Source organism: Lathyrus oleraceus, chromosome 5 (genome assembly GCF_024323335.1).
Source record: "Lathyrus oleraceus cultivar Zhongwan6 chromosome 5, CAAS_Psat_ZW6_1.0, whole genome shotgun sequence".
In the NCBI taxonomy this organism is placed as follows: domain Eukaryota; kingdom Viridiplantae; phylum Streptophyta; class Magnoliopsida; order Fabales; family Fabaceae; genus Lathyrus; species Lathyrus oleraceus.
Window position 1 is genome coordinate 404,434,597 of NC_066583.1, and position 72,089 is coordinate 404,506,685.

The window sequence follows — 72,089 nt, forward strand, 5'->3', positions numbered from 1 at the left end:
TGATATTCTCTTTAGTGTCTGTCTTTGTGCCAGATTCCAATCAGATCCTAGAGAATCTCATTTAACAGCAGTTAAAAGAATTCTTAAGTATCTGAAAGGAACTCCTAACCTGGGCCTGATGTATGAGAAAACATCAGAGTATAGACTCTCGGGTTATTGTGATGCAGATTATGCAGGAGATAGAATAGAACGAAAAAGCACATCTGGGAATTGCCAGCTTCCGGGAAATAATCTAATCTCCTGGGCTAGCAAAAGACAGTCAACTATTGCTCTATCAACTGCAGAAGCAGAATACATCTCAGCATCACTGTGCACAACTCAGATGCTCTGGATGAAGCATCAGCTAGAAGATCTACAAATCTTTGAGAGTAACATTCCTATCTTTTGTGATAATACTGCTGCTATTTGTTTAAGTAAGAATCCCATTCTACATTCCAGAGCCAAACACATAGAAATAAAACATCATTTTATCAGAGACTATGTTCAGAAAGGGATAGTAACATTGAAGTTCATTGATACAGAACATCAATGGGCAGATATCTTTACTAAGCCTCTAGCTGAAGATAGATTTCTTTTTATCTTAGAACATCTGAACATTAAAAATTGCCCTGAGTGAAATATGGCTCTGAAAATGTAAAATGTGACTCTGATGTAAACAAATGTACTTCTGCCTCTGACTCTGATACTTCTACCAAGTTAAGAAGATATCTGAGTTAGAAATCTTCAGAAACCAATCCTTTGGTATTCCTGAAGATCAGATACATCAACACGTGGAGCACTAAACGTCTAACCCTAGAACTTCTAGACAGCTGTCAAAAGAAATCAAAGGTCAGAACGTTTGAAATCTCCTAGAGCAGTGTGCATACTGTTGGGATTAGACATTCATTTATTAGCTGTAATCATTTTTCCCCCCAAACGTGCTATTTTGATTTTTGTGCTAACGCTGGAATGTGTGTCGTTTTGCATGTTTTACTTAGAGTATATAAACATTTTTCTCACATTTCACACACTTATCACTCTCACTCACTCAAAAACCCTAAACCCTTCTCTCAAGCATTCTCTGCAAGTTCTTCATCTTCATCTTCTTCTTCACCATGGACGCTCAACAACAGCAAGTCTTTAACTTCTCTCAAGAAACGGAATCAACTTCTACTGCTCAAACCTCAAACACTCAAACTCCAACGGTTACAAGCGTCACCGTCACTCCTGTTTACAAAGAACCCCACGTTCTTGATCGTGAACGCCATATCAACCTTTCAACTCCTTTTGAAGGTTTGGATGTGTTGTGCGAATCGCTTGTTGATTTCGATAACTTGAAGAGGAATGGCGTTGATCTAACTGGAGAACTTCGTCAACAAGGGTGGGAAAACTATTTCCAAAGACTTTATGGTCCTATTTACCCACTTCTTGTCAAGGAGTTCTGGAGACATGCTGATGCAGATGACAACTTCATCGTCTCATATGTTCTGGGGGTGAAGATTGTTATTACTGAAGGATCTATTGCCTCCTTGTTGAACATGGAGCGAAGTGGAGGAAAAAGGATTTACAACATCCCTCCTAGGTCAAAGCGCATTACAGATGTGATAAACCCAACAATCTTCAAACCCAACGTTGAAGGAAACCGCTCTAAGAACAAGGAGCTGCACCAGAACCTCAGAGTGTGGCTGAAGATTATTCTGGGAACAATTCACCATCGTCCAGCCTCTAACTCTTCTGATTACATCAATGCAGACCAGAAATGCATTTTGTACTGTATTCAAAAGGGTGTGAAGATCTGCCTCCCTGCTCTCCTCTTCAGATATCTGAGAGATTCGGTCAGAGAAACCAGAAACAATATGAAGCCCAGATCCTACATTCCTCTGGGAAGATTGCTATCTGACGTCTTCATTGAGCATGGACTGGTAGACGAGCTGGAAAAGACCAAGCTGATGGATGATCTGGCAATAGATGTGGGGAAGCCTCTGAATGCCAGAAACCTCAAGAGTATGGGGATTATCAAGAAAATTCAAGTCAGGCCAACTCTGGATACATCTTGGGATAGTTTGAAAGATCAGAGGAAGATGCCTCATGGCCTTGCCAGATTCTTCAAGAATGAACCCAGAGACGCTATAGCTATCTATCTTCATCGTCTGCTGGAAGAAGGTGTTGACGTCTCTGATTTCAGCCTCGATGACTGTCTGGACTCTGAAGAAGACTTCGTCAGATACAAGAGAGGTCTTTCTGAAAAGAAGGTAGCATCTCAGGCAAAGAAGGCCAGACTCGGAGAAACTTCTGGAAGCAAATCTTCAGCGCCTCTGAATATCTCTACTGGTAAGTCTGTTCCTCCTGTTACCTCTAATCCTCTGATGACTTCTTCTAACCCTCTCTCTTCACAACCTATTTATACCACCTCTGATATTTCACCCTCAATCACCAGAACCTCCCAACCTACACCAGTTCTAAATATAGCCCGTACATTCATACCTCCCTCTGAACCTAAACAAACCCACCAAAGCACTTCATCTTCATCATCCTCAGCACCAGAATCACCCCCATATGTTTCCCTCTCATCTGACCCAGAATTTTCTGACCCTGATTCCCCAACCATAGCCACAATTTATGCTCATAGACTTGCTTCACAACAAACACAACCACAATCTGAAGCAACTTCACCTCCACCACAACAAACAACCACCATACCTTCTGAAAACCAACCCTCTGACCTTCCCACTTCTGATATCAACCCACCAAACATCTCCGCTGAACCAGAACCAGAATCTGAACCTTTAGATTTAAACCCTCTTTATGCTTCACCCCAAACATCTGAACCTTCACCAGAAGCAGAATCTGAACCCCAACCTGAGTCAGAATCTGAACCTCAAACCTTAAATCTCAGCCCTCCACCTCATACCTCTGAACCAGAACCTGAACCTGAACTTTCTACACCTACCCTAAAGGAAGCCATCTTGATGATTGCAGAGGCTTCGGTTCAAAAGGTCGATTCTCTGGTCACTAACTCTGAAATCAGTGATGATCCTAAATCTGTAAGGACACACTGGAACAGAGTCATTGGCTGGATGACATCTGAGGCCTTTAGACTGAAGGGCATCTCTGAACAAGTCAGAAATGGCTACATCAGAGATGCTGAGGCAAGACTCCAGGAGAGACTTGCTAGAGAGGCTGAAGCCAGAAGGCTGGAGGAAGAGAGATTGGCCAAGGAAGCTGAAGAAGAAGCAAGAAGGCTAGAAGAAGAAAGACTTGCTAAGGAAGCTGAAATCCTAAGGGAAAAGGAAGCTGAAGCAAAGGCTCTGGCGGATGCAGAAGCTCAAGCTGCTGCTGAAGCTGAAGCTCAGCAAGCTCTGACTCTGGGGGAGTCATCTTCTGTGATTCCTACGGTTCTTCAGACTCTGAAAGAACTCAAGCAAGATCAGAATGAACTCCGGGCCAGAATGGACAAGCAAGATACTGTCAACGACAACATCCAGAATATGCTTGCAATGTTGCTTCAGAGAATGCCTCCGCCTCCGAACCCTTAGGCACTTAGGATTTTTATTTATTTTGCTTGCCTGTTGTTTCTTTTTCTTTGCCTTCTCTGGATCTAATGTTTTCTTATTGCTTGTTGCCTTTGTGCTTCTATCTATGAATTCAAGTTTTTCTCTTTATTTTTTTTTTCTGTGTCTTTTTGATTCTGACAAAAAGGGGGAGAAGTAATTATTAGCTCTGATGAAAACATTGTCTAATACCTTAAGCATTCTGCAACATATTTTTTTTTTTAAAAATAAAATTTATCTAACCTGGACTTAAGAAATTGCAGAAAGTTTCAGAAACCTCTGTACTTAAGAAACTCTGGTAAGAACTTCTGAACTCCCTAGCATTATCTCAGGGGGAGCTTCTGTCTATCTGATCTAATATTATTCATGTTTCATCTGCTAATTAAGGTTGTTTTGTCATCATCAAAAAGGGGGAGATTGTAAGAACAAAAATTGTTCTACAACAGATTCCTTGATTTTGATGATAACAAAGGATGAAACCAAAAATGGCACCCTAACGAAAAGTTTCTAAGTGTGCAGGATTCTAAAGAAAGAAGGAAGAAATCTGATGATGTCATCAGATACAAAACAAGATCAGATACAAAATATCAAATGATCAGAAGCATCTGAAGTGGAAACAATGTCAAGAAGTCCTAACTCTGAGCAAAACATCAAAGTATCAGAAGCATCTGGACAAGTAGTAAGCTCTAGAAGTTTTGACTTTGAACAAAGGTTTGTCTAACTTCAGAAGCTCTTGGCACTATCTGAAGAATCCATCAGAACTCACAAGAGATTAAACATCAGAAGCAAGATTCCAAGATTCTCCAGAAACACAAATACTCTGAGCATGGAATTGCTAATCATGAAAGAGTAACGTTTAAGTCAAGAAAAGATTTGCAAATGGATTTCCTAATTGAGAAAGAGACGTTAATCTCCAATCTCAATAAAGAAAATACTACTTGTGGTAAGTAGTCATTTCAAGAAGAAAAAGTCATCCTGCATTAGCTAATTATGTGATGGCGTAACTTCATCTCAATATCCACCAGTTTCAACTACTACTTCAACGAGTATATAAATAGGCTGCAATCAACCTTGAAGAAACTAAGAAATCAGTAAGCCAACAAGCCAAAAATATACTGAAACACCAAGTCAAGAAAAAACACTCTTTCTCTCTAAGATCTTCACGAAGCTTTTGCTTATAATGTGAAAAACTCTTGTTCTTAATACTGTAATATTTGCTTTCTTAGAAGCACTCTAGATTACATAAATCTTTCATTTATTGTTTGTTGATTTCCTCAAGTGACTTAGTGTAGTCTGTAAACTTGAGAGGACTAAGAGATTTTTCTCTTAGGCGTTGTTTGTAATCTTTCAAGATTAGTGGATTAAGTCCTTGTTGAAGGCGAAATCACCTTGGCAGGGTGGACTGGAGTAGCTTTGTGTTATAAGCGAACCAGTATAAAATCCTTGTGTGATTTTCTTTTTGAAAAGCGCTTATTTTTCAAAACAATTCAAACCCCCCTTTCTTGTTTTTCTCACCTTCAGAGTTGAGCCTAATTGAGGAAAAGAGGCTGGCAACCATTTGTCATGGGCAGTTGTACCAGCAGCGGATGAAGCGTGCTTTTGACCAAAAGGTGCGACCTCGTGTGTATCATGTGGGAGATCTGGTGCTGAAAAAGATCCTTCCTCCTCAAAACGATCGTAGGGGCAAGTGGACACCCAATTATGAAGGTCCATTCGTGGTCAAGAAGGTTTTCTCTGGCGGAGCCTTGTTGTTGACGACCATGGATGGCGAGGATTTTCCATCCCCTGTGAATGCGGACGCAGTTAAAAAATACTTCGTAAAAGAGACCCGCTGGACGAAAAGAATAAAATAGTCCAGGCAAAAATGGGCATCCCAGCGAATCAGAAAAAAATGAAAAAGGTTCGGGCAAAAATTAGGGATAAAAGAAAAAACTGTACACCCGGCAAGTCGAAAACCTGAAAAGGCGACTTGGGCAAAAAAGGGTATCCCGGTGGACTGAAAACCCGAAAGGGCGGTCCAGGCAAAAGAGGGAATGAAACGAACAAATGCGTCTAGCATGATCGTTTGTGCTTTGGTTAAGACACATGGATAATCCCCGGCAGAGATCAGTCGGAAGCGTCTTGTTCAGAAGGCAGAAAGTGCGGAGAGTCTTGAGGACATATGAGGTGTAACCGAGTTGAAACTCGATGAGATCACGGGTTCACATTGCCATTAGGATAGATTTTCCTTTTATGCGCAATTACCTCTTTTCAGGAATTGCTTCCTGTGTATTGCTCATTTACGAGCCACCTTTTTCAATCAATAAAATGCATATTCAGTCAAATAATTTTGTTTTTGTTTTCATTACCGCTTTGATTGCAAAAACATCAGTTTATTTTGATAAAGAATCTTTGCATTTTGAGACATACAGGTCCCTTCCAATGCATGTTTATAAGATTGAAAACGTGAAATCTTATTCGAAAGGTGGAGTGACCCAAGTGTTGAAATTTCGGCACGCCTGGGGCACGTTTTATCTAACGATCTCTTTTGCCGGTGCTGTTAGATATTTTCACTCACTTGCAGGTTGTGATGTGAAGCCTTTTTGACAAAGGATCCCCGTAGAGTCCAATCAGGGACAAGGGATTGAAGAATGGTGAAAAGACGGCGAGAAACGTGCGACGATCCTGGAAGATTAATCAAGAAGACTCTTCAAAGTCTGAAGAATTGGAAAGTTGATACCAATCTGAGGGGTTCGATCTCCGTAGAGTATGGAGAGGTCAAGAATACAAGATGATGAATCAGAAAAGTCCAGACGAGTCTGGGAGTTCTCAAAAGTGGAAAGTTGACACTGGATTTAGATGGAGAATACCAGGGTTCGACGAGTCGACGGGTGCTCCGTGCTAGATTTTCCTTATTTCTCCTAGCAGGGTCGGGATTGTTATCTCCCCAGCGGGTTCAAGATCGGTGTTTCCACGGCAGCCAGGAATGGAGGTGGCAGTTCCCCAAGCAGTGTTGGGATTGTTGCATCCCCAACAAGTCGAAGATTGTTGTTTTCCCCGCAGAGTGAGTTGGTGGTTTCTTCCCCAGCGAAGTCCCCAAGCGGATCAGGTTCAGTGGAGGTCATCCCTGGTAAGGGTGGTCCTTCCCCCCAGCAGCAGTGCTATTCCCCAGCAAGGTGGAGATCGGAGCGTTAGCGAGTTCCTCAGCAGAGTGCCTCGAGCTCCCAAGAAGAGTCCCTTGAGGGGGATACTTTTTATGCATTCATCATTTAGAGAAGCATAACATATTGCATAATAAATGGCGTAGCATTTCCATGGTTATGGAGCATTACGTTGAAAAAAAAATTATGCATCATCATTGCAAGCATAAGCTAGTCTCAAGCCGTGGTTACCGTTTGAGATTCGGGCTCGCCGGTTGGTAAAGATGCTACTCAAGCCATGGTTACCGTTTGAGAAGTGGTTTCGCTGGTTGGAGGATCAGCATCAGCATTGCAAGCATCAGTTACTCGAGCCGTGGTTACCGCTTGAGAATTGGTTTCGCCGGATGGTGAAGATGTTACTCTGAGGAGTTTAGCATCATGACGTTGGGTCAACGGTATTCCCCAGTAGTGCGATACTGGAGGAGATTTTTGTCGTGCGAGATGGAAGTTGGAAGATGTTACTATGAGGAGTTCGGCATCGTGACGTTGGAGCAATAATGTTCCCCAGTAGTGCGATATTGGAGGAAAATTTTCCGTTGGGCGGAGATGGAAATGAAGATCAGAGAACGTTACACGATTAGAGCGAAAATACATTTCAAATGGAGAAAGGGAAGTGTTGCGGCATTTTCTGGAGAACGGGGTTCAAATGGAGATTGGAGTCGAAGATTGTATCCGGGATGAGGTCCTTAGGATTGTCTGCTGATCTTGTGTCACCTTAGACTTTGGCTGAGGTCAACAGAGGTCGTTATGGGTGTCTTCTGGGGAAGAAATGCACATGTTACCTTCCTGTTGTGAAGGTGTACCCTCTGATATGTCGCCATCAGAGTGGTGTTTGGTGTTATTTCCGACATTGCCAATGGAATTATCACAAGAAAATGGAGAACGAGCTTCAAATGGAGAGAAGGAAATGTTGAGCATTTTCTGGAGATAGGGTTCAAATGGAGAAAGGAAGACACAGGGTGTTTTCTGGAGAGCGGGGTTCACAACGGCAATCGCGAGTTACCGTTAGGCGACTGGGGTTCAAATGGAGAATGGGGTTCATTATTTGGCAAACAAGAATACTATGAAGTTGTCGGGGTTCAAATGCGGTGATCCGGGATCATCCGCGCGAAAGAAAATATTTGTTCGGGGTTCAAGAAAAGCAAAAAGTATAATAATAATCCCCAACGAAGCGCAAATTGTTCGTCTGTTCTTGGTATTCAATCACTCTTCACCCTGATCATCTGAAAGCCGAGGCTGTTCATATCGACAGGTTCACAGTGGATTGAATAGGGGCAGCTGTAACACCTCAAAATTTGCCCTTCTCTTCTTGGGACTAGTTTAACATATTGCATTTCATGTTTTAGGACATTAGACATTTGCATTTTTTGCATATCATGTGGACATAAGAAATCATCCTCTAAGGTCTTGTCAGAGATGGAGAAGTTGTATGGTTCAAGCCTGAGGGTCTTATTGAATTGATCACCAACCATCTGAGGGTTTGTGCTTCAATTAGGGTTTTCTTGGTTATTCAAGGAGGTTGAGCATTATCTTGATTGCAAGGGTACATCACAATCATCATGGTTCTATCATCACCAAAGGCTTCATGATTCATAACCAGTTTCCTTTAGAGTAGGGTTTTGACCTCTAGTCAACCCTAATCAGTGACTTTTATTCCAACCAGGGATTCTCAAGGAGATGAGGTATTCTATTGAGATGGAGATCACATGGTTATGTGGAGAGCTTATTGGAGCTAGGGGTTCATTTCTGAGCCATTTCCTCAGGTGGTAGAGGTTCAAAGTCCACAGTGCATGTTCAAGTTATCTAGGGCCCATAAAAGTCAACTAAAAGTCAACTGGGGGCTAGGAGGGGGAGAAATGGTTTGAGACACTTCATTCATGTCCCAAAGAGGTTTATTCATCATGTCAAACACATACCTGGAAGATTTTGAAGTCAGATCAAGAGTTTCCCAAAATGGAAAGTGACCTGTAATTGAAAGTTTCCAAAAATAGTAAGTTTTAGACCATCTTCAAGTTAACTTTCCAACATCAAAGAAGCTTCAAATGAAATTTTGTCCAACATGAAAGTTGAATATCTTTCTCTCCCATTTCCAAAAAGTCCAAGATCATGAGCATTTGATGAATGGTTGAGGAGATATGGTCAAATCATTGCCAAGTGTGCATGGAACTTCAACAAGCCATAACTTTTGAACCAAAACTCCAAATTGAGTGCCTCTTTTTGCATATTGCTCCTCATGACCTATAATTTACAAATTATTCATCACATTACATGGAATTTCATCATATGATCATTTGTTCTTTCATTCCCATTTTGGAGGGAAATTTGCAAATTCAAAATTGGTGCATTACATGAGTCAAATACCATTGGCATTGTGCTTATGAGATGATTTTAAGTGAAATTGATCATGCATGTGGTACTATTCACGTCCAATTCTTCATGCACCTCCCATTTTCCAAATTTTGTCATACACCTTATTTTGCTTAATTACAATTAACCAATGCCAAATTTGATTAGCAAGGTGATTAGGACAGAGTATATAAACCAAAGCATAACAGAATTCTGGGGTTTTTTGCTCATTCTAGATCCAAATTTCTCTTCCCTCCAAAATTTTCTTCAAATCCAAATTCGAATTTTATTCACATAAGCTAGTGATTTTCTTGCATATTCTTGTTCTCTGATCCTCATTTAGTGCAGATCAAGGTGTGGATCGAAGGTTTTGGTGAAGAATCAAGCATATGAAGCTCAAGAACATGGAAATGGAAACTGACTTTTGAGCTAGATCCAAGCCTCTCCAAGCTTCAATTCATTCACAAAGCTTTATAACATCATCTCAGGACTGGATTTATACACTTGCCAAGCCTTGAATCACCAGATTTCAGTGACTTCTCTTCAAGAGGTACGAATTTCGATCCTCTTAATTGCTGATTTTATGTGCATAATGTTGTAGAGCTTTGATTGCTGAGCATTCTGATCTAAATTTCGTGGAATTTGGTTGAGAATTGGCTGTGTTATGATGATTTGAAGTTTTGAATGCCAAACTGTTTTGCTTTGATTTACATGATCCATGATGATTTAGACTTAAGTAATGATCGATCTGTAATGTACATGTTGAGAGCTTTCTTTAGATATAACTTTTGCTTAAATCTGGAAAAAATTTGGCCGTGAGTTACTGTAGCTCCGCCGTCTTCGCGAAGAAGACGGTGGAAACCGCCCTATGCGCCGCCGTCTGCAACTATTGTGAGCTGGCTAGGGTTTTGATAGCGTGTGCATACACGCAAGCGCTTGTTGGCCATTCTATTGGCTATCGTTCTTTTGACTTCGCTCGCGTGGCTTTTGACCGGTTGACTAGGCGCCAACGCATTAATGATACGCCACCGTTTTGAAACGCACTCGCTTCGATTCCCAGCTCCATCATTTTGGAATTTATTTTACTTAGCGCTTCATTTTTTGCCCTACATGGTTCGATTCTGGCCGGTTCCACTTTTTTCAAATTAATTCACATTTCTTCTTTCCCTCCAATTAACATGTACATGTTTCACTTTTATTTCAAATATTTTCATCACTTTCATAAAAATCATTAAAAATAGAATATGCATCCAATTAATTCCCAATTTTTTTCTATGTTTTCATATGTTTGTCTATTATTTTGTGGTGTTGATTTTTGGATTTTACCATTTTTGGATTTTGAATTGTGGACTGTTGATTGAACATGTATGCAAATGTACCATGTTTCATTCATTCTATTGTGAAATGCTCAATAATGATCCAATTGCCATGAAATTTTATATGCTGGTTCCCAACATGTTGCTTGATTTTTGAGGCTTAGTTTGGTATTTTTCTCATTTTTCATCTCTGTTTTATACACATGATTGTATGGTGTGACAATGTGTGTCACATAATTTGATGTCCTACTTGTGCATTTTCATTTCTAGGTCAAATGAGCTCTTCTGATTATAACTTTTGTCCTAATGATTGGGTTAGACATGTTTATGTCACATAAAAATTTCCATGATTGTTTGATTCATTTCTGTTTTAATATGGAATTTTCATTCTTGATGACCAATTGTATGCTTTGAAATTGCCTTTGCCATATCTTGCTCCTTAGATGACTTTGCTTAATGCTTTTGATTTGGTCCTTTTTAGGACATGTTCTCACTTGTTTAAATGAGCTTTATGTTGAATATTGGTTTCTGTTTTGATTTTTTGCTTCACTTTTGACCCTAGGCTTTGCCCTAGGGGTTTGTACTCACAATTTGAGCTTTGCCTTTCAGGTTCAAGCAATAAGTTCTAATGGATGATGTGATCTCCTTGCTTGAGATACAATTTGCTTTGTTTAACTAATGTTGATTGTGTTGTAGGTCTTTTGGTGGTGGATTCACTTGAATGAGTGCCTTTTCTGACTTGCATGTTGTGTATATTGGAAACCACTGTTGTTGATTGTTTGGTTGTCTGAATGTGAATATTGACTTGTTTGATTTTCTTACAGGTACTTTAGCCGCTTTAACTCATTATTTGAGTTGCTTTGCTTTGCTTGTGGTTGACATACCACTTAGGTAATCTCTTGAACTCCATGTAGTCTGGAAGACCTGCTATCTTTGGCAGGCACCTGTCTGAAGCCCTCCTTAAGAGGCAATGTTTGTGATTGTTTATATTTGTGCCATGTACTTCAAAGACCTCCTAAGTGAAGAGGCATTGGGAGATAGAAGGGATGTGCAATCCATCCCATGCTATTCAGTTGAGTCTTTCATCTTGCTCGCACTACGTGCTGAGGCATTTTGAATAAACACCCAAAATCTTGTATATAGAGTCAGTCATTGTGGAATAGAGTTCCTCATTCTGGACTCCCACACCTTCTTTGATTCAAGCTCACCCAGGCCCGGGTTAAGAGCTGTGAGGTCTAACCCTCATCTCCCATTTCATCTGCTCAGCCTGACGGTCAATGTCAGTGGTTAAGAGCCTCAGACACCTTTCCAGTTGGCTTGTTTGTCGAGGTTGATATGACCCCTTGACTAAAGCCTAGCCTTGTATGAGCCACTTAATTGCATATAGCGTGTGATACCTGTTCACCTATGCTTGTTTATATGCTTTTGCTTCTCATCTACTTTCTGTAAGAGTCGTATGGTCAACTTTCGAGGAAGTTGAACGTACGTAGAGATAGACTTGAGTTGACTCACTGCCTGTGTGAGTCAAACTCTTGTTAGAGACTTCAATATAGGGATCGTTTGCATGACAACTTCTAGGCTCGAGTCGTAGTCTCCCTTTTAGATGTTATCTCCCTAGTCTCTGGTTAGGATAAAAGTTTCTCCCATGTTAAGGGGGAACTACGTCGCCCTGATCCTCATATCAGATGAGGTACGTAGGCAGGAGATCGTGCGAGATCTCTCCGGGCGCCCTTTTTTCTTTTTGTGTGTGTGTTTGGAGTCTGATGTAAGCCCAACGATTGGCATTCGGTTTCCCGTCTGTTGTTGTTTGTTTGCGGAGTCTGATGTAAGCCCAACGATTGACATTCAGATTCCTGTTGGTGTTTCTTTTGCTTGGAGTTGGATGTAAGACCAGCGATTGGCATTCCGTTTCCAGTTGTGTGTTCGCTCTGACGTCTCAGCGTCTTTGTGTTGTGTTTTGTTTCGGCGTGCGTTAGCCGAACTACGGTAGCTCTGATTCTCATTTCAGATGAGATACGTAGGCATAGGATACGATATCCTAGCGAGCCCGTTCCCCTCTTCTTCCATCTGTGTTTTATTCCGGTGTGTATGCATTCTTTTCGAGCAGTTATTCAACAACCTTATTATTTTCTTCTGAGCATGGATCCCGTCGAGTACGACAGACGTGAGGGGGTGCTAATACCTTCCCCTTGCGTAACCGACTCCCGTACCTTGCATCTCCGGTCGTAAGACCATTTCCTTTCCAGGTTTACTTCGAGCGTTTCCTTTCCCTCCTTTGGGATAAATAACGCACGGTGGCGGCTCTGTTTGTTTTGTCTTTTCCCGCCGGTTGTTTTTCGCGTATGTGACAAACGCCTTCAAAGCTAGAGTACAATAGTTGATTGATCAGAAGTACTAAACTCTGCCAAAACAAAGGATCCAAGTGCAGAATCAGAATTGACATCCAAATCGGTGGCGAGGTTCCTTTGACTCCCAAGGCCAGAAAAGATCAAAGAGGCCAGAAAAACATTTTTACCTAGTTCCTATATCATACGGTCGACTTATCCCTCCTTTTCTCAATAGTTCGCAGGTGCAGCTAAAAGAGCTAGGACCTCTACCAACACATCTTCCTTCAGACTACAATATGAATGCTAGGTGTGAGTTCCACTCTGGAGCACCCGGGCACTCGATCGAGAATTATAAGAGTTTTAAATACAAAGTTTAGGGCCTGATTGATTAGAAGGTTATCAGTTGATACGAAACGGACAGGATATACTGAACAACCCCATGAAGGCACTCCTACAATGCCATACCCAGTGCAAGGGGATAAATCTAAAAAGTTTATTTTCATTGGAAGAATCTGAATAGAAATCTTTCTTGAGGACTGTTATAGCAAATTCTACAAGCATGATAACTCCAGTTTGTGGAAAGGTAAGAAGGCTAGTCACGCCAGCAATCATGTTGTCATTCAATAATTTTCATGCGTAATTTTCTTATTTGTCATTGTAATTTTACTTGTGAAACTGTTTTGTTTTCAATTGATAGAAACAATGAAATGAATATGCATGTTTTAAGTCAATCCAGTTGTATTCACTCTTATTTTATTCATCAATATCAAACTTTTGTTAAAAACGAAACGTAATGGAAGAATGATGAAAATAAGGTACACTAGCTCACTACATGTATGCTTTTGAATAAAACCTTGTTGATGATGTATGGCATTGCTTCAAATCCCCAAACACTGGAGGAATAAGGAAGATGATCCCTAACAAACCCCTTTGAGCCTAGAAGTAGGAGTTTTCTTCTATATAGAAAGACCCCCACATCTTGAACCCAGGGAAAGGTAGCCTTCAGGTAATTTGACCACGCGTTCAAAAGATAAAATAAGGATTATCTTGTCTAAGGATCATCCGCATCCTATGGAATGTCTTGTTTAAAGGTCAACCGTATCTTTTCCCTCACGAGAGGTCAAAATCACAAACCCAATGGTTGTCCCTCACCAACAAAACAAGTGAGACAATCTCAACCCTTTCTAACCAGATGAGAAAATGTCACATAATTTGTTCCACCAAAAACTTAAAAAAAACCCTCTAAGTCAAAACTTGAAAACAAGTGGCTTAGGCAAAAATTTGGGCATCCCGGTGAACTATAAACTAAAAAAAAAAAAACAGTCAGGGAAAAAATTAGGGAAGTTAAAATTGGAAAAAATCAAGAGATGAATCAAAAAACAAAAATCCTCAGCAAGAACAAGGTTGTGTGATTGCAAACAAAAAAATAGGAAGGCAAGTGACTGCCACTCCTGAAAACTCGTGGGTTCCTTTAGTGTCACTCTCATCATTCTAAATCCTGTTAAAAAGATGAACGTCTATGTCAAACTAGTTGGACGTAGGACTGGAGAATATCAAGGAGAATGGGCGGGTTAAATAAATTTTTGAGCCATAAATCCTTTGTTCCTCAAATAGTGAACCACGCCACATTGTAATCCTTAAAATACCTAATTGAAACAAGGTCTATTATGAAAGTATATTGCATTAGAATTTGTGTTGAAATTGACTCCTATTTATTTTGCTAGCATAAGTATGACATTTGTAACCAGTGATCCATTCACTATATGTCATCTTTTTAGTGAACAAACTTGGATTTTAAAACTGGCATAAACATAACGTTAGTATCATCATCTTCAAAATAAATAGTTTTACTTATGAATGAGCATTAACATCAAAAGTGTCTTCATAATGAACATGACCTGAGAAGTTTTGGTCACTCGAAAGGGAAATTTTCCTGAGGACTCCGATGAGCGAAGGCCATCCTTTCAGATTAATCTCACTATAAGGGTAAGACATCTGAGAACTCTGGTTAGCAGTCCACTTCAAGATCCATTCAGTTTGGGAAAATCATGTCAAGATTGGAAAATCTTTCCAAAGAGAAGTTAGCCATGGGCATTCCCCTAAAGATCAACCAGTCAGGGGGAAAATCCCTTCAAGGCTCGTACTAAGGCAAATCACCTCAAAAGCACAAGAAAGCCAAAGCTCTCCAAGAGATGGTTAATTAGGAGGCATACATACCCAAGAAACTGGGGCAGACAAGATCGAGATCACTCTATCACAAGGCTTGCTTCATAGTTTGTAACTAGGACAATCCATGCAAATACCTAACAGACTAAGGCAAGGTAGGCCATGGAAAGAAGGCTTTTATCCGTACCTTCTAGTTTCCTGCTCAAACCAAGCTTGGGGCACCAGAAGATCCAGAACAGACTCTCTATTTCCACCAAGTACAAATTGAATGTCGAGAAGTCATGTTAAGAACCTCATCCCATAACCTTTCAACAATAAGTCTTGTAGCCAAGAAAAATATCCCCCAGTTTCAACCATACTTAACCAACCTTGGGGGTATTTGTTGAACTATCCAAATCCACTAGATCAATAATTATGCACCAACCATGTCTCTTAGCTCATACATATCATGCATCATGCATAACAGTAAGCCTTTCCCAAACAAGATAATAAATCCCAACCATACTTGCCACAATCCATAAACCACACATTTTCATATCCCTAGCAGTCTGAGCATACCTCAACCTTTGAAAACATTATCATTACATGACATTGCATCATTAAAGCATTTAGCATAACCTTTGAAATGGAGAAAATATGCTTAGTATAAGCTAGATTCAAGCTTTTCTCGAAAGCACACGGTTCCTCGTGAACACCCCCAACATGATTCCCTCAGATTACTTCTTCCTACCTCCCGATAGTTTATCTTGTCTTTTACAAGTTTCCCCCGCCTTTTACATACAAAGTTCCCCATTGCCTTTCGCCGTGGGAAGTTCCTAATTCATTTTACATAGGAAGTGACTATATTCGCTTACCTTTTGTAAGTCTCCATTGCCGTTTACAAGTCTCCTCGATGCCTTTTGCATAAGAGAGGTTATCTTTGTCAAAACTTTGCATTTTGAACACAAAATGAGAGATTGGACAAATGACGTATTTCTCTTATCGTTTGTTTTGAATCACCTGACATAGGTTTGGCGAATCCTTAGTGGTATCCATATTTCGAAAACTCTATCCATGTCGTTGTGCCTGAGGGATATAATAAGGTTTTCGTACCTATTGTGAAGTTCCCTTTGCCTTTGGTATGAGGATCATCAGCTCTCTTTGCACTTGCTTTTTGCAAGTTTCCCCTTTACTTTTGTCAAGGAAGTCCCTTTTACCTTTCTCATGAGAACTCTTATTTGCACTTGCTTTTTGCAAGTTTCCCCTTGCCTTTTGTCAAGGAATTTCCTTCTGCCATTCGCATGGGAAGTCTAATTTGCACTTTCCTTTTGCAAGTTCCCTTTGACTTTTACCAAGGAAGTTCCCTCAACCATCCTTGGCACAATCCATAGACCATGCATTTTCATATCCCCAGCAGTCTGAGCATACCTCGACCTTTGAAAACATTGTCATTACATGACATTGCATCATTAAAGCGTTTAGCATACCCTTTGAAATGGAGAAAATATGCTTAGTATAATCTAGATTCAAGCTTTTCTTGAAAGCACGAGGTTCCTCGTGAACACCCCCAACATGATTCGCTCAGAGTACTTCTTCCTACCTCCCGGTAGTTTATCTTGTCTTTTGCAAGTTTCCCTCGCCTTTTAAAGTTCCCCATTTCCTTTTGCTGTGGGAAGTTCCCACTTCCTTTTACATAGGAACTGACTGTATTCGCTTACCTTTTGTAAGCCCCCATTGCCGTTTGCAAGTATCCTCACTTCCTTTTGCACGAGAGAGGTTACCTTTGTCAAAATTTACTTTTGAGCACAAAATGAGAGATTGGACAAATGATGTATTTCCCTTATCGTTTGTTTTGAATCACCTGACGTAGGTTTTGGGAGTCCGGAGTAGTATCCATATTTTGAAAACTTCATCCCTATCATTGTGCATGAGGGATATAATGAGGTTTTCGTACCTACTGTGAAATTTCTTTTGCCTTTGGTATGAGGATCAACAACTCTCTTTGAAATTGCTTTTTACAAGTCTCCCCTTTACTTTTGTCAAAGAAGTCCCCTCTACCTTTCTCATGAGAAGTCTTATTTCACTTTCTTTTTGCAAGTTTCCCCTTGCCTTTTGTCAAGGAATTTCCTTCTGCCATTCGCATGGGAAGTCTTATTTGCACTTGCCTTTTGCAAGTTCCCTTTGACTTTTACCAAGGAAGTTCCCTCAACCGTCCTTGGCACAATCCATAGACAATGCATTTTCATATCCCCAGCAGTCTGAGCATACCTCGACCTTTGAAAACATTGTCATTACATGACATTACATCATTAAAGCGTTTAGTATACCCTTTGAAATAGAGAAAATATGCTTAGTATAAGTTGGATTCGAGCTTTTCTCGAAAGCACATTGTTCCTCATGAACACCCTCAACAAGATTCCCTTTGAGTACTTCTTCCTACCTCCCGGTAGTTTATCTTGTGTTTTGAAAGTTTCCCCCGCCTTTTGCATACAAAGTTCCCCATTGCCTTTCGCCGTGGGAAGTTCCAAATTCCTTTTACATGGGAAGTGACTATATCCACTTACCTTTTGTAAGTCCCCATTGCCGTTTGCAAGTATCCTTGCTACCTTTCTCAAAACTTCGCATTTTGAGCATAAAATGTGAGATTTGACAAATGACATATTTCTCTTATCGTTTGTTTTGAATCACCTAACATAGGTTTGGCGAGTCCTGAGTGGTATCCAAATTTCGAAAACTTCATCACTTTCGTTGTGCATGAGGGATATAATGAGGTTTTTGTACCTACTGTGAAGTTCCCTTTGCCTTTGGTATGAGGATCATCAGCTCTCTTCGCACTTGCTTTTTTCCAAGTTTCCCCTTTGCTTTTGTCAAGGAAGTCCCATATGCCTCTCTCATGGGAAGTCTTATTTGCACTTGCTTTTTGCAAGTTTCCCCTTGCCTTTTGTCAAGGAAGTCCCTTATTCCTTTCGCAGGGAATCCTTATTTGTAATTGCCTTTTACAAGTTCCCTTTTACTTTTACCGAGGAAGTTCCCTCAACCATACTTGCCACAATCCATAGACAATGCATTTTCATATTCCCAGCAGTCTGAGCATACCTCGACCTTTGAAAACATTGTCATTACATGACATTGTATCATTAAAGCATTTAGCATACCCTTTGAAATGGAGAAAATGTGCTTAATATAAGCTAGATTCAAGCTTTTCTCGAAAGCACGAGGTTCCTCGTGAACACCTCTAACATGATTCCCTCAGAGTACTTCTTCCTACCTCCCGATAGTTTATCTTGTCTTTTGCAAGTTTCCCCCGTCTTTTGCATACAAAGTTACCCATTTCCTTTCGCCATGGGAAGTTCCCACTTCCTTTTACATAGGAAGTGACTATATTCGCTTACCTTTTGTAAGTCTTCATTTCCGTTTGCAAGTCTCCTCACTTCCTTTTGCACAAGAGAGGTCACATTTGTCAAAACTTTGCATTTTTACCACAAAATGAGAGATTGGAGAAATGATGTATTTCTCTTATCGTTTGTTTTGAATCACCTGACGTAGTTTTGGCGAGTCCTGAGTGGTATCCATATTTCTAAAACTTCATTCCTGACATTGTTCCCGAGGGATATTATAAGGTTTTCGTACCTACAATGAAGTTCCCTTTGCCTTTGGTATGAGGATCATCAGCTCTCTTTGCACTTGCTTTTTACAAGTTTCCCCTTTACTTTTGTTAAAGAAGTCCCCTCTACCTTTCTCATGAGAAGTCTTATTTGCACTTGCTATTTGCAAGTTTCCTATTGCCTTTTGTCAAGAAATTCCCTTCTGCCATTCGCATGGGAAGTCTAATTTGCACTTGCCTTTTGCAAGTTCCCTTTGACTTTTACCAAGGAAGTTCCCTTAACCATACTTGGCACAATCCATAGACCATGCATTTTCATATCCCAAGTAATCTGAGCATACCTCGACCTTTGAAAACATTGTCATTACATGACATTGCATAATTAAAGCGTTTAGCATGCCCTTTGAAATGGAGAAAATATGCTTAGTATAAGCTGGATTCAAGCTTTTCTAGAAAGCATATGGTTACTCGTGAACACCCCTAACACGATTCCCTTCGAGTACTTCTTCTTACCTCACGGTAGTTTATCTTGTCTCTTGCAAGTTTCCCCCGCCTTTTGCATACAAAGTTCCCCATTGCCTTTCTCTGTGGGAAGTTCCCACTTCCTTTTACATAGGAAATGACTATATCCGCTTACCTTTTGTAAGTCCACATTGCCGTTTGCAAGTCTCCTCGCTGCCTTTTGCATGAGAGAGGTTACCTTTGTCAAAACTTTGCATTTTGAACACAAAATAGGAGATTGGAAAAATGACATATTTCTCTTATCGTTTGTTTTGAATCACCTAACATAGGTTTGGCGAGTCCTGAGTGGTATCCATATTTTGAAAACTTCATCACTGTCATTGTGGCTGAGGGATAAAATAAGTTTTTCGTACTTACTGTGAAGTTCCCTTTGCCTTTGGTATGAGGATCATCAGCTCTCTTTGCACTTTCTTTTTTGTAAGTTTTCCCTTTACTTTTGTCAAGGAATTCCCCTCTGCCTTTCTCAAGGGAAGTCTTATTTGCACTTGCTATTTGCAAGTTTCCCCTTGCCTTTTGTCAAGGAAGTCCCTTCTGCCTTTCGCATGGGAAGCTTTATTTGTAATTTCCTTTTGCAAGTTCCCTTTGACTTTTACCAAGGAAGTTCCCTCAACCATAATTGGAACAATCCATAGACCATGCATTTTCATATCCCCGGCAGTCTGAGCATACCTCGACCTTTGAAAACATTGTCATTACATGACATTGTATCTTTAAAGCATTTATCATACCCTTTGAAATGGAGAAAATATGCTTAGTATAAGCTAGATTCAAGCTTTTCTTGAAAGCACGAGGTTACTCGTGAACACTCCCAACATGATTCCCTTAGAGTACTTCTTCCTACCTCCCGATAGTTTATCTTGTCTTTTGCAAGTTTCCCCCACCTTTTGCATACAAAGTTCCCCATTACCTTTCTCCATGGGAAGTTCCCACTTCCTTTTACATAGGGAGTGACTATATCCGCTTACCTTTTGTAAGTCCTCATTGCCGTTTGCAAGTCTCGTTACCGCCTTTTGCACGCGAGAGGTCACCTTTTTCAAAACTTTGCATTTTGAGCATAAAATGAGAGATTGAACAAATGATGTATTTCTCTTATCGTTTGTTTTGAATCATCTGACATAGGTTTTGGCGAGTCCTTAGTGGTATCCATATTTCTAAAACTTTTGTAAGTCCCCATTGCTGTTTGCAAGTCTCGTTACCGCCTTTTGCACGAGAGAGGTCACCTTTGTCAAAACTTTGCATTTTGAGCATAAAATGAGAGATTGGATAAATGATGTATTTCTCTTATCGTTTGTTTTGAATCACCTGACATAGGTTTGGCGAGTCCTTAGGTGTATCCATATTTCTAAAACTTCATCATTGTCGTTGTGCCCGAGGGATATAGTGAGGTTTTCGTACCTACTGTGAAGTTCCCTTTGCCTTGGGTATGAGGACCTTCAACTCTCTTTACACTTGCTTTTTACAAGTTTCCCCTTTACTTTTGTCAAAGAAGTCCCATCTGCCTTTCTCATGAGAAGTCTTATTTGCACTTACTTTTTGCAAGTTTCCCCTTGCCTTTTGTCAAGGAATTCCCTTATGCCATTCGCATGAGAAGTCTAATTTGCACTTGCCTTTTGCAAGTTCCCTTTGACTTTTACCCAGGAAGTTCCCTCAACCATACTTGACACAATCCATAGACCATGCATTTTCATATCCCCAGCAGTCTGAGCATACCTCGACCTTTGAAAACATTGTCATTACATGACATTGCATCATTAAAGCGTTTAGCATACCCTTTAAAATGGAGAAAACATGCTTAGTATAAGCTGTATTCAAGCTTTTCTTGAAGGCATGAGGTTCCTCGTGAACACCCCTAACATGATTCTCTCAGAGTACTTCTTCCTACCTCCCGATAGTTTATCTTATCTTTTGTAAGTTTCCCCCGCCTTTTGCATACAAAGTTCCCCATTGCCTTTCGCCGTGGGAAGTTCCCAGTTCTTTTTACATAGGAAGTGACTATATTCGCTTACCTTTTGTAAGTCCACATTGCCATCTTCAAGTCTCCTCGCTGCCTTTTGCATGAGAGAGGTTACCTTTGTCAAAACTTTGCATTTGATCACAAAATGAGAGATTGGACAAATGACATATTTCTCTTATCGTTTATTTTGAATCACCTGACATAGGTTTGATGAGTCCTGAGTGGTATCTATATTTCAAAAACTTCATCCCTGTCGTTGTGCCTGAGGGATATAATGAGGTTTTCGTACCTACTGTGAAGTTCCCTTTGCCTTTGGTATGAGGATCATGAGCTCTCTTTGCACTCGCTTTTTGCAAGTTTCCCCTTTACTTTTGTCAAGGATGTCCCCTCTGCCTTTCTCATAGGAAGTCTTATTTGCAATTGCTTTTTGCAAGTTTCCCCTTGCCTTTTGTCAAGGAAGTCCGTTGTGCCTTTCTCATGGGAAGTGTTATTTGCACTTGCCTTTTGAAAGTTCCCTTTGACTTTTACCAAGGAAGTTCCATCTGCCTTTTACACGAGGATTATCATCTCCCTTCCTTTTACCTTTTGTAAGCATCCTCTCCGCTTTTTGCATGAGGAAGGTTTTTATTGCCTTTTGTGTAAAGGATTATCACATTATTCACACCAAACTTCAAATCTTCCCAGCCGTTGCTAGGGGTTTTCATCATCTATTGAATGAAAAATTAAATTTTAAACCTTCCCAACCGTTGCTAGGGATTGTCACCACAAAATTTCAAACCTTCCCAATCGTTTTTAGGAATTGTCATCGCGAATTTCAAACCTTCCCAACCGTTACTAGGGATTGTCATTAAATTTCAAACCTTCCTAGCCATTACTAGGGATTGTCATTAAACTTCAAACCTTCCTAGCTGTTGCTAGGGATTGTCATCAAATTTCAAACCTTCCTAGTTGTTGCTAGGGATTATCATCAAATTTTAAACCTTCCCAGTCATTGCTAGGGATTGACATTAAAATTCAAACCTTTCTAGTCATTACTAGTGATTGTCATTAATTTTCAAACCTTCCCAGCCGTTGCTAGGGATTGTCATCATGAATTTCAAACCTTCTCAGCCGTTGCTAGGGATTGTCATCACAAATTTCAAACCTTCCCAGTTGTTGCTAGGGATCGTCATTAAATTTAAAACCTTCCCATTTGTTGCTAGGGATTGTCATTAAAATTCAAACCTTCCCAGCCAATTCTAGGGATTGCCATTAAAATTAAAACCTTTCCAGTCGTTGTTAGGGATCGTCATCACAAATTTCAAACCTTCCCAATTGTTGCTAGGGTTTGTCATCGCAAATTTCAAATCTCCCCAGTTGTTGTTAGGGATTTTCATTGTCTTTTTCATGAGATATTAAATTTCGAGTCTTCCCAACCATTGTTAGGGATTGTCATTGCCTTTTTTTATTGAGAAAACATTTATCTAACCCTATTTTCCTTTCCTAACTTTTTGTTAAGATGTTGTTAATCGACTTTTCTTTAAGAAAGTTCTCATTACCTCTTGTATGAGAAACTTATCCTCGATGAAGTCGTTATTCCCCCTCACCTTTCTCCTTGACCCTTTTGTTATTAAGTTTTCTCGTTGCATTTTGCACAAGAAAAGGTTATATCTTCCTTTCAATCACCTTGATTCCCAACTAAGTCATCTTTTCCTTTTGCAAGATGTCTCTTTGCCTTTTGCAGAAGAATCCAAGTTACAACCATACCCTTATGGTTTGCCTTTGCAAATGCATAAATCTTCGGGATCCCACGGGAATGTATCAAGGACCAAGGATGGAAAAGCTCTTTGAAACATAACATGCATTGCATATCATACACATCATGACATAACCATATTACAGTTAACCCATATTCCCCCACAGAATACCATATATAATCCCCAGCATATGACTTCATAACAAAACCCATTTGCCATACAATAAACAACTCCTCCCAAATACCCATCACTTCAAATCACATTCATTCATTCCCAGTATGGCAAATTATTGGATGTTTTTGTATTTAATCCTCTCCTACCATGAACGTGTGAAAGTCGTTGCTATCCATATATTCATGTCCGAGAAGATTAAATAGGGGCAATTGTCATACCCCAAAACTTATCCTACTATATATGAATACATTCATCATTTCATCAACATAAGCATTAACATTCCAATCACTCAAAATAAAAAACATAGCATAGCAAAATATAAATTTGGGTTCTGTGTAACTGGTTACCCAAATTGTGGTAACCGGTTACACCCTCTCTTAAACAAGTGTCTGTGGGTATTTTTTACATTGGTAACCTGTTACCCAAATTGTGGTAACTGGTTACACATGTGCTACACAGACTTCTAAGGCCATTTTCAGTATGTGTAAACGGTTACCTAAATCCTGGTAACCGGTTACACATGTACGAACAATAATAGTAACTTTGTTTTTTTTACACAAAATGAATCCCATTTTACACCCTTCAACACATATATTTCCCCTATAAATATAACACCATTCCCCCTCATTTAAACAAGCTTATAACCCCTAAAAATTCTGCCAAAATCACACTCAAGCACTCTCTTTTAACCCTAACCCAAACTCACACAATTCCCCCTTTTCAAACAATCACCCACAACTTTCTTCCCATTTCATTTTCTCCTAATCCTTCCATTCTCTATACTCACAACTTAGCCCATTCCATCAAGTTTCAACCATAGCCACCCTCATCCAAACCCTTTGCTTCATTTTCAAACTCAACACCACAAGAACCTAGTTTTGACACCACAAATTTGGTATTGGTTGCAACTCAAACTCATTGACATTTTAGTTACGTTTTGTGTTTGAAAATGGGGGTTTATTCATTGGTTGTTTTTTAGAGTGTTTTGAATCAAGTTTGAGACAAGTGGATTTGTTTGGTTTGCACATTTTTTTGGGATTTTTGTTCTTATTATTTTCCATTTATCATTTCTAATCACACTTTTTTATTTTATTTTTACACCTTAACTAAATTTTATTTGGTGTACTTGCTTTATTATTATTATTATTATTATTATTATTATTATTATTATTATCATTATTATTATTTCTTGTTTATTTATTATTAGTCACCCTTTGTCATGATCATTTGGTTGATGAGATCTTTAATATCATTGATTAATGATCTCAAGGTTGATTGAACCTTCAACACTTCAAACATGTTGATAAATGATAAATGGATAGGTTGCCCATTGATTGATCATATTGTTAAATCTATTGATGATAAATGAGACCTTTTGTTGTTTGAGCTTGCCTTTCCTTTTTTATTGTGTTGCATTGTTTCAAGAGGATGACTTTGTGTTAGACCTCTAACTTGCTTAACAAATACATTGTTATTGACCGACCTCAGATAGGTATAACTTCTACATAAGTCCACTTATGATTGCTTAACATATCACTAAAATGTTTCGCTCGATTAAATATTTCCTTTGATTATTAACCACTAACATTTGGAATTTGATGTTTAACTTTTATCTTCTTTTATTTTAATTTGTGATTTATTGGGTGATGAAATTTTCCACACTTAAAATCATTGATAGATGGACCTTTCGGTCGATTCAATCTTTTTTTATTCAAACATGTTGATAAATGGCCAAGAGATTTATCCTAGGTCAAACAAAAGTTAAAGGACCCTAGATGAAAAATTTCATAATTTTTGAAAAGTCAGAAGTATTTTTAAACAATTAAAAATATACACAAAATTAATTAATTCCTGAAAAATATCAAAATTAATCCAAAAAATAATTTTAGTTCAGAAAATGAAAAGAGGAAAATATTTAAAGAGTTTTGGTGAAAGTCCCATATTTTTTGGATTAAAAATGAAATTAATAAGAATTAATCAAAATAACACAATTAAATGAAAAATCAGAAAATACAAAAAAACAAGGGCCATCAGATCTCCCTCATTAATTGAGGTGACTGATCTGATGGTCGAAACGCGTGCTCCATCATGTTCCACAGCTAATGCGTGTACATGCATGGTAATCAGAAGTGAAGGTCAAGATTAGAAGCTGGGGAGAAGATCTGATGGATAGGAGCATGCCACCACACCACCGGAGCTAGGGCTCTGGTTGTCTTCTCCGGTGGACCTTACCGAACTGGTCCACCATCAACTAACACCAAAATGTAAAACAAAGACATGGATTTAAAGAAAAAATACCCAGGAGCTCGAATCTGACCTCAATTTTCTCCAATTCCAAGTATATAAAAAGATACAAGGATTTGAATTTTGAGGATCATGAACTGCGTTGCTTCGATTTGACCTCAAAGCAACTTAACCTTCTTACCTACATTGGTAGGAATTCATCCAACCAAAAATCACAAAGAATAGTGAAGAATTGAGAGAGAATCGAAGAGATGAAGTTTCTAAAAAATCACCTTCGAGTTGATTCAAATTCACTTGATCTTGATCTTGATCTGGATTTGCTTGCTTTCTCTTCCTCTTGCTTGCAGAAACCAAATGAGATGAAAAGGGAAGTGACTTTCTGGAGTTTGAACTTCCAAACAAAAGGTGAAGTTCAAGCTCGATTTCAAGAGAAATCTTCAGAAATTCTATGGAAATGAGGGTTTGGATTGGTCTAGCAAAGCTTGGGCAAGGTGTTGATGAAGTTCTAATCACAATGCAGTTCTATTTATAGGCTTGGCAATCGATTTCCACACACTTTCTTTCAAATGTTCAAAAATAGCAAGTTCCTTCATGAGCTTGCATGGGCGTGTATAAAGCCCAAAGAATGATTGGAAAAGGTCCAAAAGTCTGCACATGTCATGCTGAAGGTGTTGCATTAAGCCATGCATTATTGAATTGAATTGGATCATGACATTCTTCCAAATGGTACCTCACATTGCACCCATGCGCAAGTCCTTCAATTTTAATCCAAATGAGATGATATTAAACTTTTTAGAAAGGTGAGATCAAGGGGAACAACTTTCTTGTTGAACACTTTTCAATTTGAAGCTTGTATCGTGACTAATTTTGAGATGGAAGTTTAAGAAATCAAACATATTTGAAAATTTTCTAAGTCCCAAGTCAAATGTTCACTTCTTCCACCTTGAATAACATTTTCTATGGACTTCAAATGAAAAAAGTTCCTTCATCAAAGTTGTATCTCTTTCAAACCTCTTAAATTTGGTCACAAATTTGACCTCATTTAGATTTGGAATGAAGGATTTATGCATTTTAGAAGTTGAAGAAAATGACTTGTTCAATGGTAATGACCCAAAATGACCTATAATGTTTCCTCTTGGGACATGCATTTTAAAGTTTAATTTGAAATTAATAAAAACATCAAAGTTGAATTGGACATCTTTAATTTGACCATGGAATTTAAATGGATTTTATATCATAAAAATTGAGCAAGTTATGGTCTTGAGAAGTTGACCTCGAAACTAGGGTTCAGACAAAATGACCTATAATCTTTCATCATAAAAAATAAATTTCCAAGCAAAACTAGCCCTTGACTTCAACATGAAAGTTTTTTGGAATGTAATTATAAGTAAATTTTCGCTTGGAATCATTTTCATATGACAAATATTGTAGGAGATAGGGTCTAGGGAACCCTAGTTTTGACCAATTAACTTTCTCTAGTCAACCACCATGAACCATCTTGCTAGCTTGATATTCTCTTGACTTTTGGGACTCATGGAGGATAATATATGCATAAGATAATGTAATATTATGTATCCCTTGAAATATTTGATCAATTGATGAAGAAACTTATTGAAGAAGTCACACAAGATACCTAGAGGAATTAGGGTTTCCAAGGCAAACAGGCTTCAAAATCTTGATGATTTCTTGATCAAAATAACATGTGAAGATCATGGGGGTCCATATATGATGCCTAGAACCAATATGAACCATTTTTTATTGAACTTCTTGCATTGAGGGTCTTAAACCCTAGATATGAGCTTGATATAGTATGGGTGAGCACACACACTACCTACAAAAGTAACAAACTATACATTGACATATTTTTGGTGTTTTGGTTAGTAAATAATGAAAAACAAAGTATGATACAACCAAAATGTGCTTGGTGATGTCTCCTAATGCAAACCCAATGAATGAGAGGTAAGGAAGATGCCATAGTGTGATCCTAATGCTAATGCATATGATGAGATAACATGAGGGATCTTAGGGTCAAAATTGGGGTCTTACAATGGGGTTCCTATCTTTATTGCTTTGTAACCCAAATGCTTAATTTAAACCTCATTCATATCCGTTGTGGGTGTGAGTCCCTTGTTCTCCATTCCTAATATAAGATCCCAACTTGTTTGTCTATGTATTATGCCTCGGGAGAAAAGGGAAATGTCTTGGGAGATATCTTCCTTTATCATTGGTAGGATGCCTAGATAACACTCTTGGGCGCTTTCCTAGTCTCCTCGAACCACCCCGACTCACTCGTCGGGTAACAGGTTTTTCAGGATCAAGTAATGAGTGAATATGGGTCGCCCCTAAAGAGTTAATGGTCGGACTTCTAAGGATGATGATTTAGGGTGATAAGGCATCCACCAATAGTTAATTTACTTTGATGCTTGAAATCTTCTCCTACACCGCAAGTTATTTCAAGAGTTATGCGACCCCTTACTTGTATTTGTTTGCCTGGCAAGCCCACCAGCGAGCTCGAAAATTCCTTGACATTGTCAGGATCAAGTTGGAGCTTCTAGAATTCGCTCTAGAATGGGATGTCTGCTAAGCTTGTAGAGTCTATCAAGACTTGTTTTACATCCCAATTATCATATTACATCCTGATAACCATGTGGTCATTGTCGTAAGGGTAGACGCCAACAGGGTCTTTGCTAGAGAAAATGATCCTAGACCTTTTCCTTCTCTACGCGGCTTTGGAGAGGCTAAGGAATATTATGAAGGTGTGAAAAACACAAGGGGGGGGGGGGGTGAATTGGGTTTTAAAAACAAAATCTTTTTACCAATTCGATAACACCACACAAATACTAATAATAGAGAGATAAAAACACAAGTATTTTTAACCTGGTTCGCTTAAAATCAAAGCTACTCTGGTCCATCCGCCAAGGTGATTTCTCCTTATACACAAAGATTTAATCCACTATAATCAACTGATTACAAAAATCACAAAGAATAACCTTCTTTGTCTTCTCAAGGATCAGACTATACCCTAGTCTCCTTAAGGAATCATAAATAACAAGTTTGAATAAAGGTTTTATGTTTACAAGTTGCTTCTACACAAGCAGATTTTACACAAATGAGATACACACACTTAGAGAAAAGTATGCACAAAGTTTAGAGCCTTTTCAAGAAGAAAACAATCTTGTAAAATTTATGTGGTCATTTTCTTCAAGTCTCCGAGTTCTCTTTATATAGCATGAAAAAGGAACCGTTGGAGGGAAAATCCAGAATAATAAAAATGTAGTTGTCCATTGTTGGATTGGTGAAAGGAGTGATACATAGTACAGTCCTTCGCCCATAATTTCAATGACAAGTGTGATGTATAGTATTATCCTTCACCCACGATATCAGGTAGTGGAAGGATTATTTTATTTGTACCATGTACTATTTGACCACGTATCCATTTTGATCTTATCTTCAAATTCATTTGCTTATGAAGAAAAGTGATGAAGCATGAAATGAAGAAACACACATCAGAAATCAGAATCTTTAGTCAGAACCTTGACCACGTTAGTGTCTGGCTTGAGATCTTCAGAGTTTTCATCTAAGTACCAAAACTTCATAATCTTCAGAATCTTCAGTCAGAACCCTGACCATGTTAACATTTGGCTTGAGATCTTTAGAATCTTCAATTAAGTAACAAAACTTCAGAAGCTTGCCATTCTTCAAAAGTTTGACAATCAGAGTCACATCCAGAAGCAGGAGTAAAGAGAACATTACAACAACAACATATCGTCTTTCCAAAACTTCTCAAGAGTGAATAAGCATATAAGCAGAAAGAACATTGCAGCAGCAACTTGACATCTTTTATAACTTCTCATGAGTGATTAGCATAGAAGCGAAATTCAAAACAAATGTTAAGAAACTGATGACAATACACGTTATAAACTCAGAATCAGAATTGGCTGTTAAAGCTACACAATAACAAACCATTATTAGAGTACCAAACATTTTCTCACACAAATACAACATTGTTATCATCAAATTCAAGGTATAAATGCATAACCAAATCTTGTTCTAACAATATCCTCATTTTTTATGATGAAAAAACATGTAATTTGGTGAACATTTTTGTACAGGGTAATCACAGAAAGATACATCTTACAGAAGCACAAAGCTCCCCCTGAGATGTATAATCCTAAAAAGATAAAATGAGAGTGAAATAGCACTTTCCTGATTAACCTTTTTGAAGTACCAAAATGATCTTCCATCATAATCTGGTTTATCATCAGAATTTGTTTGAACTTATCCAGAGCACTGATTGTCAAAATCAACATTCTGATGAACTTCACTTTCAAAAGCTTTGTTGAACTCTTTAGAAGAAGCTTCATAGCCTGGTTCTCTTTGAAAGAGCTTTCAGAGCCTGGTTATGAATTCTTCTTAAAGAGCTTTAGAGCCTTGTTATAAACCTTAAAACCTAGTTGAATCAATTATGATTCAACATGGAGTTCACAATTCTTCAGAACTTGATTCCTGGTTATGATTCCTGGTTAGAAACGTTTCTCAAACAACAAAGTTAAAGCTTCAGACTCAGATAGTAGACCATTTCTTCAGAAATTAGTAACTTAAGTTCTGATCTAACAAACTTCAAGAGCTTATGATGTCCTTGACTTTTCCCTGAAAGACAACTAACAAACTATTCTTCAAAGTAGTTATTAGGAGAAACATTAAAAAAAAATTGGGTTATGATTCACGAATATAGGTATATCAAAATCAATTACGTTTCTCCCCCTAAATACGTTTCTGCCCCTTTGTCATCGATAAAAAATATATAGACAAAAATAATGTAAAGAGACAAACATGATTTTATTGAATTGTGCCAGAAGGCAGAAATAGTACAATCATGTTAAAAAGACATAAAAACATAAACACTTAAACAAAATAAAAACACAAAAGTTCAAAACTATTTTGAAAAAGCTAAGGGTTTTATGGCAGAGGAGGAGGCAAAAGTCTGGATAGAATCAACTGAAACATCATCTCATGTTTGTCCAAATGTTCTTTGACGAGATCACTCTCAGCTTGCATATCAACAATGGTCTTCATAAGCACTTCATAAATTACTCCAAAAGAAGTTCCAGCAGATTTTCAGAAACAACAATCTGTTGTTCTTCAGAAATATCCGGCTAAGCAGTAGCATCTTCCATGACAATTTCTGGATGACCAGAATCTTCCTCAGCTTCCTTAGCAACTTCCTTAAGCTCCGGAGCAGGAAGACAAAGTGGAGTATGTCGTAACTTCCAAAGTTACATAAGGGGTAAAAGCCAAGAGATTAACATCATATCCAAGAAAGAAACTTTTGATTCTATCTTTCCAGTAATCAAACTTCTCACCATCAATGATTGGTGGTTTGACACTATAGTGATCTCTCTCATTGTTGTTAGTAGCGGCCATGGTTTCTCACACAAATTGGGTCAGTACTAAACACGGTGAAATGTTGATAAAAACTTTACCACAATCATAACCGGAGCTCTGTATCCATTTGAAGGTGTGAAAAACATAAGAAAGGGGGGGGGGGTGAATTGAGTTTTAAAATCAAAATGTTTTTACGAGCTCAATAACTCCACACAAATACTAAGAATAAAAAGATAAAAACACAAGTATTTTTATCCAAGTTCACTTGAAATCAAAGCTACTCTAGTCCACCCACCAAGGTGATTTCTCCTTATACACAAGGACTTAATCCACTATAATCAACTGATTACAAAAATCACAAAGAATAAACTTCTTTGTCTTCTCAAGGATCCAACTATACCCTAGTCTCCTTAAAGAATCACAAACAACAATTTTGGATAAAGGTTTTGTGTTTACAAATTGATTCTACACAAGCATATTTTACACAAATGAAATACAAACACTTAAAGAAAAGTATGCACAAACTTTAAAGCTTTTTCACGTAGAAAACAATCTTGTAAAATTGTTGCAGTCATTTTCTTCAAGTATCCAAATCCTCTTTTATAGCATGAAAAAGGAACCGTTGGAGGGAAAATCCAAAATAAACAAAATGTAGTTGTCCATTATTGAATTGGTGAAAGGAGTGATACATAGTACAGTCCTTCACCCATAATTTCAATGATAGGTGTGATGTATAGTACTGTTCTTCGCCCACGATATTAGGTAGTGGAAGGAATATTTGATTTGTACCATGTACTATTTGATCATGTATCCATTTTGATCTTATCTTCAAACTCATTGGCTTCTGATAAAAAATGATGAAGCATGAAACGAAGAAACACACAACTGAAATTAGAATCTTCAGAATCTTCAGAATCTCAGTTAGAACCTTGACCACGTCAGTGTCTGGCTTGATATTTTCAGACTCTTCAGCTAAGTACCCAAACTTCAGAATCTTCAGTCAGAAGCTTGACCATGTCAGCGTATGGCTTGAGATCTTCAGAATCTTCAGTTAAGTAAGAAAACTTCAGAAGCTCGTTATTCTTCAGAAGCTTGACAATTGGAGTCACATCCAAAAGAAGAAGCGGAGAGAATATTGCAGCAATAACATGACATCTTTCCAGAACTTCTTAGGACTGAAGCAGAAATAACATTGTAGAAGCAAGCAACTTGACATCTTTTAGAACTTCTCATGAGTGATTAACGGAGAAGCGGAATTCAGAACAAATATTCAGAAACTGATGACGATACACGTAAAAACTCAAAAGCAGAATTGGCTGTTAAAGCTACACAATAACAAACCATTAGGGTAACAAAATCATTCTCACACAAAATACAACATTGTTATCATCAGAGCTCAAGATATACATGCAAAACCAAATCTTGTTCTAACATATTATACTTGCATCCAACACCTGCCTGACGTATTTTCTCTGGGAGGAGTTAGAATTTCCCTAGTTGATGAATCCCTTAGCGATGGTGTTCCCTGGCAGGACTTGGTTTTTTCCAAATATGGTCAAGATTTTGAAGGAAAAAAAAATGGAAGAAACAAAGACAATTTCGAGAGCAAACCAGTGGGGGTGTCATTGAACAACTCCACTATAACACAATTTTACAAGTTTGATTTGATTGAACCTTCTTATACCATGTCAAAATTCTAGCTTGATGCCTTTTTATATTGTATTTCATAATATATATATATATATATATATATATATATATATATATATATATATATATATATATATATATATATATATATATATATCACTACTATGAATAACACATCTCACCTCAGACGCGAGATGGATTTTACCTAGGTTACACTGTCGAGGTAACTAAGGGAAACATAGAAATTTGCCACTTTATCCCTCGGTTTTGAAAAACCAAGGTTATAATGGAAAAGTTCATTGGTTTGATAACGGGCAACAAGATATTTTTATTTTCAAAACTATGAAGCACACGCCACTCTACCTTTCGGTTTTATTTAAAATCTGAGGTAATAAGTTATGTTGGTACGTTAATTTTAAATAATAACAAAGGGGTTAAATCTTATCTATTGCCATATATAATTTGTTTTAAATTTCATTTTGACTGACATGTATCATTTTTTACACATAAACTACAAAATATTGTTTGAACTAGAATCAGATCATTTTAAATATACAAACTTACATTTTTCTCATCAATACAAAATACAAAACTTACATTGTTTTCAAAATCAAATGTACAAATTACATTGTTCTGGTCAACGCACTATACAAAATTTACATATTTGCACATGAAAATGACACTATATATATATATATATATATATATATATATATATATATATATATATATATATATATATATATATATATATTATATATATATATATATATATATATATATATATATATATATATATATATATATATATATATATATATATATATATATATATATATATATATATATATATATATATATATATATATATATATATAAATTAAGCTTATAATAACCAAGAGAAACTATTGTTGTTGAGATTCATAACAAGATAAGAAGACACTTACCTAACATGATTGAATGTCATCTATATCTTCTCTTGAGAATAGTGATTTGTCAATAAACTCCTATAATTAGAACAAAATTTAAATTATGATAACCTAATAATAAAAACATTAACATAAGAAATATACATAAATTACATGTATATGGATTAAGCTAATACCTTAAGCTTAGTCTATCCATTTGTAATTCCTCTGGAGACAATACTAAACATTTGTCTCCTAACATAGTATCCACAAGAATAGTTGCCGAGATATTTTCTCAACTACAAATAAGTTTCATATATTTATATCACTAATACACATAAATAAAAGAATGTCAAAAAACGCAAGTAATATACTTATTTTTGGGTAATAGAACTTATTTTTGATTGTATTGTATCTCTCCATCACTCTACACATGTCGGTTAAAATTAAACATGAATAAAAACTATTCAAAACTAAAAGTAAAATTTGAGTATTAAAAGTAATACCACTTACCCACTCAAAGTGTTAATCATAAATTCTTCAAGTTCCCTGTGCAATATGCAAAACATAACTACAACATTTTTCTTCGGACATATAACAATTAATTGCCAATGATTACTGCATAAACATTAAGAATAGTTAATAATATATATATATAATTGATTTATAAATGAAAACACAAGTTAATATATCTTACGGGCTAAAAAACGGGGCTAAATAACATTTTTGTTCTTACTTAACAACTTCTCTTGTACATAAAACAAGATATTATTTTCTACCATACCATCATGATGATTAATGTGCGTTGGATCTATGAAACCATATTTTCTTAAATTCCCTTCAACACATATTTCATGCAAGATCCTGCAAGAGTCAAATATTTATGTTAAAGTAGGAGAATGTATGAATATAAATAAAAATCAACGTAAAAATTATACTTACGAGCACCACAATTGTAATATGGTATTGTCTAGCTATTCACCCCCTTCAAAAATTCCATAATAGAATTATTAGGAAGTACATAAAACTGATGTGAATCATGACTCAATTTAATATTCTGACAGATGTCTGAAATACTATCTAATATCATTGAAATTCTCTTAGTGTTATCTAGTTTTGGTAGCGTGGTTTCAATATTGTCCCGGTGGGTAAAAAAACTTTCTTTCGTGCTTGTAGCACCCATAACTTTATCATGAATGTACAACTTAGAATTTGAAATTATTTGGTTGTGTAGACCCAACGAATTCAATTGTTGCATAAAAAAATAGAAATACAATACAAAAATTAAAATACGCAAATAATAATAATGACAACATACAACACAATTTTTATAACTTATACTTATACCTCAAGCATTTCACAGGTATACTTCTCAGACATTTTCTCAAGCTCTTCCTCATTTGACTTCTTTCGCTCCTCCTCGTCCAACCTCTCTCGCTCCTTTTCCTCCTTCTGGATAGTCTCCCGCACCTGCTACAACAAACCCTCAATCTCCTCCTGAATCTACTTCTCCCTTACCTTCCTCGCCTTTACATAAACTATCTATTCAATCTCTCTCATATTATTTAATTCTCTAAATTATTTAGAAGGTCCAAAATGTGACTTGAAGTCAATGCCTCTTCCAATACCACGAACATGTCCATGATGCTCACCAGTTCCAATCGCTTCTACCAATATGTCATGATGATCTTGTGGAATGAAGAGGTCGACTTTGGATTGTTCAACTAATACGTCCTACAACATATATAAAATTTCATCTTTACCAAATTGATTTAATTAAAATAAATATTATTGAAAAAAGTATCTACTTACAATTTTTCCAGCCACTTCATGTGTAGCCTCTGATGTGAACTCACCACCTTTTCTTTGACGTGTTCTCTTCCATTTCTCATGGCATGATGGTGGAGATGGGGTGCGATCAAGGCTTATATAACCTCCCAACTCCAATTCCCTTTATTTTATTTTTCTTCAATCATCTTCTTTTTAAATTTTTCATATCCTCCACGAGACAACCTATGTGAATAGATATTTCTAGATCTATTATGCTTTCCATTTTTGCTCTTAGCCAAGATTTCAAGAGTGATGCGAGACTTTACAAATTTCTCCCAAACATCTTGATCAATAAAAGAATACACCAAGTATGGAGGCATATCTTTATCACTTGGATGAGTAATATAATCACAGGTGAGTTATGTCTTAAAGCCCCTCCAACGCTCACCAACATATGTAAGCAATTTATTTTTCATCATACTATCATCTGGACTAACATCAAACATCTCTTATGTTTACACTATACAATTGTTATTGTATTAAACAAACAAAAATGATAATATATACTTGTAAAAAAATCATAAAATTCAAAATAAGTATTGTAATATCGGTTCATATACTGTTTTTCAAATCATCTTCAACATCGTGTCAACTATCTATCTGTTGTAATTGTATCTGTGTGTGTAGAATCTGATCACACATGCTATATATTTATATGCAAAAGAGGTATACACAATAATTAATGATATAATTTACACTTATGACTAATTGAATATCAATCAATACTAATTGATTGATAACAAATTATCAACACTACCCCTCAAGCTGGATCATATATATTGTATGATCTGAGCTTTTTACAAATATAATTCACTTGAGAGACTTGGTAAACATATCAGCCAGTCAACCTTCAGATTTGACAAAATATATGGTTATTTCTCCTGACAGTACCTTGTCTCTTACACAGTGACAATATATTTCTATGTGCTTGGTCCGTTCATGGAAAACCGGATTGGATGCAATGTGAAGTTTCGCTTAATTATCACATATGCATATTGTGGCCTAAAAGTCTCCCAATCTAAGTTCTGAGAGAAAATTATTAAGCCATGTAAGTTTCTTCGATGCTGCTGCCATAACGCGATATTCAACTTCAGCACTAGATACTGTAACTGTATTTGTTTCTTGCTCCTCCATGAGATCATATTTCCTCCAATAAGAACACAATATCCATAAGTGGATCTCCTATCTGATGGTGATCCTTCCCAGTCTGCATCTGAGTAACACGTCATTTTAGCATCACCCATATATTCATATCATATGCCTCGTATCGGTGCATTCTTTATATATATCAGAGAATCTGAATAACTGCATTCCAATGAGATCACAAGGAGCGTTTAGGAAATGACTCACAATGCTCACTGCAAAAGTAATATTTAGTATGGTGATGTTAAGATAGTTGAGTCTACCCACTAAACATCGATATCTTCCTGGGTCTTTCAACATCTCCCTTTGACCCGGAAGAAGCTTGCTGTTGGGATCCATATGAGTATCAATCGGACAACAGTCAAGCATACCAATTTCAGTTAGGATGTCTAATGCATACTTACATTGGTTAATTGTAATTCCTGATAAGGATTGAGCAACTTTAATACCTAATAAGTATTTGAGTGAACCCAAACCTTTTGTCTGAAAGTTTTTGAAAAGGTGAGTTTTGAGTAGACGGATACCCTTTGTATTGTCTCCAATGATAACAATGTCATTAATATAGACCACAAGAAAGATGTATTGATTAGTGGAGTAATGAAGGAAGAAAACATAATAATCTGCTTCATATCCAGTCATACCAAATTGTATCAAGGTAGAATTGAATCGACCAAATCAAGCATGTGGAGACTATTTTAGCCCATAAAGAGAACGATGAAGTTGACAAACAAGTATTGAATTTCCAGGAACCGTAAAACTTGGAGGTTGATCCATATGCATTTCCTCCTCCAATTTTCCCTGTAAAAAGGCAATTTTAATGTCCAATTGATGAAGTGGCCAATGGTTAATAACAACCATTGTAAAGAAGATACAAACTGAACTAATCTTGGCCACTGGAGAAAAAGTGTCACCATAATCAAGGCCAAAAACCTATGTGTATCCCTTGGCTACCAAATGGGCTTTGAAATGATCAATCTGATCATCTGGTCCAACTTTCACTATATAAACCCATCGCCATCCCACTGTAGTTTTGTCAGAAGGTAAAGTAACAATGTCTAAAGTGTTATTTGAATGCAATGCATCCATTTCTTCCACCATCACCTATCGCCTATTGGGATCAGTCATAGCTTCACATGTAGACTTAAGAATAAACATATAATCTAAAGCAGACACAAAAGAAACATAGGAAGTAGAAAGATGGTCATCAGTTAAAACATAAGAATATTTAAGATTTGGATTATGAGATCGAATACCTTTTCGTAATGCTATTGGAAGGTCAAGTTCAAATATCGTAGCTGGAGGAACAGTTGGAGGAGGAAGTGGTGCTGGTGGATGAATATCATCTCTAACTTCTGATGGTCGGGGTGCCCGTCACTAGTAGACCTGAAATGGAGGTTTATTGGGTGTCAGGATGACAAAAGGGATATCTCAAACATGTGAATTACAAATCTCATCGGGTGACACCGAGACAGAGAAAAAAGGGTAACCTTCAAAGAATGTAACATCAAAAGAAACAATGTATCATTGTAGTTGAGGACAAAAACAACAATATCCTTTTTGTATACATGAGTAGCCTAGAAAAATACATTTGAGATATTTTGCGGAAAGTTTGTCTTTACCTGGACTAAGATCATGAACAAAGCATATGCAACCAAAAACACGAAGAGGAATGGGGTAGAGATCATATTGCGAAATCAAGATAGAGTATGGAATCTAATCATGAAGGACCGATGAAGGAATTTAGTTGATAAGGTGACATGCTGTGAGGATAACATCGCCCCAAATATGCGAAGGTACATTATGGTGGAGTAAAAGAGCCCGTCCGATTTCAACTAAATGACGATTCTTCCTTTCAACAACACCGTTCTGATGTGGTGTATGAGCACATGATGATTGATGAATAATTCCCTAAGATATTAAAAAGGATTGAAAATGGAATGACATATATTCACGAGCATTATTAGTGCATAAAATTTTAATGGAAGTGTCAAACTGGTTTTTAATTTCAGCATAAAACTCTTGAAATATACGAAAGACATCTGAACGATTTTTCATTAGAAATAACCAAGTGCATCGAGACAAATCATCGATGAAAGTTACAAAGTAATAATATCCTAAAATAGAATTTACACGACTAGGACCCCAAATATCATAATAAACCAAAGCAAATGGTGATGCAATACTTTTATGTACTCGTTGACAATAAGTACTACAACTATGTTTGCCTAATTCACAGGACTGACACTCAAAAGATGAAAGCTTAGAAAAATTAGGAACTAACAGAAGCATTTTATTAAGACTAGGGTGACCCAAACATTGATGTGTAAGGTCTTGAGAAGCAATAGAAACACATTCCACCGGTGGAGATAGATGATATAATCCTCCAGATTCACTCCCTTCTCTAATCGCCCGTCCTGTACGTCGATCCCGAACATAAACATATTTATCATTAAAAAGGACTAAAAAATCAAGAGTACAAGTAAGTTTGTGAATATATATTAGATTAAAAGGAAAACCAGGAATGTAAAGGACATACTTTAAAGACAAGTTTGGAAGTGGATGTGCCTGACCAATGCCATGAACTTTGATTTTAGAACCATCCGCCACAGTGACAGAAGACAAAGAATTGGAATAAGACAAATGAGATAAAATGGATTTATTAATGTAAGACCCCAATTTTTACCCTAAGATCCCTCATGCAATTTCATCATAAGCATTAGCATTGGGATCCTGTCTTGGCATCCTCCTTACCCCTCCTTCATTGGGTTTGTTTTGGGAGAGATCACCAAGCATTTTATGATTATATCATACTTGTATTTTATCATTTCACTAATCAAAATACCAAAAATATGTCTTTGTATTAGTCTAACTCTTTTGTAGGTAGGGCATGATCTCATTGATTCATCAAGTCCACATATAGGGTTTGAGACCCTCATGAACAAAGAGCACAACCAAGAATTGATTCAAGAATGGTTATGAACATCATATATGAGTCCCAGTGATCTCTACATGTCATATTGATCAAGTTTTCTTCAAGAGTTTGAGGGTGATTTGCCTTGGAAACCCTAGTTTGACTGGGTATCTTGAGTAACTTCTCCAACAAGCTATCTCACCAATTGATGTAATTTATCAAGGGACACTTAAAAATTCATCATATCATGCATATATGATCTATCATGAGCCTATAATGTCAAGATAATTGAAGATTAGCAAGTTGGTTGATGGTGGTTGGCCAGATGAATTCATCTAATCAAAACTGGGTCTCCCTAGATCCTATCTCCTACAATTCTCACCATATGAAAATGATCCCAAGAGAAACGTACTTTAAATGACATTCCAAACAACTTTCATGTTGATACCTAGAGCTATTTTTGCTTGGAAAATCATTTTTTATGTTGAAACATTATAGGTCATTTTGTCTAAACCCTAATTTGAAAGTCAACTTCCCAAGGACATAACTTGTTCATTTTTTATGAGATGAAATATTTAAAAGTTGCACAATAAAATTCAATATGTCTACTTCAACTTTTATGTTTGGAGTAGGAGCTAATTCAACTTTTTTGAGCATGTGATATGAGGCTACATTATAGGTCACTTTTGACCTATACCATTGATCAAGTGATTTTTCCAAACTTAAAAAATGCATAACTCTATCATTTCAAATCCAAATTACATGAAATTGGTGACCATTTTTAATGTCTTTGAAATAGATACAACTTTTATGAAGACACATTTCTCATTTGGAACTCATATAAAAAGTTAAGCAAGATGGAATATTGAGACATATGACTTGACACTTAGAAAAATTTTGATATGTCAAATTTTTCCAAACTTCCACCTCAAATTTCTCCAAGTTCCAATCTTCAAATGAAAAAGTGTTGAAAATCAAAGTTGTTCCTCTTTATCTAACCTTTCCAAAGAGCTTAAATTCATTCATTTTGGATAAGAAATGCATAGGCTGCACATGGCTTAAATAGGCTGATATCATTTGGCATGGATCAATCATCAAGCATCCATGTTCAGTTGCCTTGCAATCCAAGCTTACTTCAAAGTATCTGAACTTCAATTATGGACCTCAAGCTATCATTTCACGGGCCTATGCGCACCCATGCACACTTGCATCATCATTTGCCAATTTTGGAGAGTGAAAGAGAGTGTGCAAATATCACATGATTCAGCTATAAATAGAGCTTTAATTGCTCAGAAATTGACACACAATCGTGCCAACTTTGATCCCCCATTGCAAACCCTTATTTCTCATAGGATAAACCTGATAAATTCATTTGAATTTGAGCTTGAATCTCCACTGTTTTGGAATTCAATTCTCCAGGAATCCATTGCTTCTAAACCTTTCCATTCTCTTCCTGCAAGCAAGTGGAGTGAGTCTAAGCACAAGCAAGATCAAGATCCATCGAGTTCAGACCTCCATTGAAGGTAATTTTCAGAAATTTTGAACTCTTCGATTCTCTCAAATTCTTGTTCAATTCTATTGATTCGTTGGTTGTCTGAAGTCCTACTAATGTAGGCAAAAAGATTGAGTTGCTTTGAGGTCAAATCAAAGCAACTTAATTCATGTACTCCAATTTTCAATTCCACATATCTCTCAATATACTTGGAATTGGAATGAATGGAGGTCAGGTTCGAGCTCAATGTCATTTTTTCTTTAAGATCATGTTCTTGTTTTTCTTTTTGGTGATGGTTCATCTTGACCAGTCCGGTGAGGTCCACCGGAGAAGATGACCGGAGCTCTGGCTCCGGCGATGACTTGGCAAGGTTGTGAACCATAGGATCCATGTATCACGTTTTAATCCTGAGCGTTGGTGTTGATTACCATATTTGCCACGCAGTTGACTCACGTCTATATAGAACGCGCGCTTTAGATCATCAGATCTGCCACCTCAATTAATGAGGGAGATCTGATGGTCCACGTATTTTTGATTTTCTGCATTTTTGTTTTAATTGCATTTTCTTCAATAATTCATATTAAATTCAATATTGATCCAAAAAGTATGGGACTTTCACCAAAAAATTTCAAATATTTCTCTTTCATATTCTGAATTAAAATTATTTTTTGGATCATTATTAATATTTTTCATGAATTAATTGATTTTGCATTTGTTTTTAATTGTTTAAAAATATTTTTAAATGTCCAAAAATTATGAAATTTTTTCTCCAAGGTCCTTTGACCTTGTTTGACCTATGATAAATCTCATGACCATTTCTTTGGTGTTTTGATGATATTTTAGGAATTGGACAAAACATATTTGATTTACATGCATTATTTTATTATTTTTAATTGAATAAATGCCAATTAAATTTTGTTGACCATTTGTATTGACTTAATTGAGTTTGCTTCTTTGTTGTTGGGCCTTGGTCAAGGTTGATTTGACTTTATCAAGTTAATATCATTGGATTTAGGGGATTGATGGAATGTACATTCCATCTCCCAAAATGATTGAATGATATTAATTTAATAAAAGTCCTCCTTTGACCAATTTGTTATCTCATTTATCCCCTTCCCACTTCATCTCATTCCTCTTCTTAATCCATTCATTTCATTTGGCCTATGACATCTCAAAGTCCTAATGCTAGTTGATTGAAAAATTGACATGAGTATGGATGAGATTAGGCCACACCTTTTGCATATTCTTTTTTGTGTGTGGTATGTTTTATCAGTATAGTCCATTATACTATGTCTCTAACATGCATTAACACTAAAATTCTATTGCCCGACCTCAAATAGTTGTGACTTCTACATAAGTCCAATTACGATTGCTTAATATAGTGCTAAATTTGTGACACAAAAGGCATAAGCATTCTAGTTAGTGAGATTGTAAGTCTCCCCTCTTTCATGGTATTGTGTGGAAACTTGGCCTTCTTTCCTTCCTTTGGAAGATGTTTTGGTTCAAGGATCCATGCTTGTGATAAGTGGGTTGATTATTCTCCAAAGAATGTCTTGAAAAGCATAAGAAAAACAAAACTAATCTCTAACTTACTAACTACTAACTTTTAATTTCAAGCTTTTACTTTAATGCAATTTGCTTTTAGCACTTTATATCATTTGCCATTATACATATCATTCTAATTGTTTATGTTAATGTAATTTTCACTTTGTCCATTTGGACCATATTGTGTGATATATTTTGTTGGTGTTATTTTGTTTGTTTGTGTAGTCTTTGACCATTAATGTACATAATAAAAACAAAAAAAGCCCTAAAAAACTTTTGAGTGGACTGTTGGTTTGATCTTGAGCAAAGGACTTAGAATCTAGGCAACCTTCCTATGCTAAAGGACTTGGCCAATGCCAACTTGTTGAAAAACCAAGTGCTTACAATTTGAATTCATCTGATACATCCTTGAAGATCTCTCTAAGATTCAAATGCAACATGATCATTTTGAAGCTGTTATTTTGAGCCTGCGACTTGTGGAATTCATCTGTTGCATGGGCTATTTTGAAGAAGATCATGGAATGGATAAGCTTGGATGAGGCCAACTTTGTTTGATGCCTTGCTCTTCAAAAATATAATTGTGCATTTGTGTGTTGCTTGATTCTAAAAGTCCAAGGGAATTCTGGGTTTCTATTAACATACTTATCTATTGGATTGATACCCATTTGGTCAGATCTTTTCAACTCTAAACTTTTAAAATTTTGTGCATATCATAGTCTCTTCATCTTCTCCCCATTTCTTTAATTTCAAAATCTCTCCCTCTAATTTTCAAAATCTTCTTTGTGTGAACTACTTTTGTTCTAAACTCTGACCACTTTTGCAAAAAGATAGAAACTTTGACCTTATGACATTGCATTTTTAAAAATTCTTTTTTCTTAAAACAAACTTGTAAATAAATTTAACTATACTTGACTTAATCTTTCAAAAAGCCAAAAAGAATTAACCCATTCAAATCATGTTAGGCCTTATTGCCTTTTCAAACTTAAATTTTGTTAAAATCAATGCATCCATTTTGAAATTTGTATCACGAACTATGATGTTTTAATCCCTCATTTTTATGTTGGTACGTAGGCACAAGATCGAAGGTCTTGTCAAACACAAAAAGAAATATAATTAATGAATTCTTTTCTCATCCCCTCATTCTATTTGTTTGTAAACATCACTTCGTACAAAATACATATGCACACAAAAAGGGCTTCCTAGGAGTACTTAGGACACTTTGGGTGCTAACACCTTCCCTTTGTGTAACCAACCCCCTTACCTGTGATCTCTGATTTTTATTAGTTTTTATTTGAAAACTTCTTACTATTTGGGTTTTGTTCGTACTTTTTCCCTTTTCCCTTGGAAACAATAAAAGCGCGGTGGTGACTCTTGTTAATTGACCTCTAGCTTGTCAATAGCTTGATGATCATGAAATTCCCGCTATAGAAATTAAGTGGCAACTCTGATGGGGAATAGTCTCCAGTGGGTTTAGCCTACTTTTTTTGTGAATATATTTGTATATATCTGATGTTTGTATATATATATATATATATATATATATATATATATATATATATATATATATATATATATATATATATATATATATATATATATATATATATATATATATATATATATATATATATATATATATACATATATATATATATATATATACATATATATATATATATATATATGTGTGTGTGTGTGTGTGTGTGTGTGTGTGTGTGTGATATAATCTGCTTGTTGTGCTTGGTGATCTCTGAGTGGTGAGATAAGTTCTAACCCGAACTTGAGTGCAATTAAGATAGGAGGATGGTAGAGTCATGTCCAACTTATGTGGAGTAGTCCTTAACAAGTTAGCTTGAGATCCATCTGCTCAGTGGAGACTCCTTTGGATTTGGAAATGTCACACAAGTATTTGTGGTTAGGAATTACTATTTCTAATTGGGTCTGAGAAGCTGAGGACCTTAGAACATTTAACTCATCTTGGCCTGACCGATCACCATTTTCACTATATTTTTGTTGCTTATCCGACAAGAAACCAAGAACTTTGAGACACTGTGTACGCATTATAGTACCTTTAAAGTTAATTTTCATTCCCGTAAGCTATTTAAGCAATTTTATTAATTGTCAGTTTTATTTTGTGTTTTCGTGATTTTACGCGTCGGTTGTCGTTTTTATGCCCTCCATGTCCACGGAGAAGATCCAATGGACTCAATGCGAGAGAGTGGGAAGTTTTGGCGTTCAAAAAAAGAAGATTTTCTGGTTCAGGAGGCCTTACACGGCCACCCGTGTCACTTGACACAGGCCGTGTCAAGAGGAAGGCCAAGAAAGTACAAGAAAAGCCCAAAACAATGGTCTGACACGGCCGTGTCATGCCGCCTGGGGTGTGTCAGCAAGGAAATAACAAGGCAGTGGTCTGACACGGCCGCCCGTGTCAGCTGACACGGCCCGTGTCAGCCTGACACTGCCACCTGTGTCAGCTGACACTGCCCGTGTCAGCCTGACACGGCCGTGTCAGCTTAAAACGCTAATTTTCCAATTTTCGGGCTTTTTCACCGGGCTTGAGCTGCATGGACATTTTGGAGATTTCTACCTTCTGCCAAAGGATTTTCACTATATAAGAAGAGTTTCTGCAAGAGCAAAGATCATCTTGGAATACAACAAAACACAGTATTATGAAGCAATCAAGTATTACAGAGATCAAGGCATTCGGAGAGCTGAAGATACTCATGAGCGGGAGCGATTGAAGATCAAAGTCATCCAATTACTTGTAATGTGTAATTTTTATCTTGAATTTGTTTTAAACAATATGAGTAGCTAAGCCCCCCAATGCTAGGGGGTGTCCCTGATTTATAATTGTAATGAATTTGAGTTTACATTTGCATTTATATATTTTGTTTACGGTAACCTTTTGATGTGTTTATTGCTTTCTCTTTCGGACCAATTGAGATTGATTTGTGGTTATCAATTAGGCTGGACCGCCGTTGATAAGGTTTTCATCAGGTTACTCTACAGTAGATATCACCTAGGATTAGGGATACCCTGTATGAACCAGAGCATTCTTGATATTATACAACTTAACTTCACCCTAATTGGCTATGGACATAGGAATTAGGGTAGATTGATTAAAGGTTTTCTCACCAAGGACTTGGGAGAAAATACCCTTGAGAACTGGTAGTAATTGATATTTGTTGATGCAATAGTAACTCAAAGTTGTTACAGGGATAAATCATACACCTTCCCTGGCATTGTTCATTTTTCTCTATAAACCCTTATTTTCATATTTCCTTACCTTTACTTTTATTATTATATCTTTACACTCAAAAACCAAATTAATACTTTTTATTTAATTGAATGATAATTTAAACTCAATACTAACGTGCAGTCCTTGAGATCGACATTCGGGGAATTTCCCCATTATTACTATAAAAGGCAAAATAGTACACTTGCTATTTTCTCGATCAAGTTTTTGGCACCGTTGCCGGGGACTGCCAAAATATAGAGTTTAATTTTAAGTTCAATTAAAATTTTGTTGCTCCGCAATAAAATTATTTTTTTGTCATTTATATATTTTCATTCACTAATCTGTGTATGCGAGGAGAGCCCTCAGCAAAATGTCTTTTTGACGCAGAAATTGAGAGAACCCTTCACCGGAGAGGTAGAAATGCTAGATTGGGTTCCAAAGAAGAAGTTCCCTCTGATCACTCAGATTCAGAAAAAGAAACTATGGCTGAAATTCCTCTAGTTCCACCGCCTCCACCTCAGGAAAGACTCCTAGGTGACTATGGAAGGGCAAATGCACCGGGTGGTAGATTGACCATTGTCAACCAACCGATGAATGTGACGAACTTTCAACTGCATCCCAGCACAATCAAGCAACTTGAGAGAAAATCTTTCACCAAAAAGGTTAATGAAGATGCCAACAAGCACCTGCAGAGATTCCTAACCTTGAGTACTACTTTGAAAATTGACGGTCACACCGATGAAGCAAAGAAGTTAAGAATGTTCCTGTTCACTTTATCTGAAGAGGCGGAAGAGTGGTTCTACTCTCTTCCAGCTGACAGTATTATCTCATGGGAAGAGATGGAAACAACTTTCTTAAATGAGTATTTTCCCGCATCAGTATTTCTGAGAAAAAGGTATGAAATCTTGAACTTCAAACAGAAAGATGGTGAGTCGTTGGGAGATACCTACAAAAGATTCAAGAGGGTCCTGGTAGCATGCCCAACTCATAATATGGATCAGACTGAACAAATGCATATGTTTGTGAATGGGCTGAAAATAAAGATAAAACAGTTAATTGATACAGCAGTCGGTGGATCAACAAATTTCTCAACAGCTATCGGTATTAAAAGGATCATTGAAGCGATAGCCGCAAATGAGCATCTGAAATTATATGATAGGTGTACACGCAAACCTGAAGGAGTCATTGACCTGAAAGTGGAAGCAAATAAAATCCGTTTCGAAGATACAATCGCTGCTGAAGTGGAGAAGAAATTGAAAGTGATGAATATAGGTACTCAACAGGTAGCTCAAATTCAACCTGCTCAGACCATCACTTGTGAAATCTGTAATGGACCTCACCACACTATGTATTACTTTGCAACTCCTCAACAAATTGAAGGGATAAAATTCTTACAGTAGAATAACCCCTACTCTAACACTTACAATCCAGGTTGGAAGAATCATCCAAACTTCTTCAGGAAAGATCAGAAAGGGGATGTTCCACAACAGGGTCAAAGTCAATATCAGACTCAATATCAACAACATCAGCAACAACAAGCTCCAAGGAAAGTAGACTGGGAGATTGCCATTGAAAACATGGAATCTCAAAATAGGCAATTTGAAGAAGAGACGAGAAACAATCAGAAAAACACCACCGCCTCTCTAAAGAATCTTGAAGTTCAACTAGGGCAGATAGCATAACAACTAGCAAGTTCTCGAACCACAGGTTCCTTACCAAGTGAAACAGTTCAAAATCCAAGAGGTTAAGAAAATATTAATACTATCACGACGAAAAAGAAAAAGGCTGCTAAAAAGAAAAAAATTATATCACCGGGCGAGCCGATTGAAGAGGAAATTACAAAAGAGACTAAATCGGTGATTAAGTTGCCCTGCCCTCAGAGAGTGACAAAGAAGGAACCAAGTGAGGCAGACTTGGAGAAATTCATAACAATGTTTAAAAAGGTTGAGGGTCATATGTATTTGTTTGAAGCACTTGAAAGGATGCCCATGTACAAGAAATTCATGGAAGAGGTAATGTCAGAAAAAAAACCAACAACAGAAGGACAGGTAGCCTGGAAGGAAAAGTATAGTGCAAACTCACTGGGGCAGAAAATTCCTAACAAACAAAAGGATCTGGGAACGGTAACAGTACCATGTGTAGCACCTCAAATTTTCACCCTACCTTTTGTGCATACATTTTCATTTTTAGGTCATTAGCATAACAAAGTCCATTGCATAGCATTGCATAGCCATTTGCCCAAGTGCAAGTCCAGCTGACAAATTAGGTCAAACTGGTCAGGAGATCAGGTCAAACAAGCAAGCATGTGCCATTTCCATTGAGACAAGTCCCTAAGGTTGGTTATCAAGTTCATGTGATTATGTGATCATTGTGAAGTGGTTTGGACAAAGATTGGATGATCAAAGCTCAACAGTCAAGCTGAATTTCAGCTGAAACCCTAAAAAGTTAACTGTAGTCAACTGTGGTCAACTGTGCCTGATTTTATGGATTTGAAGGGGGGAGATGGATGGAAAGGCTTCATTCATGTCCATACAAGTCTCATTTGACATACCAAAGATCAAGGTTGAAGAAAATAAAGTCAGATCAAAAGTTTCCTAAAATGGCAGGTGACCTGTAATTTTAACTGCCCAAAATGGAAAGTTTTGCTCCTCAAAATTACTTCATCATACAAGCTTCAAATGGAATTTTGTCCAACATGAAAGTTGAAGATCTTGTTCTCCCATTTCCAAAAAGTCCAAGAACACTCATTTCTCATGTGTGGTTGGCAAGATATGATCAAATCATTTTCAGAAAATGTTGAAATTCAAAGTGCCATAACTTTTGAATGGAAAGGCCAAATTGGGTGATTCTTTTTTGAGCAAGTCACATTTGAAATGAACTATCACATTGCATCATCACATTTCATTGAAAACCTTCATATAAAAAGGTCATTTTTCAAGTGAACCATTTAAAAATTTGTGGGAAAAATAGTGATTTTGAGAAATACATGGCATTTGCACTTCAAACATTTTCCAACACATTCCAACTGACAAATATGACTTGCTCAAACTGCATTTTTACTATTGCATTGGCTACAATTGGAAAGGGCATTTTGGCCACTTTGCTTAACATATGCATTACACTAATCCACTTGAATTTTTGTTAATCTTGATTAATAACTGGATTAAGAGGTGGTATAAAGGCATAATTGTAACAGAAATTCTTAATCACATTTCATTTCTCAGATCCAAATAGAAAATTCACCATTTCTCTCCAATTTTCTTCAAACTTCTTCCAACTTTTTTTGACTTTTCCTTGGCAATTCACCATTGCTTTGCTAGTTCCTTGCATGAATCATCATCTAGAGATGTTGTAGAAGATCTGTTGAACAAGATCTTGAGGAAAAACTGGAAGAATCGTGACTGCTGCAACATGGAGCTTCACATGGCAGTTGCAAAATTTTGTGGATCCAAGCATTGTTGAGCTGAAGTAGCGACTCTATTCATCTCTATCATCATCAATCATCATCTGTTTCCACCTGTTCAAGTGGAATTCGCGCAAAATCCAACAGCTGCCATCACTAAGGTCAGAATTCGATTGACATAATCCTTGAAATTAGGCTGTGGATCTTGTAGGTCTTGCTTTGTAGATTACGCAGAACTATAGATCTCTTAAAACCATGCAGAATTGATAGAGATATTTTGATTTGAAGATTGATGATCGATTTTGTTTTGGCTCGATTTATTAAGCATGATTATATTTAGGTCATATGCTTGTTAGATCCATGATCTAGGTGGAATGAGGATTCGATCCATATATGGCATGTTGATTTTCATGGAAGTTTGGTCATGAGCATGATGAGCAGTCAAGAACACTCAAAATCCTTTCCAGATTCGCGTTTTGATCCTGTTTGCCATGGCCTGCGTTTGAATTCGTGTTTACCGCCGTTTCTGGCCAATCACGTGTGGCCACCACTTTTAATGAAACGGGCGCGTTTCGCCCCTGGATGTGGATAATTACCAGTTTGCCACTCGCGCCAATTAATTAATTTAAAATCTTAAATAATTATTTCATTTCTTGATTAAACTTCTAAAAATCATAATTAATTCATTTTTAGTCCAATTTGAGTGGGAATTTTTGCATTGATCTCCAAATTTTCTCTAGTGTTTTTTAGGTATGATAGTCAAAGTTGTGCCTGGCTGATTTTTGACTTTGCCTAATGCCTTTGATCATGTATGCTATGTGTATATGTTTTGCCATATTGATCATGAAATCTTGATGCCTTATCTAAAATGATTGAAATTTTACATGGCTATTCTTGATTCTTTCCTGGTGATTTTGATGTATAGTTTGCTAATTTTGAGTTCCTGGTTTGATAGATATGATGTGATCAAGTTGAGTATGACAATGTGTGTCACACTATGTTATGCCATGTTCATGAATTTTGTTTCCATGCCTATGCTATGTATTTTGCCCTGGATTTTTGCATGTGATTACACCTACATGTCTAGTTTAACCGTGATTTTTTGTAGGATTTGTTGATACATTTCCTATTTGATTGGTATTTTTGTTTGATGTTTACCATTTTGTGAATCTTGCTTGAGTGATCAACTTACATAACTTGTAAAATGCTCATTCCTTATCATATGAAGATGAAATTTGGTGGAGTGTTTCTTAACATGTTTGACTTCATCTTGGCTTTGGTCCCATTCATTTATCATGTGTTTTAACTGTTTTACTTTTGCTTGAAGTTGGTGTACACTTTGTGACCTAGTTTGGGTTGATTTTTGCATACCATGGCTTCTTGGATTTAATTTCCCTACTTCCACTTGTCCAAATAACATGAAATTTGATATGCTGCTCATTGAATGTGTTCTGTTTAGACTTGAATTTTTGTGGAATTTATTGAGCTGTTTTGGTATTGAATTGATTGTAATCATTCTGTTTGCTCATATGTGGTTCACACTTGCCTACTTTGGCCTAAATTGTGTATGAAATGGATTTGGTGCATAGTTTTGATGTGAGACCAATTAGATTCTATTATTGTTTGATTCATCTTGGTTTTGATCAATTTTTACTTGCTGTTTTGAATTTTTCATCTCCTTTTGACCCTAGGCTTGTCCTAGTGGTCTTACTTCTCACCTTTGAGTTGTTTTTTCAGGTTAAGAAGCAAAATGCTTTGAAGAGTTTAATTCAAGTTGATTGAGTTTGGTTTCTTTGATTGTGATGAACTAACTTGGTTTGTTTTGTAGGATGCTAACTCATTTCATTTGAGTTTGGGCTTTGCACATGTGATTGATTGTGTTGTCTGTTGGTTCATAATTTGTCTGTTTTGACTTTGTGATTGGGATACTGATTATATTTGATTGATTTTAGGTACCATAGTCGCTTTAGTTCCTTGAGAACTAGCTTGCTTTGCTTTGCTTAAGCATTGAGGTAGACTCTCTTGTCTCCATGTAGTCTGGAAGACCTGGCCTGTTACTTGGCCAGGCACCTGTCTGAAGTCCTCCTTAAGAGGCGATGTTTGTGCTTGTTTACTTTTGTCCCCAAGCAGGTAAAGACCTCTATGAGGCAATTGGCGGATATAAGAGATATGCAATCTATCTCCCGCTATTCTGTTGAGTCGTCCCTCTGCTCACACCACTGTGTTGATGCATTGAGGACACTAACCCAAGATCTTGTGCATTGTACAGTTGAGTTAGTGTCATAAGTGTAGAAGGGTTCCCATTTTCTGGACCCACACTTCATTGTCTGAAGCTCTCCCTGACAAGGGATAAGAGCTGTGAAGTCTCATCTTCACTCACCTTTCATCCACTTCACCTTGGCTCTCAATGTCAAGGTTAAGAGCTAACATTACCCTTCCAGATGGCTTGCTCTTGCAGCCTAATCCCTTGATTGAGCCCCACTTGTGTGTATATAGTGTGTGCTATCTTTGATTGTTTGTTTGCTTTGCTGTTTGAGCTGATTAGGATAGGCTTGCTTCCTGTGCAAGTTAGGTAGCAACCTTGACTTAGGGATGATTATGCATGATAACATCTAGGCTCGAGTTAGTCTCCCTAATTGTGTCTCCCTCTGTTGTCTGGTTAGGCTAGCCTTGTGTCCCTTCGTAGGGGAACTACGTCGCCCTGATCCTCATACCAGATGAGGTACGTAGGCAGGAGATGAGCTGATCTCTCCCGGCGCCCTTTTTGTTTTGTCTTGTGTGTGTCAGGAGATGGATGTAAGCTCAGCGATTGGCGTTCCGTATCCTCTTGTTGTGTGCTTGGAGTCCGGTATAAGTCCATCAAGTGGCATCTGGTTTCCAGTGTGGGTGTGTTTTGGTTCGGAATCTGATGTAAGTCCAGCGATTGGCATTCGGATTCCACGTTTGCCTGTGTCTGTTGTGTTTGGTGTGCGTGAGCCGAGCTACGGATGCTCTGATTCTTCTTAGTCCGAGAAGATACGTATGCATAGGATACGATATCCTAGCGAGCATGTGTTTTCCCCAGTCCGAACTACTTCGACTCTGATGTCTATGCTTGATAGACTAAGTAGGCCCAGGATGCGATATCCTGCCGAGTCAGTCTTGTTTGTTTTCTTGTGTCTCTTTCAGCCAGTGTGTGTTTGATGTTTTGAGTAGTGTTTTAGCAACCATTTTCCTTCCTTTTGTGCGTGGATCCCGTCGAGTACGACGGATGCGTAGGGGTGCTAATACCTTCCCTTCGCATAACCGACTCTCGATCCCATTCTCTTTGGTCGCGAGACCATGCTTTTTCCAGGTTTACTCTGAGCGTTTCCTTTCCCTCTTTTGGGATAAATAACGCACAGTGGCGGCTCTGTTGTTCTTGTTTTCCCGCCGGTTTTTCGCGTAATGCGACAGCTGGCGACTCTGCTGGGGATTCAGAGAAGTTGACCTCTTGCTGGTCCATCTTCCCTAAGCGAGTCTCTCCTAGCGTTCTCTAGGTTAGGGCTTTGGTTGCTTTGTGCTGTTATTTATTGCATTCATTGTTTATTGTTTGCATTTATCGTTTGCATTAATGTTTGCATTCATTCATATTCATCTGCTGTGTTGGCTGTGTTTCTCTGTTTGGGGGTGGGAGTTACTCGAGGTAAAAGGCCCAATACCCAGGCTATGAGTGAAATCTAGGAAACCTAGGAATAGAGTGATTCATGGGAAGCGGGTGGTATGCGCCACCTAGCGGAACATCGATATCACGAGCAGTTCAGACCCTGGTAGGATGTTATCGTTACATACTTCGGGTGTGTATATGATGATATTCTGTGAAAGGTTATTTATGCTGCGTTTCTGTCGACCTTACCCTGACCTAGATGACACCCGTGAGTGGGGAGGGAATGATCATTATTACAGGTACTATTGCTGACTTGTTGGTGAATTGTTGGTGACTCTTGGTACTGATGGTGACTGTGAATTATGGACATTTATTTCTGGGACGCCGGAGTTCTATCCGTGGTTTATCAGCGGGTTCCGTTTATTTCGGATCCCCGGGTTGAATTTGAGAGTACCTGTTCAGAGGATCTGGCTGTCATCCGTTCAGTGGATGTTCCTGTGATGATAGGGATGTAATCTCCAGTTCCGTTTATTTCGGAACTCCCCAAGTCGGATTTATGGTGACTCAGTTGACTGTGACTGGTTCAGAGAATGGGTCTTTAGATGACTTGGTGGCACAGTGACCTGCATTCATGCATTTGCATCATCCCATTTTGCATTCATCCGCATTCAACCCATGTCGATCCGTACTCAGGGTCCATTGTTGATTGAGATTTTGGTTGAGAGACATCCAGATGTCAGATTGTTATTGATGAAAAATTATCTGTCTCAGTGACGCTAGAATCAAAGGAAGGAATATTCTTGGTACGGATAGGCATTGCATGTGTGAGTCATACTAACCCATTTGCTGTTTTGTAGATGTCAACCGGTGCGCATAGCTCGTCTGTTCAAATTTCCTGCTAGGGGCAACAAATCCCAACTGATGGATCCTCCCAACGCCGACATCCTCGAACTGAAAGAGATGGTGAGGGATTTGTTCAGTGTTGTGCAAGGGCTTGCCTTGGGGCAGAAAGCCATGTCTGAGAGATTGGAAAAGATTGAGAAGTGGCTGATAGTGGAGAAAGTTCAGGGGAAGGCTCCGTCCTCCGAAGTGAACAATCCCTCTGGCACAGTAGCTAAGAAACCCTCTGACAGTGGTCCGTTCAAGAAGGAGGTTGAGTCAGTTGGTATGCCGGTAAAAAGGGAACGCAGTCAGGATCGTTATCACCCTTATGCTGCCACTGTAACCACCCCTGTTGGTAATCCATTTGTACCACCGCAACAACCACCACCTCAACAGAAGGCACCAAGAGCTAGGAGCCAGGTGAAGAAGAAAAAGGAGGAGCGTCTCTTTGAGGAACCACCTGTGACCTACACCCTTCTGTTCAGGAGATTGAGGGATTTGGGGTTAGTCCGGCCAAGGATTTTGATTCCCATAGCACAACAGAAAAGGCCTGCACACTATGATGAGAATGCCAGGTGCGAGTTCCACTCTGAGGCACCCGGACACAGTGTTAAGGGTTGTAGGGCTTTCAAGCATGTCGTCCAGGACATGGTAGACTCCAAGACCATCAGCTTGGCACAGATCATGGATGAGGATGTCAACCCTGTACCCAGGAAGGGTCCTGTGAAGATGAAGATGGTGAAAAAGGTCAAGAGAGGAATGGGGGTGACTGAGGGAGATCAGTTAAAGGTTCCAATGGCCGTGGTCCCAAAACCTCTGGTACAGGATGGAGCTTTCCCTGTTGTTGATGATTGTTGTGCTGCCATCGCCACAGAGGGGTGTGTAGGAATGAAAGATACGACCCAGGGGATGAAGGGAGTAGAAACGGACAGTGAAAAATTTGAAACACTGAGTCTGGCCGTTGAAGCCGTCAAGGTGGAGAATGCCGTTGTTGTTGAAAAAGAGAAGAAGAAGCTGTCCATTTCTTCTTATAAACAAGCTCTAGAGGTGGTGAAGAACAAAGAGGCCCGAGGCTGGGGCAGGATCATTGACATAGTGGTAAAGGCAGACATGTTCGGGATTGGCTATCCAGATCACGAGTCGTCTAGACCAGGCAGAGGACGTCGTCCGCCGTACATCTTTGTCAGTGCAGGAATGCTGGATTCTGATCATGCTTGTTCAGTGAGTGAAGAGACCGACCGTGACCGCGAGCTCGAGTTGTGGATAAAGTCGTGCGTACCAGGCAATTGGAAGGCCTCCAAAATCACCACTGTCACTCATCCTGAGGTGTAGGATTTCTGGTTTTATTTTGTTTGCATGAAAGCCATACGTTTTGCCCGAAACGTAATGGTCCATTGTAAGGGCCATCTCATGTGTTTCATTGTGCAACATTTTGCATCAGTAATAAATGGATGTTTTTTTGATTAAAAGCGGTGTTCCCTGTTTTTTCACTTTTTGCAGTTTAAAAAATAAAAATAAAAATGGCAATGTTTTTATTCTCTTTCCTTTTGATTCATTTGGTTCCGACCTCAAAAGTGATTACTTTCCTGATCTCATCGATAACAATTTGGTTACACCTCTGTATGACTTCGACAATCCGATCTATCATGCCGAAGAAGAAGGCGAAGAAGATTGTGATCTGCTGGAATTAGCCAGGTTGTTGAAACAAGAGGAGAAGGTGATTCAACCGCATGGGGAGAAGGTCAAGACTGTCCTCCAGTGAGGCGGAAACCGGTGCTAAAAGATGAGAACGTGTGTGGACTATCGAGACATGAATAGAGCTAGTTCGAGAGATGAATCCCCGGTACTTCATATTGATGTATTGGTTGATAATATTGCTCAGTTCTCGGTGTTTACCTTCATGGATGGCTTACTTGGCCAAAGTCAAATTGAATTGTCGCCAAATGATATAGAGTAAACAATGTCCATCACACCAAAGAGTACCTTCTTGTTATAAAGGTGAAGAAGAAGGTCGGTGCCACGGATCAAAGGGCTACGGTGACTTTGTTTCATGATATGATTCATCGTGAAAGCAAACGCCATGTTGAGGACATGATGACAAAGTCCCGAGCAAGAGAGGGGCATCCGGTGGACTTGATCAAGTTGTTTGACCAGGCTGAGACAACCCAGACTGTTGAGTCCAAATCAGTGCACTTATGGAGTGCTGTCCGTCAAGCTACAGAGGCTTGTTGTGAGCAAATAAAAGGAATCGAGGTCGATCCTGCAAAAAAAAAAAAAAAAAAAAAAAAAAAAAGAAAAGAAAAAGGAAAATAATGCAAGAAACGCCTGAACCGAAAACAAAAAAGAGATCAAACGGTCAGGTAGGATAATGATTGCCAAGGGGCATTGGAAAGAGAATAAGTTGCAGGAACCCCTGATTCTGTTAATCTGGTACTTGACAGCCCTCGAAGGGTCTATGAGGTGTGTATTGGGTCAGCATGACGAGTCTTGTCGAAAAGAGCATGCAATTTACCTAAGCAAAAAGTTTATCGACTGTGAAACAATACATTCACTGCTCGAGAAAACTTGCTGTACTTTGGCATAGGCTGCTCGCCGACTGAGACAGTATATGCTGGTTCATACCACTTTGTGGATGTCTAAGATGGATCTGATCAAGTATGTGTTCGAGAAGTCAGCATGACCGGACAGGTTGCGAGAGGGCAAATGATGTCGACTGAATACGATATTCAGCACACCTCCCAAAAAGCAATCAAGAGGAGTACTGTATGATTATCCCAGCAACCCATTGATGATTCTCAACCCAGGAAGTCTGAAGTCCCTAATGAGGACATCTCGAGGTACTCGAATCGAAAGATTGAGAGTGACCGATCCCGGAGGAGGGGCCTGACCCTGAATCCGAACGGATTCTGATGTCTGATGGGGAGAGTTTAAAGCGAAAGAGTTAGTGCTTCCCCGATAACATTTGAGTGCACCAACGATGGTGGCTGAGTACGAAGTTTGTATCCCGGGCGCCGAACCTCAATGCGTACGTCTACTGGGGCAACACCTTTCTCACTCAAGCATGAGATGAAAGTGGTACTACCATTTGAGACTCAGGTTTCGTCACGGGAGTCCCGTTGGACGTAGACTTGAAAAAGATGAGTGGATAATGACTCGGTATGACGCGTTGGAGCCTGACTGAGGAAGAGGGCTGACAGTTACCTGTCATGGGGCAGTTGTACCCGGTAAATGAAGCGTGTTGTTAACCGAGAAGTGCGACCTCGTGGGTAGCATGGAAGAGAAGTGGTGTTGAAAAGGATCCTTCTTCCTCAAGACGATCGTGGGGCAAGTGGATATACAGTCATGAATCCCTAGCATGGTCAAGAAGGCTTTCTCCGACAAAGCCTTGTTGCTGACAACCATGAGTGGCGAGGATTTTCCATCCCCTGTGAATGCGGACGCAGTTAAAAGATACTTCGTGAAAAATTGACCCGCTGGACAAAAAATAAAAAGTCCAGGCAAAAAGGGGCATCCCGGCGAACCGAAAAAAAAGGGAGAAAAGGTTCGGGCAAAAGTTAGGGATGATAAAAGAAAAGAACTGTACACCCGGCAAGTCGAAAACCCCACAAGGGCGGCTTGGGCAAAAAAGGGTATCCCGGTGGACTGAAACCCGAAAGGGCGGTCCAGGCAAAAGAGGGATTGAAACGAACAACTGCGTCCAGCATGATCGTTTGTGCTTGAGATATGACTGGGATAGTCTCAGACAAGGATCGATCGGAAGCGTCTGGTTCAGAAGGCCGAAAGTGCGGAAAGTCTTGAGGACATATGGGGTGTAACCGAGTTGGAACCCGATGAGATCACGGCTTCACATTGCCATTAGGATAGATTTTTCCTTTTGTGCGCAATCACCTCTTTCCAGGGTTTGCTTCCTGTGTGTTGCTCGATTCTGAGCCACCTTTTTGTTTCAGTCAATAAATGCGTGTTCAGTCAAATAGTTTTGTTTTTGTTTTCATTACCATTTTGATTACGAAAACATCCGTTCATTTTTGATAAGAATATTTGCATTTTGAAACATAGAGGTCCCTTCCGATGCATGCTTATAAGATTGAAATCTGGAAATCTTATTCGGAGGTTTGACTGACCCAGATGTTGAAGTGTTGGCACGCCTGGGGCACGCTTTTATCTAACAATCTCTTGTGCAGGTGCTGTTAGATATCTTCATTCGCTGACAGGTGGTGATATGAAACCTTTTGACAAAAGAGATCCCTGCAGAGCCCGACCAGGGGCGAAGGGTTAGACGAACAGTGAAAGGACGGTAAAGGATTACGACGACGATCCTGGAAAGTTAACCAAGAAGACTTTTTAAAGTCTAAGGACTGAAAAATTTGTATGAATCCCAGGAATTCGATCTTCGTGGGATGGATCAGAGAGTCCAGGCGAGTCTGGGAGTTCTCAAAAGTGGAAAGCCGACACTGTGGATGGACGATGAATGCCGCTGTTCGACGAATCGATAGGCGCTCCGTGTCGAATAGGCCATATCCTCCTAGTGGGTTTGAGAGTGTCATCTCCCTAACAGGTTTGAGATCAGTGTCTCCTCAGCAAGCCTGAAGGTTACCATATCCCCAGCGGAGTTGTGATTATCTTCCAAGTCTGAAGATGTCTTCCCAGCAGAGGTTGTGTTGATAGTTTTCCCCAACAAGGTCCCCAAGAGGATCGGGTTCGGCGGGGCTATCCCCAGTAGAGGTAAGGATTGGTTTCCTCCGCTAGCAGAGTAATCCCATGCAGTTCGGGTCCGATGGAGGTCATCCCCAACAAAGGTTGTCTTTCCCCAGCAGTATGGAAATGGACGTGGTAAATCCTCAGCAGAGTCCCTGGAGCTCTCTGGTGTTGTCTCTGAAGGAGGCGTGTTTGTATGCATTCATCATTTAGATAAGCATAGCATATTGCATCACTAGTGCGTAGCATTTCCATGATCATGGGGCATTGCGCTAAAAAAAACTCTCATGCATCTGCATTGCAAGCATATCCATTAGCCCTTAGCCGTGGTGACCGAGAATGGATCGTTGGAAAGAGTTTAGCATCGCTTGGATCGATTTCAGAATTGGGTTCCCCAGCAGGGTTGAGAGAAGTGTTTCCCCAACAAGTGACTCCTTAGTTGAGTGGGTATCCCCAACAGTGTTACTCCCCGAAATTGGTAGCATCTTGCAAGTTTGGGTCAATTCCCTTAGCGGAGGTGGGTGTGTCTGATCTCTCCATGAAGAATTTACCCCTTAAGCAGAAAAGTGTCTACCATTTCCTTCTGCGCTCCCCACTGAGTTATACCCTCGCGGATGATGGTTGTTTCCGGTCCCTCCCTGCACACCTAACGGGATGGGTTTTCCCTTTTGAGTTCTTTCCTCATTAGGATGAGTCTTGATTCAGTGTGCCTTTTTGGATCGATCCTAAATTGGCTTCCTACTGACTGTTTTCCTTGGGGCATAAATGAGTAGTTGCTCACTAGCCGGCACTCATTCATTTGACCCTCAGCAGGAGTTTTGTTGGCCTCTACCTACAAACCAGTAGTTGTAAGTCCTATCTTTGTGGTTTTCTACCTGCTAGCTGGTAGTTGTAAAATCCCACTTTCGTCCTCGGCAGAGGCGGATTTTGATCAACACCTGTACAACACGTTTGCTACAGTTGCTCCTGACAGCATTCAGGATTGATAATCCCCACAGAGGTTTATTTTCTCATCCGTTGGTGACAAGAAAGATTGATTCTCCCCAGTGAGACCCCTGCAAGTGTGTAACCTTGCCCTGACATGTAGATGTTAGTATCCTGTTAGCACCCGCGTGTGTTACTTCTTTGGTGTCGGTAAACACCATCTTTCGGTGATTTCCCAGTCATGCGTAAGTGTCTGGTCTTCTTTGGTGTCGGTAAGCACCATCTTTCGGTGATTTCTCAGTCATGCGTAAGTGTCTGGTCTTCTTTGGTGTCGGTAAACACCATCTTTCGGTGCTTTCCCAGTCATGCGTAACTGTCTGGTCTTCTTTAATGTCGGTAAACATCATCTTTCGATGTTCGTAACGTCGTCCTTCTTCCCTAGTGAAGCATTCCTCATCTCCGTTGGTGTCGATAAACGTCGAGTTTTTCCCGATCATCCATTGATGATTTGGTTGTGTTCACTCTCCCCAGTAGAGTCCTCCTCTCCGTTGGTGTCGATAAACGTCGAGTTTTTCCTATGCGTCCGTTGGCGTATAGTTGATGTCTTTCCCCACAGGGTCGTCCCCAGTTGAACCTCCTCTCCGTTGGTGTCGATAAACGTCGAGTTTTTCCTAGTCGTCCGATGACGTCTAGTTGCTTATTCCCCGCAGATCATTTGGTAATACCATATGGTTCCCTTCAGAGTTTCCTCCTCTCCGTTGGTGTCGATAAACGTCGAGTTTTTCCTATTCATCCGATGACGTCTAGTTGTACCCTTCCCCATGCGGATTTACCTCTCCGTTGGTTTTGGTAAACGTTGAGTTTTTCTCATTCGTCCGTTGACGTTTGGTTGTACATCCTATTCTCCAGTCATTCATTAATGTCTGGTTGATTCCCAGCCAGAATCCCCAGTAGACGTCCTATTCGGTTTCTGATTGTGGTGCCTTTCCCTCGTGAAGTGGCTTTCTCCTTCTCCGTTGGTGTCGATAAACGTCGAGCTTCTCCCTTTCGTCTGATGACGTCTGGTCGAGTCTTCCCAGTTCATCCGTCGTCCGTTGATGTCTGGTCTCCTTCTCCGTTGGTGTCGATAAACGTCGAGCTTCTCCCTTTCGTCCGATGACGTCTGGTCGAGTCTTCCCAGTTCATCCGTCGTCCGTTGATGTCTGGTTACCTCTCCGTTGGTCTTGGTAAACGTCGAGTTTTTCCTGGTCGTCCCCCAGTAGAGTTACCTCTCCGTTGGTTTTGGTAAACGTTGAGTTTTTTCCATGTCGTCCGTTGACGTATGGTTGTATCCCTTCCCAGTCATTCACTAATGCCTGGCTACCTCTCCGTTGGTCTTGGTAAACGTCGAGTTTTTCCTAGTTGTCCGTTGGCATCTAGTTGTGATTTCTGATCCCATTCATCGTGTGTCGATGTTTGGATGTGGTTGTACCTCTGAAAAGAAAGAAAACAAAAAAAATTCCCAGCAGTGTGCAAATTTCTACGATTCTCGGTATTCAATCCCTGTTTACCCTGAAAGTCTGACAGCCGTTGCTCTCATCCGTTCGGGTTCCCAGTGGATTGAATAGGGGCAGCTGTAGCACCTCAAATTTGCACCCTACCTTTTGTGCATACATTTTCATTTTTAGGTCATTAGCATAACAAAGTCCATTGCATAGCATTGCATAGCCATTTGCCCAAGTGCAAGTCCAGCTGACAAATTAGGTCAAACTGGTCAGGAGATCAGGTCAAACAAGCAAGCATGTGCCATTTCCATTGAGACAAGGCCCTAAGGTTAGTTATCAAGTTCATGTGATTATGTGATCATTGTGAAGTGGTTTGGACAAAGATTGGATGATCAAAGCTCAACAGTCAAGCTGAATTTCAGCTGAAACCCTAAAAAGTCAACTGTAGTCAACTGTGGTCAACTGTGCCTGATTTTATGGATTTGAAGGGGGGAGATGGATGGAAAGGCTTCATTCATGTCCATACAAGTCTCATTTGACATACCAAAGATCAAGGTTGAAGAAAATAAAGTCAGATCAAAAGTTTCCTAAAATGGCAGGTGACCTGTAATTTCAACTGCCCAAAATGGAAAGTTTTGCTCCTCAAAATTACTTCATCATACAAGCTTCAAATGGAATTTTGTCCAACATGAAAGTTGAAGATCTTGTTCTCCCATTTCCAAAAAGTCCAAGAACACTCATTTCTCATGTGTGGTTGGCAAGATATGATCAAATCATTTTCAGAAAATGTTGAAATTCAAAGTGCCATAACTTTTGAATGGAAAGGCCAAATTGGGTGATTCTTTTTTAAGCAAGACACATTTGACATGAACTATCACATTGCATCATCACATTTCATTGAAAACCTTCACATAAAAAGGTCATTTTTCAAGTGAACCATTTAAAAATTTGTGGGAAAAATAGTGATTTTGAGAAATACATGGCATTTGCACTTCAAACCTTTTCCAACACATTCCAAATGACAAATATGACTTGCTCAAACTGCATTTTTACTGTTGCATTGGCTACAATTGGAAAGGGCATTTTGGCCACTTTGCTTAACATATGCATTACACTAATCCACTTGAATTTTTGTTAATCTTGATTAATAACTGGATTAAGAGGTGGTATAAAGGCATAATTGTAACAGAAATTCTTAATCACATTTCATTTCTCTGATCCAAACAGAAAATTCACCATTTCTCTCCAATTTTCTTCAAACTTCTTCTAATTTTTTTTGACTTTTCCTTGGCAATTCACCATTGCTTTGCTAGTTCCTTGCATGAATCATCATCTAGAGATGTTGTAGAAGATCTGTTGAACAAGATCTTGAGGAAAAACTGGAAGAATCGTGACTGCTGCAACATGGAGCTTCACATGGCAGTTGCAAAATTCTGTGGATCCAAGCATTGTTGAGCTGAAGTAGCGACTCTATTCATCTCTATCATCATCAATCATCATCTGTTTCCACCTGTTCAAGTGGAATTCGCGCGAAATCCAACAGCTGCCATCACTAAGGTCAGAATTCGATTGACATAATCCTTGAAATTAGGTTGTGGATCTTGTAGGTCTTGCTTTGTAGATTACGCAGAACTATAGATCTCTTAAAACCATGCAGAATTGATAGAGATATTTTGATTTGAAGATTGATGATCGATTTTGTTTTGGCTCGATTTATTAAGCATGATTAGATTTAGGTCATATGCTTGTTAGATCCATGATCTAGGTGGAATGAGGATTCGATCCATATATGGCATGTTGATTTTCATGGAAGTTTGGTCATGAGCATGATGAGCAGTCAAGAACACTCAAAATCCTTTCCAGATTCGCGTTTTGATCCTGTTTGCCATGGCCTGCGTTTGAATTCGTGTTTACCGCCGTTTCTGGCCAATCACGTGTGGCCACCGCTTTTAATGAAACGGGCGCGTTTCGCCCCTGGCTGTGGATAATTACCAGTTTGCCACTCGCGCCAATTAATTAATTTAAAATCTTAAATAATTATTTCATTTCTTGATTAAACTTCTAAAAATCATAATTAATTCATTTTTAGTCCAATTTGAGTGGGAATTTTTGCATTGATCTCCAAATTTTCTCTAGTTTTTTTAGGTATGATAGTCAAAGTTGTGCCTGGCTGATTTTTGACTTTGCCTAATGCCTTTGATCATGTATGCTATGTGTATATGTTTTGCCATATTGATCATGAAATCTTGATGCCTTATCCAAAATGATTGAAATTTTACATGGCTATTCTTGATTCTTTCCTGGTGATTTTGATGTATAGTTTGCTAATTTTGAGTTCCTGGTTTGATAGATATGATGTGATCAAGTTGAGTGTGACAATGTGTGTCACACTATGTTATGCCATGTTCATGAATTTTGTTTCCATGCCTATGCTATGTATTTTGCCCTGGATTTTTGCATGTGATTACACCTAAATGTCTAGTTTAACCTTGATTTTTTGTAGGATTTGTTGATACATTTCCTATTTGATTGGTATTTTTGTTTGCTGTTTACCATTTTGTGAACCTTGCTTGAGTGATCAACTTACATAACTTGTAAAATGCTCATTCCTTATCATATGAAGATGAAATTTGGTGGAGTGTTTCTTAACATGTTTGACTTCATCTTGGCTTTGGTCCCATTCATTTATCATGTGTTTTCACTGTTTTACTTTTGCTTGAAGTTGGTGTACACTTTGTGACCTAGTTTGGGTTGATTTTTGCATACCATGGCTTCTTGGATTTAATTTCCCTACTTCCACTTGTCCAAATAACATGAAATTGGATATGCTGCTTATTGAATATGTTCTATTAAGACTTGAATTTTTGTGGAATTTATTGAGCTGTTTTGGTATTGGATTGATTGTAATCATTCTCTTTGCTCATATGTGGTTCACACTTGCCTACTTTGGCCTAAATTGTGTATGAAATGGATTTGGTGCATAGTTTTGATGTGAGACCAATTAGATTCTATTCTTGTTTGATTAATCTTGGTTTTGATCAATTTTTACTTGCTGTTTTGAATTTTTCATCTCCTTTTGACTCTAGGCTTGTCCTAGTGGTCTTACTTCTCACCTTTGAGTTGTTTTTTCAGGTTAAGAAGCAAAATGCTTTGAAGAGTTTAATTCAAGTTGATTGAGTTTGGTTTCTTTGATTGTGATGAACTAACTTGGTTTGTTTTGTAGGATGCTAACTCATTTCATTTGAGTTTGGGCTTTGCACATGTGATTGATTGTGTTGTCTGTTGGTTCATAATTTGTCTGTTTTGACTTTGTGATTGGGATACTGATTATATTTGATTGATTTTAGGTACCATAGTCGCTTTAGTTCCTTGAGAACTAGCTTGCTTTGCTTTGCTTAAGCATTGAGGTAGACTCTCTTGTCTCCATGTAGTCTGGAAGACCTGGCCTGTTACTTGGCCAGGCACCTGTCTAAAGTCCTCCTTAAGAGGCGATGTTTGTGCTTGTTTACTTTTGTCACCAAGCAGGTAAAGACCTCTATGAGGCAATTGGCGGATATAAGAGATATGCAATCTATCTCCCGCTATTCTGTTGAGTCGTCCCTCTGCTCACACCACTGTGTTGATGCATTGAGGACACTAACCCAAGATCTTGTACATTGTACAGTTGAGTCAGTGTCATAAGTGTAGAAGGGTTCCCACTTTCTGGACCCACACTTCATTGTCTGAAGCTCTCCCTGACCAGGGATAAGAGCTGTGAAGTCTCATCTTCACTCACCTTTCATCCGCTTCACCTTGGCTCTCAATGTCAAGGTTAAGAGCTAACATTACCCTTCCAGATGGCTTGCTCTTGCAGCCTAATCCCTTGATTGAGCCCCACTTGTGTGTATATAGTGTGTGCTATCTTTGATTGTTTGTTTGCTTTGCTGTTTGAGCTGATTAGGATAGGCTTGCTTCCTGTGCAAGTTAGGTAGCAACCTTGACTTAGGGATGATTATGCATGATAACATCTAGGCTCGAGTTAGTCTCCCTAATTGTGTCTCCCTCTGTTGTCTGGTTAGGCTAGCCTTGTGTCCCTTCGTAGGGGAACTACGTCGCCCTGATCCTCATGCCAGATGAGGTACGTAGGCAGGAGATGAGCTGATCTCTCCGGGCGCCTTTTTTGTTTTGTCTTGTGTGTGTCAGGAGATGGATGTAAGCCCAGCGATTGGCGTTCCGTATCCTCTTGTTGTGTGCTTGGAGTCCGGTATAAGTCCATCAAGTGGCATCTAGTTTCCAGTGTGGGTGTGTTTTGGTTCGGAATCTGATGTAAGTCCAGCGATTGGCATTCGGATTCCACGTTTGCCTGTGTCTGTTGTGTTTGGTGTGCGTGAGCCGAGCTACGGATGCTCTGATTCTTCTTAGTCCGAGAAGATATGTATGCATAGGATGCGACATCCTAGCGAGCATGTGTTTTCCCCAGTCCGAACTACTTCGACTCTGATGTTTATGCTTGATAGACTAAGTAGGCCTAGGATGCGATATCCTCCCGAGTCAGTCTTGTTTGTTTTCTTGTGTCTCTTTCAGCCAGTGTGTGTTTGATGTTTTGAGCAGTGTTTTAGCAACCATTTTCCTTCCTTTTGTACGTGGATCCCGTCGAGTACGACGGATGCGTAGGGGTGCTAATACCTTCCCTTCGCATAACCGACTCCCGATCCCATTCTCTTTCGTCGCGAGACCATGCTTTTTCTAGGTTTACTCTGAGCGTTTCCTTTCCCTCTTTTGGGATAAATAACGCACGATGGCGGCTCTGTTGTTCTTGTTTTCCCGCCGGTTTTTCGCGTAATGCGACACCATGCACAATTAAAGAAAGAACCTTCAAAAAAGTACTAATAGATTATGGAGCTAGTGTGAGTCTGATGCCATTATCAATCTATCACAGGTTGGGTATTAAAAATGTCATTGATACAAAGACCAATCTGAAGTTTGCGGATCACTCAAGAAAGGATGCATATGGTATAGCAGAAGACATACTGGTAACAATAGAGGACTTGATTCTTCCTGTTGATTTTGTAATCCTAGACATACCCGAAGATGATAAGGCACCCATCATTCTGGGTCGACCTTTCATGCAGACAAGTCGATGCAATCTCGACATGGATCAGGGCAAGTTAACCTTGAAAGTTCACGACAAAGAGATAACATTGAATGCTATTGAAGACCAGGAGCTAGGGGAAGATACAAAATCTCACTATCAAGTAGGTTTAATCAAGACAGAGGCGAGAAGGAAAAGTAACATGAAAACATCAGAGAAAGATGCAAGAAGGCCCTCTCGACTCTCATGACTGCCATTAGCCACCCTGAATGGAAAGACTCCCGCCTTAATTCCAAAAACCAAGAGAAAGAAAAGAAAACGAAAACAAGGTAAGGAGATGGAGGTTAAAGAGGACTTGTGGCACAAAAGAATCCATACTGACGAAAGAGACAACGTCCTAGTTTTGGACAAGAGGTGCAACAAGGTTTGGAGGCTGAAGTACCCCCCATAACAAGGGGAATGAACCGTCGAGCTATGCGAAGTTAAGCGAAGCGCTTCGTGGGAGGCAACCCACGTTTTACTAGTTCTAATTATGATTTGTGTTTGTTTGTTATTTTAGGTTTGCACAGTGCCTTGCATAAAAGGGCGAAGGTACTCACATGGAAAAAGATGAAAGATGAGCATAATAGCAGCCTGACACGGCCACCCGTGTTAGCTGACATGGCCTGTGTCAGGCCTGCAAATTTGAGTTTTGTTTGAAAATTTTGAATTTCGTGTGGTCATGTCGCACTTCCCGATCCAACCCCCTCAGTAGGGCACTGTTAGTCACCCTCCTTCTATCTTGTTCGAAAACATTGAGGCCAATGTTTAGTTCAAGTGTGGGGGAGGTTTTACTATGATTTTTGATTTTATTTTTGTTGATTATTTCCCAATTTTTAATTTTTACCATTTCACATTTGGTTTATTTTTACTATCAGGTATCATGTGCTGCATGTATTTCACGGTCTTGGTGTATTGTTGGATTAAGTGATGACCATGAGTGGTAGTGGAAGAAAGGATCACTCCATTTACGGTTGCTTGTTGTTAAGGATCTTCCCAGAAAGTCGATACTGCTGAAGAAAAGATCGGACGCAACTTCTAAAACTCAACTAACATAGGTTCCCTGTGCATTCCGAGTTGAGTAAGAAGCCACATCATACTTGAAGTATTGTGGATGCTGTCAAGCTTTACCTAACATGGTGAGTGTATAAAAAGCCAAACACATTTGTTATCATGAGCGATATTCAAGTATGTCTTTATCACTCTGACTTTGCGTAGGTTCTTTGGGAATTTCACTGCATGTATACATACACTGAGGCACGTTGTTTGATTATAGCCCTGAGCCTTTCCAGCCATCCCGTTAATGTTATCCCTTGGTAACACCATTTGAGCCTGTACCCTTTGTTTTTTCTAACTACATAAATGTAACCCGTGGCCTAAAATACTTCCTTACCCTGTTCAGAGTCAAGTTGATATTATTAAGCTGTGTTTAAATTCTAAGTTTGGGGTAAAACCCCATAACTTTCAAAAGTCAAGGTGAGTGCGAAAAAAAAGAGAGAATCATCGAGGAAAAAAAAAAAGAGAAAAGAAAATAAACTCGAGGGTTCAAAATGAGCAATGGCCAAAGAAGGGCACTCGGTTGTAAAACAAGAATAACAAAGAAAAATCAGAGCAATAAAAAAATAATATAGCAAAAGAAGGAAAATGAACAAACACAGCGAAAATAATAGTAACATTGACTCTGAACCAAAAACCATTTGTTTCCCGTTTTATTTGGAATATCCACACCATAACCCAAGCCCCGTTACAACCCGAAAGACCTCAAAAAGTGTGTGTTATGTGTAGTTGATATGAAAGGAGAAACTATTCAAACTTATGAGTTGATATTGCATATTATGAATTAGGAGTGAAAACACTTTAACCCCGAGAGACTTGGTGAGAGTGTGATGTAAGCTGACAGGTGAAGTGGTACCTCGATGAGGAAGTGCAGCTGAAAACTCATTAGGAAAAGTAGGAACTATAAAAGGGAGAGTGAAGGCATTGGCGAAAGATCTCAGCAATATCATGGTAAGAATACAAATTTTGGGAAGTGACACTTTGTCGTATAAGACATTACTTGAGGACAAGCAATGAGCTAAGTTTGGGGTTGTGATCGGTCACCATTTTCACTATATTTTTGTTGCTTATCTGACAAGAAACCAAGAACTTTGAGACACTGTGTACGCATTATGGTACCTTTAAAGTTAATTTTCATTCTCGTAAGTTATTTAAGCAATTTTATTAATTGTTAGTTTTATTTTGTGTTTTCGTGATTTTACGCGTCAGTTGTCGTTTTTATGCCCTCCAGGTCCACGGAGAAGATCCAATGGACTCAATGCGAGAGAGTGGAAAGTTTTGGCATTCGAAAAAAGAAGATTTTCCAGTTCAGGAGGCCTGACACGGCCACCCGTGTCACCTGACACGGGCCGTGTCAGGAGGAAGGCCAAGAAAGTACAAGAGAATCCCAAAATAGTGGTCTGACACAGCCGCCCGTGTCAGCCTGACACGGTCGTGTCAGGCCACCTGGGGTGTGTCAGCAAGGAAATAACAACGCAGTGGTCTGACACGGCCGCCCGTGTCAGCTGACACGGCCCGTGTCAGCTGACATGGCCCGTGTCAGCCTGACACGGCCCGTGTCAGCCTGACACTGCCACCCGTGTCATTCTGACACTGCCACCCGTGTCAGCTGACATTGCCCGTGTCAGCCTGACACGGCCGTGTCAGCCTAAAACGCTAATTTTCCAATTTTCGGGCTTTTTCACTGGGCTTGAGTTGCATGGACATTTTGGAGATTTCCACCTTTTTCCAAGGGATTTTCACTATATAAGAAGAGTTTCTGCAAGAGCAAAGATCATCTTGGAATACAGCAAAACACAGTATTGTGAAGCAATCATGTATTACAGAGATCAAGGCATTCAGAGAGCTGAAGATATTCATGAGCGGGAGCGATTGAAGATTAAAGTCATCCAATTACTTGTAATGTGTAATTTTTATCTTGAATTTGTTTTAAACAACATGAGTAGCTAAACCCCCCAATGCTAGGGGGTGTCCCTGATTTAGAATTGTAATGAATTTGAGTTTACATTTGCATTTATAATATTTTGTTTACGGTAACCTTTTGATGTGTTTATTGCTTTCTCCTTCAGACCAATTGAGATTGATTTGTGGTTATCAATTAGGATGGACCGCCATTGATAAGGTTTTCATCAGGTTACTCTACAGTAGATATCACCTAGGACTAGGGATACCCTGTATGAACCAGAGCATTCTTGATATTATACAGCTTAACTTCACCCTAATTGGCTATGGACATAGAAATTAGGGTAGATTGATTAAAGGTTTTCTCACCAAGAACTTGGGAGAAAATACCCTTGAGAACTGGTAGTAATTGATATTTGTTGATGCAATAGTAACTCAGAGTTGTTACAGGGATAAATCATACACCTTCCCTGACATTGTTCCTTTTTCTCTATAAACCCTTATTTTCATATTTCCTTACCTTTACTTTTATTATTATATCTTTACACTCAAAAACCAAATTAATACTTTTTTTTTAATTGAATGATAATTTAAACTCAATACTAACGTGGAGTCCTTGAGATCGACATTCGGGGAATTTCCCCATCATTACTATAAAAGGCAAAATAGTACACTTGTTATTTTCCCGATCATGGCCTATTTAGGATGTAGTGCGGAAACTGTTCAAGTGTAGACTTGATAACAGGTGTTACGCGATACTACACTCAGACGAGTTTCTCTTGAGAATATTATGGGTCGATGAGTCAGTCATCTTAATCTGTAATATCCGATAGATGGAATTAAGACTCTTGGAACTTTTTAGAACATGATCTATAGGTTTTTATCCTTAGTTCACTCCTTTGGGATGGTTCTTACCCAGACTCCATGCTCGTGACTTGCAACAAACCCTTGATTCTTGGTTGATCCAATCAAGTCTTGTCAATATCAATGGAAATTGGGTGTTGATAAGGTGTAAACCATAATCCACCAAAATGGATGATTGATCTTGACAATGACTTGATTCATCCCTTAACCTTTGTTTTCCTTGTGTGTGATCCCTTATTTGTGATTGTTGCACTCATACATTCATGCGCATCATAACATTCATCACACAAATTTTCAAGGAACTAAGGTATCATTTGCAAATATTTTCAGACCATGGATTGTGGACAAAGGAACACTAAGAAGTACAGTTTCAGATGTCTAGATTTGAAAGAGTTAAGGAAGCTAGCATCCTTTGTATTAGATCCCTTGGACTTCAAACAATGTCATGGGAAGCTTCTGTCCGTCTTGTATGCTGATGTAGTTGAAGGACTTTTGAGTGTGTTGGTGCAGTTCTATGATCCTGTCTACCATTGTTTCACTTTCCTAGATTTTCAGCTTGTGCCTACCTTGGAGGAGTATTCTCATCTTTTGGGGATACCTGTTTCTAGTAGAGTACCTTTTAGTGGATTGGAGGAGATTCCCCGATCTAGTATTATTGCTGAAGCTCTTCACTTGAAGAAGTCTGAGATAGAGGCTCATTGAGTGAAGAAAGGAGGATTGTTTAGGTTGCCATCTGTTTTCCTCATCAAGGAAGCTACTACTTTTGCTCAAGCTGGTAGTGTGGACGCTTTTGAAGCTATCTTTGTGTTGCTCATCTATGGATTAACTTTGTTCCCTAACATTGACGGTTTTGTTGATGTTAACGCCATTAGACTTTTCTTGATTGGGAATCCTGTGCCTACTTTGTTGGGTGATACATATTTCTCTTTGCATCTAAGGAATTCTAAGGGTGGTGGAACGATTTTCTGTTGCATTCCTCTTCTGTACAAGTGGTTTATTTCGCACTTGCCTCATACGCCTGCTTTTGTGGAGAATGAACAATTTCTAAGGTGGTCTCAGTGACTTATGTCTCTCACTAATAATGATATAGTTTGGTATGACCCATCTTTAAGCAGTTTGGATATTATTGATAGTTGTGGTCAATTCTCTAATGTGCCTCTCATTGGTACACAAGGAGGAATTAACTACAACCCTGCTTTGGCTTGTCGTCAACTGGGGTTCCCCTTGAGAGACAAACCTAATAACATGTTGTTAGAAGGTATTTTCTATCAAGAGGGTAAATATCCCCAACATTTGAAGCAGAAGATTGTGCATGCTTGGCATAATGGGCATAGGAAAGGAAGATCCCAGCTTGGTCCATGCAATTGTGTAGCTTTGGAAGCTTACACTCTTTGGGTGAAGAAGAGAGCTATGGAGTTGAAGGTGCCTTATCCTTGCGAAAGACCTATGTCTATGGTTGTGGTTGAGCCATTAACTCTCTCTAACCAAGATGTAGAGGAGTTGGAAGACGCGCTCGTCAAGATGAAGCAAGAGAAGGATATGTGGGAAGAGCGTTTCCGTGCTTTGAGCAAGAAGCATGAAGAGTTACAGTTGGAGTCTAAGGACAAAGATGCACTGATTGAGCTACTTGAAGACCGAGTGACGAAGAGACAGAGAGAGCCAGAGGTTTCATCTTCTAGCATGCCTCAGCCTTCTGTTGCTTGGAAGAAGATTATTGACCAGCTTGTCCTCGAGAAGACTCAGATGAAGGCTTCTTTTGAGACCGAGATCCGTCGCATTCGAAGGAAGTACGCGCCTTCAGTCAGATCTTCTGACATTGTTGTTAGGGATCCTTAGGATGACTAGTCTCCTTTTCTCTTGTATCTTTTTATTTTGGTTTCTGAAATTGTACTTAGTGTAATCCTTCCAATTTATATAAATAAAAAGAGATTTTTGGTCACATAAAATTGTTGCAATTGCCATTTAAATGTTATATATTTGTAAATGATATAGTAAGTTTGTTGGAAATAAAAAATAATCAAGCATTGCATTTCATGCATCATTTGCATAAGCAGGTTTTTGCCAGGTGTCTGATTGATGTTTCTTTTGTGCTTTAGCCAAGCTGACTCACGGGTGCAATACCAGAGCTAATCATTAGAACAGAGAGCTGAAGGACGAAATCGCCCGACTGACTGCCATGGTGGAGTCAGTTCTTGCTGCTCAAAGCCAAGCTTCTCCAACGCTTGCAACTCCTTTCGTGAGGACTATTATTTCAGAAGTGGTTACCTCTACCATGCCTGCTGCCACCGCCCACTTCACACCGAACCCGCCTGCCGGATTCACGTGGGGAATGCCGCCCAACTTTGTGCCAGAAGGCTTTGCGCCTACCTTAGCTTCCATGCCGGCATCTAGCCCGGTCATGTCCGTGCCACCTCCAGTTGTGCACACTTTGCCTCGCGAAGAGGATACCATCTATCATTCCGAGCCGTCTGAGGGCCCGAATGTTTATGAGAAGATGGACGAAATGAAAGATCAATTTCTTGAGTTGCGCAAGGAATTGAAAACGCTGAGAGGTAAAGATCTGTTTGGGAAGAGTGCTGCTGAATTGTTGTTTGGTACCCAATGTGAAGATCCCAGTAAAATTCAAAGTGCCTGACTTTGAAAAATATAAGGGGAATTCTTGTCCACTCAGTCATCTTGTGATGTATGCTCGCAAGATGTCAACTCAGATAGATAATGACCAATTGCTTATTCACTACTTCCAGGATAGCTTGACTGGTGCTGCACTCCGATGGTATATGGGGTTGGATAGTGCAAGCATCCGCACTTTCAACGACTTGGGAGAGGCTTTCGTGAAGCAATACAAGTATAATATGGACATGGTGCTGGATAGAGACCAGTTGAGGTCTATGTCTCAGAAAGACAAGGAGACATTCAAAGAGCACGCGCAGAGATAGAGGGACTTGGTTGCCCAGTTCACTCCTCC